Consider the following 71027-nt stretch of genomic DNA (forward strand, 5'->3'; position numbering starts at 1 on the left):
AAGGTAATTTTGGTGCCTGGATCTTGATAAATAATGTCTTGTGCCCTGGCCTACAGCCAATCTGTTTTTACAGGCAAAAGCAACTGGACAGGTAGCTGAACACAAAAGAGGGGGGAAAAGGAAATAAACAAAGAATAAACAGTAAACATGCTTCTCAGTCAAGGTCTCATCAAGAAAACGGAAACCCCTCTAGGTATTTCAAACAGAGGAAACATAATACAGGAAATTGCTTAAACAGGTACCAGGAAAGAAGCACATTTAAACAGGATGAAAGGCAATGCGGAGGTGAGCCACAGAGGACAGCTGTGGTCCCCAGGCCTGGGAGGTTAGGGAGAGGGCACCCAGGGCATCCCAGGTCCTGGCCACTTGGTGGAAACTTCAGAAGTGGTAGGCAGATCCAGCCAGGGCTGGAGCCATGGGAAAGCTTGGCTGTGGCTAGAGATACCACCAGAACAAGGGAGGAGCCAGAGCACCTGGCTTCTCCTGGCCTCCTGCCCACCAACCTATGCCTCCAGGACCTGGAGGGCAGGCGGCTGGGAGATGGAGCCCCTGTAAGGTACCGCAGAGCTGGAAAGTGCAGGGGATGGTTCTGAGTATAGCTGCCAAATTAAATACAGATGCCCAGTTCACTTACAATTTCAGATAAACAACAATTATCTTTTTAGGTATAGCTCTATTCAGTACATGGTTATACAAAAATGTATTCAGTGCTTATCTGAAATTTACCTAGGCATAGTGTGTGTCTATGTGCAAATCTGAGAGCAAACAGGGAAACAAAAGATGCTAACATGGGCTCCAGATCTCCCCTTGGCTCAGGGCGAAACACCAAACAAAGGGAAGGGAATTTTGCAAGAGACTAAAAGTTCATTGCAAGAAGAGAGAGAAAATTAGGGAAAAAGGTAGTTAAGGAGTTAACACATCAGAGTCTTCAACATATTTTATAGTTAGGATCAAGGGCAATGGATTCCTGCAGATGTTGAAAAAGGAAGCCTGAGACTCAAGGATTCCTGATAATGAGTCATGCCCTTGATTGAAGTCTGAAAGCAATTAGAGGGAAAAAGATGCTCAGTATCAAAATTCAATCCAAATGAAGATGGTAAGGCATCATTTTGAAGGATGAAGAGGTGCAAGCTTTGATGGGACCCCTCTCCACCTTACTGTGCGGTAATGAAATAGATAAAAAACAAACAAACAAACAAAAAAAACTGGAAAAAAACTGGAGAAAAAACCAGCCCTCTCTGCATCTCAGAAGAGCTTTAGGAGTTTTGAGCAATGACAAGAGCTACCTTCTGTTATTGGAGAGGAAATTCTATCTAGATAGTTGTTAACTTTAGGATATAAGATAACCAGCAGGTCTACCAGCCAGCTGGGCTATCAGACCCAACCTCTCCCACAGGGTTGACCTTCTTTAGTCACACACACACAGAGACGCAGACACACAGACACACACACACACAGAGACGTGCACACACACATGGCGAGGCAGGTAACTTGGAAAGGATCACACTCTTCACTCACCTGAGCACAGGACGAACCTCCCTGCTACGGAGCAGCTTAAACACCCAATTCCCAGGCTCCTCCCCAGCACCACATCCAAAGTCTTGAGGTAAGGAGGGCCTCAAACATACTGATAAGAACTGCTGAGGGTGGAGTCTTTGTGGCAGCAGCTAGGTCTGGTCCATGATGAGAAAACCATACCATGAGTGTTCAGGAGTAAGCAGACTGCCTCGTGAAAAGGGTCCTTCTAGACATTTCATCCAAGTGGTCCCCAACCACAAACACAGTTGGAAAAGCTCTTGGTGGAAGGTTCAGACACGGTTAACTCTTCAAGAAAGCCATCTGGCCTGGCAGAAAGCTTTCTTGCCCACCCCAGTTTGGGTATGCCCATGAAGATTTTGCAAGAGCTTTAAAGACTGGGAAGCAATGCCAAGTCTATGCAGCTTGCCCACAGTAGAATCTAGCCCCAGGTCTCTGCTCTCAGTGATTTTTACTCTAACTGAAGTGGGGCAGGTCTTCATAAAGGAAGTTATGGGTTAGAAGGAGTTATCCGTGGTAGAGGATGGATTCTTTGTGGCATCGCTTCCCGGTCTTTAAAGCTCTTGCAAAATCTTCATGGGCATACCCAAACTGGGGTGGGCAAGAAAGCTTTCTGCCAGGCCAGATGGCTTTCTTGAAGAGTTAACTGTGTCTGAACCTTCCACCAAGAGCTTTTCCAACTGTGTTTGTGGTTGGGGACCACTTGGATGAAATGTCTAGAAGGACCCTTTTCACGAGGCAGTCTGCTTACTCCTGAATACTCATGGTATGGTTTTCTCATCATGGACCAAACCTAGCTGCTGCCACCTGCAGCATATGGAGTTTCCGAGGCTAGGGGTCCAATCGGAGCTATGGCTGCTGGCCGACACCACAGCCACAGCAATGCAGGATACTCAACCCACTGAGCCAGGTCAAGGATTGAACCTGCATCCTCATGGATACTGGTCAGATTCGTTTCCCCTGAGCCACGACAAGAACTCCTATTTTTATTTATTTATTTGTGTATGTTTATTTTTTTGCTTTTTAGGGCTGCACCCACGGCATATGGATGTTCCCAGGCTAGGGGTCGAATCAGAGCTATAGCTGCTGGCCTACCTGACAGCCACAGCAACACAGGATCCGAGCTGTGTCTGTGACCTACACCACAGTTCATGGCAACACTGGATCTTTAACCCACTGCGCAAGGTCAGGGGTTGAATCTGCATCCTCATGGATGCTAGTCAGATTTATTAACCACTGAGCCATGGTGGGAACTCCTATTTTTAATTTTTTTAAATTTTATTGGAATGTAATTGATTTACAGTGTTGTGTTAGTTTTAGGTGTACAGCAAAGTGAATCAGTTATACATACACTTATATCCGTTCTTTTTCAGATTCTTTTCCCATATAGGTTATTACAAAATATTGATTAGAGCACCCTGTGCTATACTGCAGGTCCTTACTGGTTATCTATTTTATATACAGTAATGTATATTTTTTCCTTTTTTACCTTTTCACAGCCACAACTACAGCATATGGAAATTTCCCAGCCAGGGCTGAAATCTGAGCTGCAGCTGGAGCCTACACTACAGCCACAGCACCACTGGATCCAAGTTGCATCTGTGACCTATGCCCCACAGCTGATGGCAACGGCCAATCCTTAACCCACTGAGCGAGGCCAGGAATCAAACCTGCATCCTTACAGAGACAATGTCAGGTCCTCAACCTGCTGTGCCTGTTTTGTTTTTTTGTTTTTTTTTCCCTATGGCTACTAGAAAACATAAAATTCCATGTGTGGCTGACATTGTATTTCTACTGAATGCAATCCTCTAAGTGTCTGTATAGCCATAGAGCCTACATCACTATTCACGTAAATGTATACACCTGAGCCTTTGTTCCCCGGAATTAACTAGAACAGTCAGGTGCACAGAGGAGAAAGGAAGACACACTCCCTCTCCCTGGGAACATTAAGAGGAAGAATCGCATTTTCTTCCCAAGCACTGTTTTGTTTCTTTCACTGTTAAAATCTTCCGTACCAGGGAGTAAAGTAGAGATGTTGCGAGGATAATGCAAATTATCGTTAGCAAAGATGCCCTTGTTCACGTGACGATGCCAAGGAGCTAGAGCATGGGTTGACGTCCAGATGCTTTCCCTTGAAGATGCCCAGGGACCAGTCACCCCTCCTGAAAGGGCAGGATGCAGCCTGGAGGTGACAGGCGATTGGAAAACTCAGAAGGGAACGTGGGGATAAGAAGAGTAGAGGAGCACAGGCCAGAGCGACACCCAGACGATGGCCGGGCCTATGGACAGGCTGCATATGGAGGGAGTGGTGGGGGCATCATAGCTCAGTGCTGTGACTCACTGTCCCGACCCCGTGAGCTTGCCAGACTGCGTGTCTGTAAATTATTGTCGTTCTAGTAGTGAGTATATATAATCAGCTGAGAAATGTTCTTAAAAATCTATCTCTAGCCCCTAAAATAGGAATTTAATTGATGTCTCACCCCAGTCTTAGCCAGAAGACAGGCGCCCAACAATATTAAGTAATGTTGAAGAATAAACCCAGGGAGGAGTTCCCACTGGGGTGCAATGGGATCTGCGGTGTCTCTGGAGCACTGGGACTCAGGTTCAATCCCCAGACCGGGGCAGTGGATTAAGGACCCTGCGTTGTGCAGCTGGAGCATAAGTCACAACTGCGGCTTGGATCTGATCCCTGGCCTGGGAGCTCCAAATGCTGCACAAAAAAGAAAAGAAGAAATACAAAGAAAAATAAATCCAGATAGCTGGAGTCTCACAGTTATTTATGGAGGTGATCTTCTAACTACCTGATTTTCCTTTTTCAGAAGTAATGACAGCAGCTGGAATATGTAAGGTTCATGGACTACAGAGAGATCAAAAGACTGGTCAAAGGAAGGCCAGTCTCCGACTAAGCCATGCTAGGTCATCTTAGGAAGCAGCAAAATCATACCGAGAGAAACGGATTTTTACTCTATGAGTCAGGGTGCAGGAGGCTGGCTGCAGTGGCCTGGGATGACATGAGGGTGGTCAGCCAAGGCTTGCCTTGCCAAGTTTCCCCTACGGCCAGAAAAGAAAGGGCCCAGAACCTTAAGAGATGAAATAATTTATTTTCTAAGAACCTAGATAACTGGCAAGGAGATCATATTAGAACCCCAAAGAGTCGTTAACAGATTAGGGTCTTTGTTTATAGAACCTCGCCGTGTCACGTGACCGGAGAGGAATTTAGTCGGTGGGGCTGCATTCCTGAGGCGGCTTAGGCCTGGGTCTCATGGCTCCGCAGACACCTCTTAATTAACCGCACCGGCAGGGAGGTCAGAGGCATCTGTGTTGAGCTGGACTGGAACCAGGGAGAACCTGCGTGCCTTCTGGGCTGGGTGGGCTGTAGAGGGAGGGTCTGCTGGGGACTGGGCAGGCAGGAGGAGCAGACACCACCGGCGTGGCTGAAGGCGCACCCCGGCAGGCTCCAGGGGAGGTCACAGGAAGCCTGGTCCAGCCCCTGCCAGGAGGGCCCTGGTGACGGCTGTCAGCGCAGGCACGCAGGCATGCTTCTTGGTCTGCACCAATTTTAGTTCCATTCCTGGAAGATGTCAAATCGGTGGGCACTCGCAGCTCTGCCAGAGTCGCTGGCCTGGGGGGGCGCGGCTAGGTGACGGCGGGGCCTATAGGCGGGGCGGGGCCCAGTCCCCAGGTGAGGGCGCACTGCCAGGTGAGGTTCCCTTATCAACTTGATCCCAGGGGATGCTGCAGCCATAAGGAGGCGGCCCAAAGCCACCCCGTGGCCCCAGGAGAGCGACCCTACTGCATCACAGGTGAAAACCAGCTATTTTGACAGATAGGAAACCCTTACCTCTTAGTTGGTGTTCTTGAAACTATTTTTAAAGTACCAAATGCAGCATGTTTATTTTTTAAAAAGAAATAAAAACTAAAAATCATCTATAATCCCATCAAGCAGGGATAACTAGTAATATTTTTATAAAGCATGTTTTTATAGTGTGAATTCACTGGGTTTTGTCTATTTTTTATTATAGTTGATTTACAATATTGTGCCAATTTCTCCTGTACAGCAAAGTGCGTGTGTGTGTGTGTGTGTATACACATACTTGCGATGGTGAGAGGAAGAAATGGGAATTTCTGTAAAGGGAATTCTTGCAGTGACATCTGCTAAAATCAGGATATATGTATTTTGATGGGACTATATACCTATAATTTTTTGTTGTTGTTTAGTTTTTTTAGGGCCATGCCATCATCCCCCATCACACTGCTTTTTTAATAGGAAGCTTTTAGCATGACTTAAGCACAGATCTGCTCTGCCAAGAGACTCTGGCCTCCCCTTCATAGGTCCTCAGCATCCTGGTTTGAGGGAATTCACTGTTTTAATCCTGGTTTTTGTTTCAAAACATTATTCAATGCCATTGGGCATTTTTCAATATTGTCTATTTAACAAATGCATGATGCTCATTTTCTGATACATGTAAATTCATCTCTCCATGGTTGGGGGTTGAAGCAGACCTCACATTAAATTATAGGTATAGGAGTTCCCATCATGGCTCAGTGATTAACGAACCAGACTAGTGTCCATGAGGATGTGGGTTCAATCCCTGGTCTTGCTCAGTGGGTTAAGGATCCAGCATTGCTGTGAGCTGTGGTGTAGGTTGCAGACATGGCTCAGATCCTGCATCCCTGTGGCTGTGGTGTAGGCTGGCAGCTGTGGCTCCAGTACGACCCCTAGCCTGGGAACCTCCATATGCCAAGGGCGTGGCCCTAAAAAGACAAAAAAAAAAAATTGTAGGTATATAGTCCCATCAAAATACATATATCCTGATTTTAGCAGATGTCACTGCAAGAATTCCCTTTACAGAAATTCCCATTTCTTCCTCTCACCATCACAAGTGACCTTCAACACAGTTGTACCACCGGGTAATTCTTCAGCCCTGGCTTATGTCTACGGATATTCACATCGGTGGCCCATTAGTTCTGCCCTGGGCAGATGTGGGGCTGAGTCCTCCGACAACTACACTTTCTAGGAGGGATCACGGTGCCCAGATTGGACGGTCCGGGATCAAAGCTCATCAATCACACAACGATGCCACCGTGGGCCCTGCCCTTGGCGTGAGAGGCAGGCAGAATTCAGTGAGGGTATTTTGGACAACAGTTGAAACTGATGCCTTACTGACACACATACACACACACACACACACACACAATGCACCAAGACCGCAGAGAGGACAAGGTGTTACAAAGATATGCTTCTCTGGGATCTCTCTGCAAGGACACTAAACACATGCGTTTCCGAAGTTTCGCAAGTCTGGGTTGCCCGTGCGGAGTAGCTGCTCTCTCAGGAGTCCAGTCATTCCCCTGGCCCCACCTCGGATCCCCAGGCAACGCACTGGGCATGCGCAGCATACAGCTCTGGCGGCCAAAGGGGGCTGCTCATCCTCCAGGGTCGTGAAAGCAAAGGAGGTTGGGGTGGGTGGTACGGAAAAGCAAAAATGTGTAACTGTGTAGAGCTAGAATAATGCTGCACAAAATCAAACTGCACCCGATCCCTAGAATTTCTGGCCTAGGACAAAATCCTAAAATTCACACCTCGAAGGCTGCCCTGCGGGACTCAGTACATCCTCTGGGAAGATACTGTTTCTCCATCCAGGAAATCGTGAATGGCCGTTGTGTGGTTTCATGGGTGTTCTCAGGTCACTTTGTAGATGGGGCTTTTCTCTCCCGGCCAAGTTCAGGAGCAGGCTCCCCTTTTTTGAACGCGACCCTGGGACAATGCAGGAGTAGGTTGTCTGCATCAAGCCGGAAATACTGGAAAAGGAGACGAAGGAAAGAATGCCCGAGAGAGCCTCAAATTCCTTTTGTTTGTATTGTTGCATTTGTAAATCGAGTTAATAAAAAGATTATTTGTGATGAAGCCTTGACTGGACTAGAATCCTTTTGAGGCGAGCGCCACCTTGTGGTTCATCTCTTGAATAGGCCCAAGAACGTAACAGAAGCGCCTAGACCTGGGGACGCGACTCCCCACCCACACCTGGACAGCTTCCTCTCACCCTCCCACCTGAGGGCTCAGGCCCAGCCCAGACCCGCCCCAAGAGACTCCTCCCACTTTCTGGAGTTAAGACCATACATGGCTCTGGACCAGAGCACAAGTGTCCTGTCACCAGCACTGTGCCCCCAGGCCACTCTGCTTCCTTGAGTTGCCACCACACTTGAGGTCATTGTCCTACACAGCACTCGCCCTGCCCCACCTCATGGCCTATTGTGACTCAAAGCCAGCACCCCCCAGGAAATTCCATCTTCCTTCCACATTCAGACCCATCCTGCAGGCAGGGGCAGGCAAGGCGGCCTGGCAAAGGCGACCTCAATATGGGCCCAGGAGGTTGGCCCAGCTCCAGGCAGGACACCTGGCTCATCATGTATGAGACACCCCCCCCCCAACAGTGCTTTGGGGTAGCGATCCTTTCCCCATTTACAGATGAGGAAACAGGCTCCGGAGGTTTAAAATGTACTTACCTTGAATTTCCTGGACATTATCAACCTGTCAGATGAGTTCACTTTGTCATAAATGCTCAAATCCTATGGGCTTGCAGCCCCCTCAAACGGAAGCAGGACTGAGCATTCCCGCCAAGACTCTTGGGTGTATGTGGGCATCTCTGGGCATCTCTGGACCCTGGGCATCTCACATGGGCTCTCCTCATTGATGCCTCTGCTTTGGAGCCATGCGGGCAGCACCCCCGTCACCAGGGCAGAAGGTCAGTGGGGGGGGCCCTCTGGGAGAACAATCTAGACAGACTGGAGGGCCCAAGTGTCGGGGGGCCTGTCCCCCGCATTCCACACTGCAGCCAGGCTGTGCTCCTTCCAGAACTGGACAAGTAAAGTGTCCTGTCCTCCAAGACGCCATGTGTGCTGACCAGCATCCCAGCCAGAAATTGTTCCATCTCGCTCTGCCCAGAGCCCTCCTGCCACAGGGCTCGGACCCGGAGCCAAGGGCCACAGGTGCTTTTCTTCTTTATCCCTGTATTGGTTTTCTTACCGCAGGCTTAGTGGCTTAACCCCACAAATGTGTGATCTGTTGTTCTGCTGGTCAGAAGTTCAGTCCAGATCTTTGCAGACTAAAGGCTATATGCTGGCAGCTAAGTACGGGGGCCTGGGGTGGGTGGGGTCCATTTCCAGCTCATTTAGGTGTTGGCAGGATTCACTTCCTGGTGGCTGGAGGACTGATGTCCCTGTTTTCTCACTGGCTGTCCTCTGAGAGCTGGTCCCGGTTTCTGTGGAACCAGTGGCATCAACAGGTTGTCCTTGAGGGCACCCCGGGATTCAGGCTGGGTGCACGTGGGTTGTTGGTCTTCAGAGTCGCCACTCCAGTCCAACTCCCTCGGATGACGGAGCGCCTGCCCCTCTCTGCTCACTGTTTTACAGAAAGGAGAAGGTCTTTGTTTCTCGGCCGGTCCCTCTGTGTCTCGTCTGCCGCTGTCTCCAAAGCTCTACCATGCCCCTGTGCCTCTCTGATGGTTCCCACGCACCATGAGCTCTGCTCCCCAATGACTTGTGAACATCAGATCCCGGGGGATAGAGACGGCTAGACGGGGCACCCCCTCACCTGGAGCAGTCGGTTCTGCAGGCATCCCGGGACTGTGCACAGCCGAGAGCTAATGGCAGGACAGGGGACTGCAACTGATGACCTATGCCGGGGGAGGAGCTAGGAGGCTTGCCGAATGGACAGATGAGCTGCAGGTGTCCAGAGGTGGAGCACAGACCTGGGAGGGGCGATTAACTGGGGAGAAAAAGGTGAGAAGTAAGGAGGGAAAGGGAGGCCCCAGGTGACTCTGGGTGAGAGCCACTGTCGCAGCTGTCTTTAACTGTATGGAGTAGGGGAAAGGTCAGCAGCCTTTGCCATCTCCCCTCTAGGACTGGGTGAGCACCCCCAGGGTCCCGCCGCACTTTCTGTAACGACATCTGCCCACCTCTCAGACTCTCAGGTGACTCTGACCTTATGCAGGAGGCTGATGTTCCTGGGATGGGCTGTGCACTGGGCATCCAGGCTTGAGGCCACCTGCAGACAGGCAAAGGCAGACTGTGACAGTCAGGCAGACAAAAGAAGGTGTCCAGAAATGGTTAAGAGAAGAAAGCAGAATCAGGACTGTTCTACAAAACATCAGAGAAACAATAATGCAACAGAGGGTATTCATGGGAGTTATGGTGGAGGAACGACTGGGGCAAAACAGTGAAGTTAGCAGAGCCCTGATTATGGTCTTAAAAGGCTTTGCAGGAGGTAAGAGATAGGCCAGAAAAAGAGGTGTGGACACTGCCCAAGGGAATGACGAGTCTCTGTGAGCCGCAGGTGGAGACCCAGCCAGTGGTCAGGGCTGAGCTCCCCTGGTTCTGTCAGCCCCGGTTAAGACAGCTCATGTCCAGGAGGAGGGCTGCTGAGTGTGTACGTAGGGACCAATCCTGGATCGAGCAGTTTGAATTGCATCCAACAGAGATGCTTCCATCCTAGAGAGCCCGTATCCCCAAGTCTGTAGGCCTAACTCGCTCCTCTTCACGGAGGCACGGCTTGCGGGCTGTGACCAAGAGGTCAACACGCTGCTCAAATCCAGCCAGTTGGCTGGGGAGGAAGAAGGTGGAGCCTTTGCACATCACTCCTCAAGGGGCTAGCTGGGTTTTTTTTGTTTTGTTTTTCTTTTCCTTTTTTCAGCTACGCCCTCAGCATATGGACGTTCCCCGGCCAAAGACTGAATCTGAGCCACAGCTGCGGCAACCCTGGATCCTTAACCCATGAGGCCACAGCGGGAACTCCACCTCGTGGGCTAGTTTTGCAGGGATCCCCGGGAGTGCAAATGTGTTGGGATAAAGGACCAGAATGCCCTTAGGACCTCTCTGCCATGCCATGCAACGGCGGCAGGCCACACACGCTGAGGACACGTCTAGAAGGTGAGCAGGACCGCTAAGGAGATGGGCAAAGCTGTCGCCCCAGGGACCCGATTCACATGGATAAGCCCCACTGGTGCTGGGCTACACGTGGAAATAACAGCAGAGGGAGGCCCTGGTGGACTTTCCCAACATCCTCTGGGTGTTTCCATGGCGATGTCCTGATGGTGAGCTTCCAGACAGTTTTAAGCTCTGAACTTGAGCTGGATATACTGTAACCTCCCGTGCTGGGTGTCCACATGTGCGAGGCAGCTCCAGCCCATTTATCTTTCCCCATCCCTGCCTCCACGTGAGAGCAGCTGCTTGTGATCCTCTCCACTCAAAACAATACGATCACAGGCCTGGGGCTCCAGGCGCTGGACCACAAACGAGAGAGAGAGATGTGATAAATAACATTTAAAGCAGCACGAAGTTTGATTTTCCTGTCTAATAACTGCCTCTGGAGATCCTGCTAAATGTCTTTTATTCCTCTGTTCATAAATTCTTATGATAACAGCTTTATTTGGGAATTAATCCAGATTCCCATTTCTCGTTGAATTATACTTTCTGGGCGTGTACGCGCCCTCCTCGCTGTAAGTTACAAAGCTCGGGAAGCCGTATTAACTCTTTCTACGGTGATAGCAGGGTATTGCCAACGCTCAGAATTACATCTTAAAAGCCTTAATGTGGTTGTAAAGTGTTCTAAATTAAAACCAGGCGGAAAATGGGCTCTTGAGAGAATGTGATGTATACTATTGCGGGATGTTTATTTATCCTGCTGCCAGTGCCTCTGGGCCCCCATATAAGGAACTGGCTTCTCTCCTGAATCCCTCTGCAGCACACAAGCTCTGGAGTGGGACTTCCAGGGTTCGGATCTTGGTGTCGTCTCTCACTAGCTGTGTGACCTCAGTCATGTCACACAACCTCTCTGAGCCTTGGTGATCTCCTTCGTAAAAGGGAGAAAATAAGACCCATTTCATGAGGCTGCTATAAAGATGGAATGATAGGATACACGATAGGAGCTGGGATTGCTTCTTGGCAGAGTCATATTAGCTAACATTTACCGAGGATGTCCTGTGGGCCAGGCAAGCATGTCCTTCTAAGCACAGACGGACTCACCGAACCGCTCAACAACCCTGAGGCTGGGCTCAGAGACCACTGTCTTTTGTGCTGGTTCTGACGCCCGGCATCCACTTACGGCTACTGCTGGGGGATCCTTCCAGATTTCAGCTGGGAAACCACCGCCCAACCCCTAAGCCCACGCACTCTGGGCGGGGATGATCACGTGACCCAGGTCTAAGCCAATCAGAGCCTCCCAGCATCTCCGTGGTGACTGCCTCTGTGCCCTGGATGGATGGGATGCTCTCCTGCTGTCCTTGAACCCAAGAAGCAGAGGCTGGGGATGCTGCGCTCCCCAGGGGAACAGCTGCCTGGGAGTGTGCCAGCTTAGACGACACAGAGTCCCAAGGGGGCAGGAGAACCGGGGTTCACTTGGCACTGTGAGACGCCACTCAGAGAGCCACGAAACATCTGGGCCCCGGACTCTTCCGTTTTCCTCGTGCACATCAACTCCTTTGGGGTTGAGACAGTTTGGTTGGGACGTCCAGCACATGAAGTCCTCTCTGATGCGTGTACAAAGTGTGATTATAACATATACCTGAGAAGACCAATCCCTTTCCTGCTACCTTGACCCGTAGCAAGGTGGAAGGGAGCTCCTTGGGCAAGGACGGAGAGGGACACCGAGCCCAACGTCCCTCCCCCACTGTCCCCTCCCCCCAGGAGGAGGGACCCAGGACAGCCGGGAGTGGAGGTGAGTGTTCAAGGCAAGGTAATGCCTCCTGGCCCCTCTCTTTCTATGGAAAGTAGGTTAGAGGTTCCGGGGCTGCGGGAGACGGGGGCGGGGAGGTGTAGCTTAATGACTGCGGTTTTTGGGGGGGTGATTAAAACACTGTGCAAACAGGGGTTGTGATTATACAACATCGTGACTCTGCTTAGTACCACTGAACAGCACACTTTGAAACAGAAAATCGTATGTGACTTAAGTAAAATTTTATTTTATATATTTTATCATAGCAAAAGAAATATCTTTAGCATTTTATTAACACCGGCTCTACTGAGGACAAGCCCTTTGACTCTGGAGGAGTCTTCTAACCCAGCCGGGCCTCAACAGCCTCATCTTCAGACGGACAGTAGGACCTGCCTCCTACCGAGTTTAATACTGATGACACAGCACCCAGCCTGTAGTGACAGTCTGACCAGTAGGAACAACCAGGGCAGCCCCGTATCAGCCCGCAGTCAAGGCCTCCCAAGTGGGGCTCTCACACCTGCCGCCTGCCAGCTTCACCTCCGCAGGGCTGCCTCTGTTGAGCTCCCCTGGGCCCGGCTCCTGTGCCCACCTGCCCTGCTCACGAGCCAGCCCTCATGCTCCTTTGAGGTCCTATTTCCTTCCCACTTCTTTCGCCAATTCTCCCCATTGCCTTAGCTTTTCTACTGCAGCCTCAGCTGCACCCTGAGTTTGTTCTTTCCTCGGGGCCCCAGGACAGGAATCTGTGTCATCAACCTGTTTCCAGCCCAAGGGGCAGGAAATGGCTTTGCTGTCAATACTGAGAAGGCTGCTCATGGATATTTATTGACTCAATTTGAAAATAAAGTGACCAGACCTCCAAGTGCAGGCAGGGCAGCAGCCTGAACGGTAAAGCAGGCCTGGTATCGTCCAGAGGAGGAGGGTGGGACCTCTCTGGTTAATCAAGCGGAGCCTAGCAGTCCACCGGGCTTGGCATTAAACTGTGTCTTGGGTCTGGGCGCTGTGGCCCTGGGCAAACTCTTCCTTGCCCTGATGGGCCTTCTGGGCCCCGACCGTCCTTTTCACCAGCCCAGAACCTTGAGGTCACCTAAGGCCACTGCAATGGGAAGGGCTAGACTCCTCCAGCAGCTGCCCAGACCCCTGCCCGCAGGACAGGCCTCTCCCTCCAGTGCCTCCTCTGCCCTGTGTGATGTGGAGCCTGGGGAAGAATTGCCCGAGCTCTTTCCAGGCCACCCCGCCCATCTGTAGGCCACGCCCCTTCCACCTGCAGGCCCCACCTCCTCCTCACCCATGTGGTCACCCAGTCTTGGTATCACGCCTTCTCCAACCCCTCGTTCTCCATCACCACCCTGGAGGTGAGGGGTGCAGTCCTCCAGACCACAAAGTCAGCCAAGATTCAGCCCCCAGCTGCAAGTCTAGGAATCCCTCAGAGCCACTCTCACGCAGACGAGCTGGCTACAAATTCGGGTGTCTCTATAGATACCCACCGGATTGATAATTCACAGAGCTCAGGAAAACACTTTACTTACAAGACAGTTTGATTATAGCAAATGGAAGGAAATCAGAACCAGCCAAAGGAAGAGACCCATAGGGCAGCGCTGAGGTCAGGACACAAATGTGAAGCTTCCGTGGGCTCAGGGAGGTGGTACCCTCCTGTCATCGATGGGTGACAGTCCACACAGAGCACTCCCAGCCCAGGAAGCTCACCCGTATCTGGAGTTTATGGTTGGAGTTTCATTACAGAGCCTCGACTGGTCAAATCATCACCTGCAAGGCTGAGCTCCACATCCAGCCCTGTCTGCCCCAGTGGTTGGGCTGACAGCATGCAGATCAAAGCCCCAACTCTAATCACGTCACTGGTCTTCCTGGCATGGCCAGCCCACACCCCACATCATCTTATTAACATAAACCATCCAGGGCTCCCCCAGGAGTGACCTCCTGGGCATAGACTATTGGGTGTGGTTGACCCACCGTGCTTAATAAAGAGCCTCCCATCACCCAGGAAATTCCAAAGGCTTAGAACCAAAGATAAAGGCCAACCAGATTCTTTATCACACATCATCCCTTTGGGTGATTAGGATTCTCAGGCAGGAGGACTTACATTTCAATTCTCTAACTAGATGCATATTTAACCAAACAAAAAATGTAGCCCCACAGTCATGTGCATGACGCCTCTTTGGCCTGCCCATTTGTGTGAATAACTTTTTGTTTTTCTCCCATCCCGTATTTAGTGCCAGTATCATATTCCACTGAAGGTTGTCTGTTTTGCTAGAGCTATGTTATCCATCATCCCGAGATTCGGAAACTCCGCCCTGCTTTGTCCCATCGATGAGGGAGGTGGGAACGGGTGTAACAACTGGTGAAAGCTGGGGTGGGAGGCAGCACAGGATTTTCTACTGAATTTCAGGGAAGTGGTTTCCCACAAAGCTCTTCTAAGGATTTCAAGGCTCACCAGCTGGCACAGACCTGGTAGCTCTCAAGGGAAGTTATTATGTTTGTGAAAAATACACTTTCCTCTTCCTTCGGCAAACAGGGCAAAGATTCGCTCTCTTCCCCGGATTATGTCACCAATGGTTGAACACTTCCAAGAGGTTGAATCATGTGGAAAGTTTTTGTTGACTGAAAAAAAAATGCAGAACGCGAGAGATGTGAGTTAAGTTTTATTGGGGGCAAAACGAGGACTATAGCCCGGGAGGCAGCACTTTAGATGGCTCTGAGGACCCTCTCCGCAGAGGAAGGGGGGAGGTCAGCATAGATGTGATTTTGGTGAAGGGGAAGGTACATGCAGTTACACACACATTTTGCAGAAGGTTGCTGCTGGTCTCATGAAGGTTACAGCTTGTCAGAAGGAGCAGATGTTATCATGACGGATTTTAGTGCTGTTTTAGATACGAGGAGATGCAAGAATTTGTCTCATAAATTCGTCTCCTGAAAATATCTATCTGCAGACCTGTTTGTTCTTCCAGTTTTCCTAGAGCACAGAGCGCCTCCCTCCTCGTCTCCATGCTGAGCTCCTTTCAAGGCGTGTTGAGGGTTGGCAGCTGTGGTGGCTCATGATGCTATCCATGTAGAGGCAGTTGGCACGTGCCCACCTCCGGTTCACAGCCCCTGGCATTCCTGGGCGTATAGATCTGCCTTGTCACCACGTGGCTTTCTTCCAAGGTCTGTCTCTCTCTCTTTTCATAAGGACACCAGTCATTTGAGGTTTAAAGCCCACCCTGGTGAAGAATGACCTCCTCTCAGCTTGAGTCCGTCTACCAAGACCCTATTTCCAAATGAGGTCACAGTCACAGGTTCCACGTGGACAGAAATTTGGGACCAGCTCTTCAACCCAGGACAGTAAGTGCACACATATTTTGGCTGCCTTGTGTTGAATTCCCCTCCATGGTAGTGTCCCTTGTCACTCTCCCCCAGAGAACCAGTCCCTCCACAGACAGCAACATGGTGTGCTGTCAAGCTTTTGAAATTTTTCCAACCTCCCGCGTGGAAAACAGAATCTCAGTGCTCTAGTTTTTATTATGAATAAAGTTAAGCATGTTCCTTGTGTGTTGATTTGGATGGTTCATGTCTTTGCCCATTCTTCTAAAGAGATCTGGTGTTTTGCCCTCAATTTTTCACATAGAACAAGTCCAGGATTTTCCCTCCATTCTTTCCTGTTGTTCTTCTTTGTGTGACTGAAATTTCATGACTAGTTAGGAAGAATTATGGCTCACACTAGCTTCTCTGATCCATGGAGTGCTTTCTGCTGTTATTCATGTAAAGTGTTTCTAAAATATGGCAGCTTGGAGTTCCCTAGTGGCCTGGTGGTTGTGAACCTGGCATTGTCACTGCTGTGGCTCAGGTTGCTAGAGTGCTGCCAGTTCAATCCCTGGCTCTGGAACTTTTGCTTGCCAAGAGAAAGCTGCCCCCGAAAATGGCAGCTTGGTTTCTGAAAATCCCTGTTTCTTTTCCTCAGTTGTATGCAGACCTCCTCTGTCCTGTTTCTCAATTGTCCCTTTTCTGAAAAATATTTATTCCACTCACAGACGTTCCTCCTAGGCATGAGGTGTCCTGGAAGAAAGCAGTGGCAGGTCCATTTTGAGAGTCAGTTGGGGCTAGGCAGCCCCACCCCCTCCAGCTTCACCAGGGACCACAGCGGCCATTGGCTGCTGAGGTTGGCAGTGCCCCTCCCTCTGTGTTCAAATCATGCTTCTGTGCTTTATCATGAAAACCCGTGGGTATTTTGGGTTTTTCCCCTTCCTGGGCCCATCAGATGACCTGTTACTTCCTCTGCTTGTTCTTGCACAGGCACAAGAACATACAAGTCTTCGCTCTGGTAATGGTTTGCTTCCATCTGCTTGTATTTTGAAGTTCTGAAGACTATCTTGTGACCCAGTTTTATTGTAAACGTCATCTTCAGCTTTCTGCTTCTCTATCGAGTCATTCTCACTATTCTTATGGAGGAATGCAGAGACACTTAAAAACTAGCTTATTGCCAATGTGACCGTCTTCACCTGTCTTGGCTCAGTTGTTCAGAATTCTTTATATGTCCCTCACATTAGCCCTGTGTTTATGGTCTATAGTGCCGTTATTTTCTAGCAGATTGCATGAGTGTCTTTTTAAACAATGTGTACGTTACACTTTGGTAAAAGAGGTTCTTTTGTAGTTTTTATATGTTCGATTTTATTCATCATTTCTTTCATGACATCTGGATTGTGATTCATCACAAAAAGCTTTTCCCCACAGAGGAATTCACTCACATGGATTTCTGGAATATGTATGATTTCACTTTTCCCATTTACAGTTCTAATTCATTCAGAGTTTTTTGTTGTGCATGGGATGAGGAATGGTTATTTAATTTTCTCAGCATCATTTATTAAAAAGCCAATCACTTTTCCAGCAAGTGAAATGTCATCTTTTTCACAGACTAAATTTCCCTATGCAGTTGGGTTATTTCTAGACTTCTGTTCTGTTGATCTGTTTTTCCATTCATGCACCAACACCATGAGTTTTCTTCTTTTAAAAATATCTTCTCGGGAGTTCCCGTCGTGGCACAGCAGTTAAGGAATCCGACTAGGAACCATGAGGTTGTGGGTTCGATCCCTGCCCTCGCTCAGTGGATTAACGATCCAGCGTTGCTGTGAGCTGTGGTTTAGGTTGCAGACGTGGCTCGGATCCCACGTTGCTGTGGCTCTGGCGTAGGCTGGTGGCTACAGCTCCGATTCAACCCCTAGCCTGGGAACCTCCATATGCCGCAGGGGCGGCCCAAGAAATAATAATAATAATAAAAAAAAATTCTTCTCTTTACTGCCTTTTAACTGAAGTATTGAAGACCGATACCAAAAGGTTTAAATAGTGATGCAGTGATGACCCGTGCACACATTACCCAGCTTAAGAAAGCCAGCATCTCCACAACAGCTGCAGCCCCTGTGCGTGCATGCATGTGTGCACGTGTGCGTGTGTGTCCTTCCCTCATCACACGAACAGAAACACTGCCAGCTTGGACTGAAGGGACTGAGAGGAATGAAAGAACAGAGCAGTTAGATCAGCAGGAAATAGACTGAGGAAACCATTAAGCTGCAAACGATTTTTACCTTTCATAAATAGAGGAAGGATGGCAGAGTCAGGAGCCCAGAGAGAGGAAGAAATCTACTCCAGGCATGTCCACCACTTGCCTAGTGGAATTTCAGAACTGCTGTGGACCAGTGGCCCCGTTATGGCTCCATTTTCCCCTTTATTGAGCAGGAATGACTGCAGTGGTTGTCCTGTGCCCATCCCACCTGTACACATGGGGGACAGGGGATTTGTCTCTTTAGTTTTGTGGATCTACAGAGTGAGAGGTACTGTCCTTGAATGACACCCAGGGGCCTTGCTTGCACCCAGATTTGATTCAGAGGGTGAGATTCTAGAGGTTGAGCTGACGTAGTAAGGAATGGGACGCTTGGGTCTCAGGAGGAGGGTGAGTGTATTTTTCATGTGCAAGGGATGTGAATCTTTGAGGGCCAGAGGGAAAACAGTGGTGGGTAGCTATCAAGACAACCTCAGTGCTCCCCCACTTCTGGTAGTCACCCCCTTGTCTGATGCTCACAGCTTTTCCATGAAGTGTGGGCTGCACCTGGCGACTTGTCTCTACGGGATGCAAGATGGCCAAGTGATGGGATATCACTTCCATCTCCATTACAAAAGGACTCTGGCTTTCATCCTTGGCACCATCTCCCACTCTGGTGAGGGGCGGCATGGTGAGGGGATCCATGCAGCGGCCGATTTGGCAGGAAAGGAGGGAGGCCTCCGACCAACAGCCCTGAGGTGCTGGATCCCACCAAGAACCGCATGGGGAGCATGCAAGGGCTCCTTCCCCAGAGGCCTCAAGGGGATTCATCACCTTAGTTACAGCCTGTGAGAGACCCTGAAAGACAGCCCAGCCGGGCCACACCAGGATCCTGAACCACAAAAAGTGTGAGATGGTAAATGTCTATTGTACAGCCTGCTATGTTCTGGGACAAGGTGTTGTATGGATAATTAATACAAAGTAGAACAGTAAATTCCAGAAGGAGAACCAGAGAAATGCTTCACAGACACACAGTGGCTTGGGGACAGAGACTGGGTCTATTTGCTGCTGAATCCCAGCATCTGGAGCAGTGCCTGGCACACAGCAGGTGCTTGGTAAAAGAATGGCTCCAGGAGGAAGAGGAACAGAGGTGGGTGGAGTGAGTAGGTCTTGGCGGGGCAGTGGGTGGAGGCAGAATGGAATTGAAAGGATCAGGAAGGACGCAGATTCATAATGTGCCCTCAGAAGTTCACCTTAGGCATAGAGTTGTTTCCAGGTGGCCGCTAGCACCAATCCCAGGAGTCACATAGGAGTGTGAACATAGCTGGAGGGAGTACCCACTGGTATTGCAGGGTCCCCCCAGTCTCTGTGCAATGCCGCTGAGAATGGGAGCTTTGGAGTGAGACATCTCCAAGTTCAAACCTCTCACACTTATGAGCTGTGTGACCTTAGAACAGTCACCTAACCTCTCTAAGCTTCGGTTCTTCATTGGGTCATTGTGAATACTGCAGATGATGTAAATAAGGTAGCTTAATACTAGGTCCTTCGAATCCAGTTGAATCCACTTTAAAAATCATCCTCAGTCCTCCTGGACTCAGTCCCAGACCCCCAGGACATACCACAGTGTTGTTTTCACTGGCCCCTCCTTTAGCCCATCAACCTCCCCAGGACAGCCAGGAAACCCCCTTCCCACCACCAAGGACGCCAGAGGAACCTGCCCAACCTTTCCCTCTGCTTCCCAACCTTCATTCAGTTTGCACCCCGATACCCCAGGCGGATCAGGACTTTTAGCAAACTGGAGCCCTGCACACATGTCCGCCTGCTTGGACCATCAGCGCAGCAATTTAGAGACGGATATAAGGCGCGTGGAAGGGGGCTCCTCAAGAGCACAGAGCCCAGGTTTCCACTTGAAAAAGTCACTTGGAGGAGGAGGAATTAACTGTCCCGAGCTGAAAAATAGAGGGTGAGATTCGGTCCCACATGAATCTTCCCTCAACCCACGGCAGGTCTAATTCCAACGGCTGGAGGGAAATTAAAGATCCTCGCGGTGCGACAGCGCCCCCTGGTGGGTCATCCTGAGATGGCACCCGGAAGGTCTCCAGGCGACTCTGCCTTTGCTTGCTTGCTTTCTCCCCTTCTAGGAGAGAAAACTGGAAATGACTTTCCCCACGACTGGGTTCCTTCCAGAAAACTTGAGTATGATATTTGCTTTCCACACTCAAAGGTTAAAAAAGCTGTGTCTTAAAACCTGGTGTGGATAAGGGGATGGGACATCCCAACCTAGCATTCATGGGACCGCTTCCATGCAATCAACAAAAATCACATTGGACTAAGACTAATCCAATTCAACCCCCAAGGCAGCCTTGCAGGGCGGCCCGGTGTTACCTGGATCTTACAGGACCAAAGCTGGACTCGAAGAGGGGCTGGGGGCTCGCCCAAGGTCAGGGGTAAGACTCTGAGGCTGGGTTCGCCACCTCATTGCTGTCACTTGCATGGGAAATGCATGACGGTTTCAGCTTTGATTCCCACATACACGATGCGTTCTGTTGGGTTTCCAAAATTCCTGCATGCCTGTCCTTCCCCACCAAAGACAGACTTTCTATGAAACAACTCCAGATCCCAGTCCGTTTCTAGGAAAGTATGAATCACCCCCCTCAGAAAGTGTATTGATCACACACAACTGGCAAGAGAGCTGGACTGGGCACTGTGGGAAAGTGAGCCGCTGGAGTTTCGCATTCCCAGCCAGGGCTGGTGGTTCACACAGTCTAGGGGGCACAGGATCACCCGGGTGACTGGTGACTCCGAGGCTAAGCCACATCGAGATGCTCTCAGCTGACAAGTCAAATGAAACCCAGAGCCCATCACCTCACATGTGCTGTGGCTGTGAACCCCGAGTTAGGCTTGGGGGTCACAGTGACTCTCAGCCACACAAAGTCTGCTGGGACTTGGGGAACCCGGAGCAAGCAGGAGGCAGGAGAGGAGGAGGAACAGGCTTGATTCCACCTCTGGAAAGGCTCAAGGTTGGGACCCTGATCAAGCTTGTGAAGCCTGGCACCCCTGTGCTGGAGTGAAGTCTCTGCCAACTACTCACCTTGGTTGCTCCAAATGGCTCCCCAACTCCTATCCTCGGGTAGGAACTGGCTGAAGTTCCTTGTTGAGGGGGATTCTGAGCCCTTGTCCAGACTCCAGTGGGAAGAAGGCTGTGATTGATTAGTAATGGCCGCAGCGGTGGCAGGATCATAGCCATGAATCTGACTTTTCTGGTACCAAGACAACTGTCTGTTCTCAGGCTGGAAATGGGGGAGGCGACCTAAGGCGCAGGCAGGAAATTCAAGAGCTCCCCATGGGCCGGGCCCCAACCCAGTGGGGATGGATTGGATCCTGGGCGGCCCTCCAGCCCGCGAGAGTGATGAAGAGAGAAGTAACCAGCACAAAAAAACGAGGAGGGGTTGCAGGACAGAAGGCAGAGGTGCTGGGTGCTCCTGGGGAGGACAGAGGGAGGGACAACGGGACGTCCTGTCCTGGGCTCTTGGAAGACAAGAACGGTTCTGGCCGCTCCCCTGTACAAGTCGGGGCACACGCAGGGAGCCGGATTCCCGGGGGTGCAGAATGGAGAGCAGCACCCAGACACCCCTTCCTCTTGAGAAAGGTCCTCTTTGTCAACTGCTGCCAGACGGAAAGCACCAGAACATCATGCTGCGAGGAAGTGGAGACACAGAAGCAAAGGAAGCAAAGATTGATGGAGAGAGACAGGGTGAGCAAGGCAACGTCCTGTTCTTTGGGAATCAATAAAAGCACAGGGAACACGTGGTCAGCATTCACTCAACAAACGTTGACTGAGCCCCTGCCATGTCACGTGCTCACAACACAAGAACACAGCCCCACCCCGTGGAGTTTGTAGAATTAAAATAAAACTTACAACGAAGAACTGCACCTTATTTCTGCTCATGTTGTCAGCCGAGAGACAGGGCTCTACTGAGGAAGTAAATAATGAGTGTGAGAAGGGACTTTCAATGATAACATTTTTCTCTGAGACACCGTGTTTCCTGGCCCTCACTGCTCTTCCCTGCTTGATTTATAATGCCTTTGCTTCTTCCACTGCCATCATTTTTTTTTTCATCACTTTTCTTGATTCTTCCAAACTTTCCCTAACATTTACCTGTCCTTAGCTCCAGGGCCTTTCAGAAGTTTTGCAAAAATGTTCTCTTTCATTATTCACCTGTGAACACAAGCATTCGTCAAAAGGGGGAGAAAAAAGAGAGAAACCAAAAGAGAAAGAGATGTGTCCTAATTTTTAAGTTTGGATTGTAAGTGTTAAGATTTGAGGCAACAAAAATCATCGTTAAAATAATTTTATAATATTTTTTAAGATCTTAAAAGAAAATAACTTTCACTCATCATTTACCCCTCCCTAACCTTACAGGAGTTTTCAGTTCTCTATTCCCTCCAATCTTTATCCATAAATCTAGTCTGGAACACACTAACAGCCAAGAGGTATACACAATATTATTTGCCATGTTTTTCTGGACATTATCTCAGACAGACTTTTACAAAGACTTGGGAATTTAATAGCGGCAAAACATCCCCTTGAGTTGACCGACCACGGCATGTTTAACCATCCACAGCTTAGACACTTAGGTCATGCTCAGGGCTTCAGCTGTTGTATTGATGTTGCTGTGCCACTTTAGCTACATTTCCTTCCTCTTTAGCAGTGGGCACCCAGGAATAAATGCCCAGGGGCAGAACCCAACAGGGAATGAACTTACACTGGAGGGTACGGTTGTGTCGCTACCTTGCTTTCCAAAATGGTAGCATCCTCCCCCAAGGTCCCACATGGGGGATGACTTTGCCAAGAGCTCCATGTGAGATTTCACCAGAGACACAAATGTCCCTCTAAGTGCACAGGCTCACCGGCAGTACGTCAACACCCACCTTCCTGATTTGGTCACATCGGCATCCCCCAAATGCCAGTTCCTCCAGAGGACCGTCCGTCAGAATTTACATGCTCCTCAACTCTGCCCAGAGTTCGCGGTGGCTCAGGAATTAAAAACAACACATTGCTTTCCCTCCTTGCCTGTGCGTCTCATCTTGCCGACAGAGGCAGCTGCCCCTTCTCTGAGTTTGCTTTCCACCCCCAGCATGAAGCCCAGGTCCTGGCCCCAGAGGAGCGCCAGTTCAAGACCGGCCTGCTTCTGCCACTGCTTCCTCGCAACTCTGATGCAGATCCACGTCATCCATAAACTCCACCCGTGGCTCTGGTCCTTTGTGGCCCATTCTTCTGCCCCAGGTCCTGCCGCATGCTGCCGATCACTTTCTGTCTCTCTGGATTTGCCTATTCTGAGTATTTCATATAAATAGAATCATACCGTATTTGGTCATTTGCAGTTAGCTCATTCCACTCAACAGGATGTTTCCAAGGTTCATCAGGTTGTAGCACAGGTCAGTGTTGTTGACTGCCCAGTAATATTCCACTGCCTAGATATATCCTATTTACTTGCTGTTCTTCAGCTGATAGGTTGTTTCTACTTCTTGGCTATTGTAACAATGCTGCTATGAATGTCCACATGCATGTTTTTGTGTAGACACATTTTCACTTCTCTTGGATGTACCCCTCAGCATAGACTTACCGAGTCATATACTAGCCCCATGTTTAATTTCTTGAGCAAGTGCCAGGCTGTTTTCCAAAGAAATTGCACCATGTGACAGCCCCACCAGCAGCGCACAGTGTGTCAGCTTCTCCATATCCTCACCAACACTAATTTTCTGTCTTTTTATTATAAACCACCACAGTGGGTGGGAAGGAGTGGCTCATTTTCGGGTCTAATTTGCGTTTTACTCACAGGTGGAGATGTTGAGCATCTCCTCGTGTGCTTATTGGCCATGTGTACACCTTCTCTGAAGAAATGACGACGTCCTCTGCCCGTTTTTAAATTTTGTTACTTGTCATTCTATTGTTGAGTTATTCTAAATCCAAGTCTCTTATCCAGCATGCAGTTTGCAAGCTTTTCTCACATTCTGTGGTTGTCTTTTCATTTCCCTGATGTGTCCTTTGAAGTACGAACATTTTTTTTTTTTTTCCTTTCTCGGCCACCTCCATGGCGTATTGAAGTCTCCTGCCAAGTATTGAACCCGACCAGAGCTGCGAACTACACCACAGCAGCCACAACGCAAGCAACACCAGATCCTTAAGCCACCATGCCAGGCCAGGGATCAAACCAGCTTCCCCACAGAGAGAAGGCAGATCCACAGCAGGAACACCAAGAAACTTCCTAATTTTGATGACCTCTAATTCATCTATTTTTTCTTTTAATTCCTGGGCTTTTAGCGTCACAGCTAAGAAACCAGTATCTAACCCCAGGCTACGAGACCTGCACTATGTTTTCTTCTAACAGTTTTATAGTTCGAGCTCTTACACTGAGGTCCTCAATCCAGTTTGATTTTATGGTTGCGTCTAGTATGAGATTAGGGTCCAGGTTTACTCTTTTGCATGTGGATAGCTAGTTGTCCCAGCACCACTTATTGATAAGGCTATTCTTTCCCTCGAAGGATGGTCCTGGCAGCCTGGTCAAAAGTGTACTGGCTGCCAATGCAAGGGTTTATTTCTGGACCCTCAATCTGCCCCACTGATCTAGGTATTTTCTCTTGCTATCCATTGACCTACATATCTACACTGCGGTGATTGCTGTGGCTTTGTAGTGAAGTTTCCCCATTGAAAAGTGCACTTCTTGAGTTAAATTTACCCTTTAGTATCTTACCCTTTCGATGCTATTTTTAAATGAAGTTGTTTCCTTTTCTTCTTCTTCCTCTTCCTCTTCCTCTTATTCCTCTCCCTCTCCCTCCCCTTCTTTTTTTAATGGCCACACCTGTGGCATATGGATGTTCCCAGGCCAAGGGATTGAATCCAAGCAGCATCTGAGTCCTACACCACAGCTGCAGCAATAATGGATCCTTTAACACACTTCACTGGGCTGGGGATTGAGCCCAAGCCTACACAGTGACTTGAGCTGCTGCGGTCAGATTCTGTTTTTTTGTTTTGTTTTGTTTTGTTTTGTTTTTTGTCTTTTGCCATTTTCTTGGCCTGCTCTCACGGCATATGGAGGTTCCCGGGCTAGGGGTTGAATCAGAGCTGTAGCCGCCGGCCTATGCCAGAGCCACAGCAACGCTGGATCTGAGCTGCGTCTGCAACCTATGCCACAGCTCACGGCAACGCTGGATCGTTAACCCACTGAGCAAGGGCAGGGATCGAACCCGCAACCTCATGGTTCCTAGTCGGGTTTGTTAACCACTGCGCCATGACGGGAACTCCATGCGGTCAGATTCTTAACCCATTGTGCCACAGCAGGAACTCCTGAAATTGTTTTCTTAATTTCAGTTTGTTCATGATTGCTGTATAGAAATACAATTGATTTTGCATGTAGGTGTTCTATCCTGCAATCTTCCTGAACCCATTTGTTAATCCTAGTATTTTTCAGTGGATTCCTTAGGAGCTAGGTGAGATTCCGGGGTTCTGAATTAGCCATCCTCCCATTTCCAACCTCCTCAATGACTGTGCTTCTCTGAGAAGAGATGAGAAGGGGGGCAGCTCACTCTAGGGGGCTCAGCCGAGGGTGATGGGTTTGCGACCTACCTCCTCCAGCCTCCAGGGCCCATGCTTCCCTTTAGCGTGCTGGCCCACCCCCTCATCCCAAGTGCCGTGGGAAACACAACCTCCTGCCACCCCAGAGTCAGCCTCTCTGGGGACCAGAGCTTCCTCTGGGTGCTGCCTCTTCTGAGTGCTGCGTCCCCAAATCACGGCCTTCTTTCCCACACTGCCCTTTATCACACCCCTGCACTTCTCCTATGACTGAAAGTTTGGGGGGTAAAAAGATAAGGGAAGCATCATACAGCAACAACCGAAAACTGAGTATTGGCCGGCGCAGACCTGGAGATCCAGCAGCCCTTCACCGTCACTTGGAGGTCCCCATGTCTAAGCCAAGTCTCACCTTAGACCCTTTTACTCCATCCCTCCACTCCCAAGACTCTTCCTTCCCTCTGCAGCTCCCAGCCACCAGTTCCCAAGTCACTGTGCCTGTCTGTTAGTTTCTATTGATTATAATTTAAAAATAAAATTAAAAACAAACAAAAAGTAGAGTTTCGTCCTCAGAATAATACCCCAAGCTCTACCTCTCACCTGTGATTGTATTTCTAAAGCTTCACTAGGAGTTCCCATTGTGGCTCAGTGGTAACAAACCCAACTAATATCCATGAGGATGCGAGTTCTACCCTGGCCTCAGTCAGTGGGTCAAGGATCTGGTGTTGCCACAAGCTGAAGTATAGGTTGTAGACATGGCTTGGTATCCAGTGTTCTGGCTGTGGCCAGCTCTGTCCGATTCAACCCCTAGCCTGGGAACCTCCATATGCCACAGATGTGGCCCTATAAAGTAAAAAAAAAAAAAAAAAAAAAAAAAAAAAAAAAAAAAAAAAGAAATGAAATTTCAGAGTTCTGAAATAACTATCTTCCCAATGAAATCTTTCTTGGCCAGAAATAGGCTGGGAGCCATTATCACATGTTGAAAATTCAAAATCTTGTTCCTCAAACTTTGTCGAATGATCTCAGAATCATTTTACCCTTAGTCCCTTTTCTTTTCTTTTTTTGGACGAATGAAAGTGTGTTGCTTTCATTCCCCCAAAATATCTCGAGTTCTACCAGCTATTTGCACACCTTCCTATTTAAGGTTTTTGGCAATTCTTTGAGCAACTTTTGCAGTGCTTTTCTTATCTCTATGTTCTATCTGAAGCATAACTAAACACAACCATTTCCACATGGAAAGTGTTGATTCTACAAAAATAATCAGTGAAACCGTCACTGTCTTGGAATCCTAAATAATTTTATCTTCGAGTATGGGTTTGGCAAGTCCATAGGGAGGACAGACACTCAAAGAGATGATTGAGGTATGCGTTTTCTGCCCTCCACAGTGTTTAAAATACCCCATGAATGCAGAATTCCCAGTCGACCCCAAATGATAGGAATTCAGCAAGACCCAGCTTAAGTACAAACAAAGTGTTACGTCTACCAATTGTGTGATTTCTGTGATTCCACATGAGTTAAATGCACTTATATTCGCCTTTAAAATTGGCTTCGTATAATATAAAGACAGATGGTAAGATGCATGCTAATAATTGAAATTTTTGCTTTTTCCCTTTCTTAGAATATTAAATAGCAAACTTTAGAATGCTATGAAAAGTTGAAACACTGCGGAATAAGGGAAAAGCTTTAGATTCTATAGCCTTTACGGGTAATTTCCCTTCTGCTTTTTGAACTAGTGATGTGCGTTTTCAATTTGCTTTGGGCTCACAAATCCTGCGGCTGACCCTGCAGCAGGGCGGCCTAGGCAAGGGCAGCAAACCAAAGTATAAATAAATAACGCACCATACAACGTTCGTTAGGACTGCGCAGAAAACTGAGGAGGCCAGGATGGCTGGAGCAAGTCGGAGGGATCTGGGGATTTGATCTGTGAGCGATGCCAAAGACTCTGGATTGTTAGGGATTTGAGCAGAAGAATAACAAGACGACTTAGGTTTCAAAAAGCATCATTTTGGCTGCGGTGGCTGTCCGGGAGTAGCCTGGAGGGAGGCGGAGTGAGGTCCGGAGAGGACCGAGCTCAGGCCCTGTCGGGTGGTCCACGCTGGCGCAGCCGCTCTCGGATGGGGGGCCTGCAGGAGGGGAGCCCCCAGGAAGGACCGCACCGCCTGCACCGAAGCGGGAGGGCTGCTGAAGGAGGAGGCGGGGGGAGGAACCGAAAGCTGGGTTTTGAACTTTAAAATTTCCGTGGCCTCAGAGTAAAGGCAGCGAAGAGTCCGCAGACCGGCCCCAGTCCCCGCCCTCCCTGGCTCCGAAAGCCGCGTCCCCAGACGCCAGGCGAGTCCTCCAGGACATAGAGTGCACGGGCCAGAGCGGCAGCGACCCCGCCAGGCCGCAGCGACGTCTAATGACGCGCCGGAACCGATGATGCGCCTGCGCACGGGAGCTCGGCGGCGACGGCGGCTTTTACGTCATCGCGGGCGCGACGCCCGGAGGGACAAGTCTGGGGTCCAGCTAGAAGGGGAGGTACGGCGGCGGGACCGGCCGGGAAGATGCCAGTGGCGGTGATGGCGGAAAGTGCCTTTAATTTCAAAAAGTTGCTGGATCAGTGCGAGAACCAGGAGCTGGAGGTAGCCATTCGCCTTTCGGGGTCGCGCGTGGCCTTGTGCGGCGCCGGTCTCCAGGGTAACGGGGCCCGAGGCCCAGGGCCCGCCGGGCTGGGGCGGGCGCGGGGCCGGGCGTGTGGAGCCCGGGACGCCGGGCCTGCTCCTGGCTGAGCATCCAGGCCTCGCCTCCCCGAACTTGCTGGGGGCTTTTTGTTGTTTTGTCTTCAGCCAGTGAGCCCGAAAATGCTGTGCGTCTTTGCTCCTAACACTCTCCAATATGCTTCTCGGGTTAAAGATGTTTCCTCCCCGTCGTGGGGAGAGGTGAGGGAGTCTGTGTGCGCGTTGTAGCCTGTTCCTAACTCGGAAAGTCCTTAGTCTCATGTCGCGGAAGCTTGCCGTCTTAGCTTCATTAGGACTGGTGAAATTATTTCACGAAGGTCTTAACAGTAAGGGTTTTTTTTTTTTTTTTAATTTTCTTAGAAAGGCACTTACAAGCATGTACAGTATCAGTATAAAAAGTTAATTAACCCAAAGAGACTACTGCCAGAAGCAGCAGCTCACTAATAGACACTTAACAGATGATTTTCTGAATAAAGTTGAACAAGGAGAGAAACGTCTTCGTCATTCAGCTGTGACATTTCTCTCTTCGTTACTCACTTACCTAGATTTTCAACATACCTGGTGTAACGGGCAGAATCATCATACTTGAGGAATCTGTGGGAAATACTCTTGTAACAGTAAGGCCATTTAAATAAGAATTTGAGAACTGGGAAAGGGATCCCACTGAAATGTTCCCGTGCATATATAAACTCAGTGGCCCAGAGGGAGATAATTCATAGCTGGTGACAGATCTAAACTTATCACTCTGGCTTTTAGTGTGTGACACTCTCTTTTTCTCCATCTGTAAGGGTAAGTACTATGAAATATGCTTACTTTTTAGATGCTTTGAAAAATACAAAAGTATACAAATAAATGAGCTTTTTCTCTTTTGTTTTTGGCTTTAAAGGCTCCAGGAGGAATTGCTACACCTCCAGTGTATGGTCAGCTTCTAGCTTTATATCTGCTCCATAATGACATGTAAGTACTTTCTACCTAAAGCTAAGAGAAACAGCTTCCTGAAGAAATTATTCTTGCGTTGAAGTAGCATCACTAAAACATAGACAGAAGGAGCTTTACATTTTATTGTAATAGTATATTTATTTCATATACTGAATCATGGCTTAAATCGTGATTAGGCTGAGTTAAAATGCACTTCTTTTCTTATATCTTTCTTAAAATTTTTCAATCTGTTACGATGAACTACAGTGTCAGTAAATTCCTTTAAATCTGTTAGTCTCTTCTCTTTTGTTTTGTTATGAAATGTCTGTCTTTTATGACCTGTTTACTTAATGTCACATGTGATCGATAGACTAAGAGAAACCGAAAGGGAAAATTGAGAGAGCTAAGAGGAATTTGTTACTGTCATGTATGCGATTTCTTGAAAGGTTTTGTTTTTAATTATTCCTCATTCACGTTCATTGAAGACAAGTCAGTATAACTGCGCAAAAAAGAGTCCTTATGTTCTGAAAGCCATGATTACTGTTCAGTTTTGTTTTAAAATTCTTGTAAACCTTCTTATTTGGCATCTTTTAAACTAAACTGAGATTTTTATTACTCATCTATTGTATAAATTATGTTTCTTGTTTTATAATCATGTCATTATATGTTTGTTATCGTTCAAGATTCCAAACTCTTAAAAAAAAAAAAAAAAAAAAAGAAACCAAAAAATCCTGCCTTGAAGGTGTGGTGGCTCTGTAGCCACTGGTAGGAGGAAGGGTCATGAGATGGAGAAAAGCACTGTGTACCTGTATACTGTCAGGGAACAGCAGTGCCTTGAAAGTGTATGAATCTGTTTATTTTTATATATGACTAAATTATTTAGGTAGTCCTCTTTAAGTCTTTGTACTGTAACCTTAATTTAAGATCTGGATTATTAATTTAAAAATTCACTAAAAATGGCAAAATGTTACTTTGGTAAAATATTTCATGTCTTTTTATCTGGGAAACCGCTCTCATTTCACCTGGACAAAGTCATGTACAACTAAATTTCACCCTGTTTAACGTAGAGTATTTCAGAGTATACTTGTGTGTGTTTGCAGTGGGATCTAGAATTTTAGACATTTACTAGGATGATTTTTCTAAATTGCTTCTTCTTTCTTGGGGGATATAAATTAGGAATAATGCAAGATACCTTTGGAAAAGAATACCACCCGCTATAAAGTCGGTAAGTACTCTTGTGATGAATCTTACTACTTTACTGTAGTAATGACATTCACTTAAAAAGCAGTTTCAGCGAGTTCCCCTTGTGGCTCAGCGGTCGCGTATCCGACCAGCATCCATGAGGGCACGGGTTTGATCCCTGGCCTTGCTCGGTGGGTTAAGGATCCAGCGCTGCCATGAGCTGTGACATGGGTCAAAGACGGGCTCGGATCCTGTGTGGCTGTAGCTGTGGTGTAGGCCGGCAGCTGCAGCTCTGATTCGTCCCCTAGCCTGGAACCTCCATAGGCCTCAGGTGTGCCCCCCAACCCCCCAAAAGCAGTGTCTTACGAATTCTCTTGTGACTCAGCATGGGAATCTGCGTCGTCACTGCGGCCACTCGGGTTGCTGCTGTGCGCAGCTTTGACCCCTGGCCCGGGAACTCGCCCATGTCGCATGTCGCGAGTGCAACCAGAAACCCCCAAAACAAAAAGCAGTCTCGTAAAAGTTTGTTTTCTTTTCCTTGTGGCTCACAGAAGTAGTTATTAAACTGGTAATAAAGTTTATGAACAGATCTATAAATTCCTCTGATGAGAAATTGTAATTTCTGTTGGATGTTATAGAAATCTGTATATCTGTAAATATAAATAAAAATCTTTTTAAAAAGTGTTTAAGGTAACCAATTCCTGGACTACTTCTGGACTATTTTTGGAATGCCTTCTTGTGCCTTCATTTTCTATTATAACAAAAATCCGTAGAAAATGTGCAAATAAATTTTACAGTACCATTCACAGCGTTTAAAGCCCTTTGACAGTGATTGGGGTGAAAAAGTAATTACACTTTTTAAATGCCGAGTTATCTTTTAAGATACAGCTGTTGTTATGTCTGCAGAGTGCATATTCTCAGAGGCAGTGATGTTTCTTGCAGGCAAATTCTGAACTTGGGGGGATTTGGTCAGTGGGACAGAGAATCTGGCAGAGGGATTTCCCTGGCGTCTACAGCACCATCAACGCCCACCAGTGGTCCGAGACGGTCCAGCCCATCATGGAAGCACTTAGAGGTAGTGTTTCTTTGTGGTCTAGAATTAAGTTAGGCTAGACCTCTCTCTCAAGTCCTGCCGCGTTGAAGTAAGTCAATGGTGTGTTTTTAAAAAAAAGTATGTTCTGCCAAGTGGATGAGGAAGTTTTCAGAATTCTTTTTTAGATTTGCTGTAATTGTACTTTGATTTCATGTTGCTTGAGTTTATATTATCAGCTGAGGACCTCACTGTCTCAATTTAATTCTAGATTGAAATTGCTCTTTTCAGTCAAAGGCTCTTTTTGGTTCTGAGAATGGAATTTTGTAATAGTCTAGTGAGTTGGGTAAGGTTTTTAAACCCCACACGTTGAAAGTACACACTGCTCTGGACTCTGTGGGCCTCAGGCTCTCGTAGGGATTGCCTCCAGTTTCTGGATTTATGACTCATCAACTCAGTACATAGATCCTCAGATTTTTTTTAAATCACTTTGATTAAAAAAATGACGAGTCTGGTGCAGCAGAGCTCCAACCCTACAGTAGAACTCGACCCTGCTCTCTCTGTCTCCCACCCTCAGCATTTGCTTCTGGTCTTGGTTTGCTCTTTCATGTGTGGTTATACCCTTCTCACCTGTCCCCTTGCCTCTGTGGGTAATAGCTGCCTTCACTGTCCGTCTGCCTGCTCTGGGGGAGTCAGTGAGCAGGGAGGGTATCAGCTTTTCAGGGGGACAGAAGGTGAAGACTGCTTCGGAAGTGTACCTCGCTCTTGGCACGGTAGGACGGTGTCAGCATAAAACAGACACTGCGGGTGGCAAAGCAGGGGTCAGCTTGCTTTGAATTTGGGGGAAATGAGCCGGAGTGCAGGGCCAGCAGCTGAGCCGGGGAGGCTGTGGAGGAAGGTTGCCTGATGGCAGGAGAGTCACGCAGGAAATACCTTTACCTCTTCCCATGAGCCCGGGGAGTTTGGGCGTCGTGGGCTGTCCTGGGGCCCAGCTCAGGACACAGGCCCTGTGCCTTTTCCCGGGTTCACTGGCAGGACTGGGGCCAGGTCTCCTGACTCAGTCAGCAGGTGTTCCTGTACCTTGGGCGGGCTTGCTGCTTCTCCCTCCCCTTCCCTCCACCTGCAGGCTCTCCAGTAGGATAAGAACTCCTGTGAAAGCAGTCAGTGGGGTGGGCCCCGGACGGCGTGCACCTGACGGGTGGGAGCTGGCACTCGAGTTAGACTTCTCGAGGTCAGGTCTGTCCCTGCTAGGAGTGACCCATCTACGCCTCATTTTCCACTTTATGAAATGGGATCGTAAGCAGTGCTCTCCTCCGCTGGTTGTAAGTAAATTAACATGGATAAGCACTTCCTTGTTCTAAGCAGACTCCTCTCTTCACCTGCAGCTTGGAGGTCCTGAGAGTTTTACAGGCCCCAGCTTCATCAATGGTGCCATGGTCCCTCCATCAGTGCAGCCTGGGGAGGGTCCTCTCCTAACAGATTGGATTACTGCTGAATGTAACGTCTTCTTTTTTAACGTGTCATTGCCGCAGCAGCTGGCAGCCCCTTCCTGCTAGGCCGGGCTCTCCGGGGCTTGACCTTAGGGTTTGACCCTGAATGACGTTGCAAGTTCAGAGCAGACCCGAAAGTCAGGAAGAGAGCTCCAGGTGTACGGCTTGTCCTGCAGCTCCCTTTGTGGTCCTGCAGCAGAGACGACGCTGAGGAAGGGCAGCTAGTTACAGGAGTAGTCGTTTCTGCTCCGTTCATGCCAGTGTTTAGAAGTGGGATAAAAGGGAAATTTAAAAATATACAGCCTAAGTGTACCCCCATTTAAATGAGATTTTCTCAGGGTTGGAGTCTTGTGTATATTAACTTTTTTCCGTCTTTGTGGTATGTATTGTCAGGTAGAGAGCTTTTGATCTAAGAGGAAGTATGAGAAAGGCATTCGTTTATTCAGCCCTGTTTGAGCCCTTTTGCATGGTAGGCACATAGATCTGTATCTGAGCACAGAAACTTTTAGGTTGATCTAGTCTTGCTTTTCAAATTTGACCAAGGACGATGAGGTAATTCAGTTGTGTGTTTCAAAAATGCCAGCTCTTTTGGTTCACTGTTTGCCAAACCTCCGCTCCCGCTGCAGATGCTACCCGGAGGCGCGCCTTCGCCCTGGTTTCTCAAGCCTACACCTCCATCGTCGCCGACGACTTCGCAGCCTTCGTCGGCCTGCCTGTGGAGGAAGCTGTGAAAGGTATTCTCGGCTTGCTTTGTGCTCTCCAAGGGAAATGGGAACGGGAGGGCAAAGCACAGGTCCGCAGTCCTTCTCTGAAACCACTGGAACAGGATACGCTTGCTTTGACCTTGGGTGGTGTTTGTTCCTGAGAAAGGTGACAGAAACGCGCGTGTGCACAGCCCCCCCACCCCCACCTCCGGCTGGGTCGCCAAGCCCTGCCGTGTGCGGACTGCCACCCGGCGGGCGTGGGGAGAGATGACACAGACCAGGTCACCTCACGTTTCACCACCACATGAGTTAGAATGTTCTGGTTTGTAGAGGCTTTTGAACTGAGGGAGGGTAAATTTCAGCTTTGCATTTACCTTTAAAGCACTTTTTACCAAGGATAGGCACCAGTGAAAGCTCTCCTAGAGCAGGAGCTTCGGAAAGGAATCCTTGGCCATTTTTATGACGTTGAAACTTGACTGTGTCTTTGAGACGTGCTCTTGTTGTCTGTGATTATCCAGCGCTTCCCTCTGGAACCTCTGGAACGCCCTGTAGTTATTCCTTTCACGGTTCCCACGTTCCCACCCCTGGAGCGCCTCCGCTTTTACCTCCAAGGCCTTTATCAGCACCTGAGTCCTGGGCAGTGTGGTGAGCCCTCCCAGCTGATGCCCAGGAAGGAGGCGGATAGTGGGGGGGCGGGGGGGTGGTTTACGCCGAGCTGCTGGAAGCAGAAGGGCGAATGGGGCTGCAGCATCAGGTCCCAGGTACCTCGTAGTTTTTACAAGTCGTAGCAAGTGTGAGATGCAAGAAAACAAAGGACGTGGACGTGCATCTGCTCTTGGCTGTGCCAGCCGGGCGGGCGGGGCACATCGTAATTTTCAGCCGGAACCCGGAACGTCTTCAGGTTATTCTTTTCCTTTGCAAATTAACACACTGATACATGTTTTAGGGTTTTTTGGTCTCGTTTTTTTAAGGAACTGGGTCTTAATTGATCTCGGAGCTCACATTTAGAAATCTGAGTTTCAGCCTTCCTTGGTCAAGGCGTGTCATCGCTGTCACGGCTGATGTAGCGACTCCAGGGAGTACCGTACAGGTCTTCCTTCGGTCTGGTTTTAATAACCTTGATCTGGTTCGTGCCATCTGCCATGTACATGTGTGTGTGTGTGTGTGTGTGTGTGTGTGTACGTACATATACACGTACCTACGTGAGTAATAGGGGACTAGTCATCTCTTGGTGACTGCATCAGTCTGGTAGCTCTTTCTGAAGTATTCCAAAGCCAGGGTCCCATGAGGCTAGTGTCTCTAGTGAGCCTTTCTAGAAAATTACATTACAGGATAAGTGACACGTCAGTTCTCCCATTCGGGTCCTGTCATGGACCGATCCTAGGTCTTGTAGGTGAAAGGTTCGGGGTTTTGCGTGTTTCTAACCCTTGTTTCTGTGTGGAATCACCCATTTAGGGGTGCTGGAGCAGGGGTGGCAGGCTGACTCCTCCACGAGGATGGTGATGCCCAAGAAGCCAGGTAGGTGCGGCTCTCCGACCGTCGGAGCTCTGAGCTCTTCGACTAACTCGGCAGAAAATTCTGCTGTGCTATCAGAATGGACATAACTCACGTTAAATACAGACGTGGGACGCCGGTCACTGAGAGTGGAAAGGACCTTCAGGTCACGTAGTTTTATCTTAATTTCTTAAAGTTTGTTTCTTGTATTAAAAAACCACTCTATAAAATAAAAACCAGTCGCTTCTCGGCCTTTTGGCTAAGATCAAGTGTAAAATAAAAACCATAATCCTTTTTACAACTTACATTTTTTACTAAGTATTAATCTCCTATCCTTTTATTTGTGGGGCTATTTTTAACTGTTTTTCCTTGATATCTAAACTATTGCCTTTTAAGAAGATACTCGAAATACTCAGACAATCCCCTTTCTCCTGGTGCCATAGACATGTAGACTCATCTTCTCAGCGGGACTTTCAGTTTTACCTTGCACAAAATCAAGTTCTCTGGCCTTTTAAGCCCTTAAATGATTTGGCCAGTCCTGTCTTGATCTGAATTTGTGGTCCCTCAGACCCCTCTCTGAAATGAGCCATGGTTCCCCTCCTGCTTACCCGCCCTGTCTTTAGAGCAGGGCTCCGTGCCCGCATCATAAACCCTCTGATCGGCTCCTTCCCAGAGTGCCTCTGCCCGCTCGGAATTCTCTTGTTTAGGCATTGCTGCCCCGCAGTAAAGCAGTACATGGATCTCAGCGCGCTCAGCCCTGCGAGGGTGCAGAAGGGGTGAAACGCGGCCCCGGCCAGTCTAGATGGGGCGAGAAGGCTGCTGTGATAGAGAGACCTGTGTAATAAAATAGAGCAGAATCGTTGCTTCTGCTTGAGAATTCAATGCTCTAAATGCCTTTGCGTGAAAAATGACATGTTCTATGTGACACTTCTTTGCAATGACATCTATAAATTGGGCTCTAAATTGTATTTAGTTGCAGGTGCCCTGGATGTTTCCTTTAACAGATTTATTCCGTTGTCAGGTATGTATTTTCAAATGCTCCGTTGTTTTTCTCCATTGTAGTGGCTACTTTTTACATCTCTAAACTCTCCAACAGAGATAAAATTCTGTACTCGATGTTTAGAGCAGTACATCTGGTTACAAGAGGGAGTGAAGCAAGTTTTACCCTGAGGCAGCCCCACAGGCCTGGCCCAGAGCCTTCCAGGATCCCCTTGGGGACCCCAGATAGCGCTCACCAGCCCTGAGTCAGACCTGGTCGCTCAGATGTTGGAACCAAACTCCGAGAGGGTGGGTGGGTCCTTTGCTTGTGGGGTTTTGTTCAGTGACAGTTTCGCATTCTCGAGGAGTGCCTGGCAGGAGGTGTAAGCCCTAGCGGATTGGCAACAAGTCAGGTGGGGAGCAGTCTTTCCAGGAAGGGCCGTGTTCTCCCTGGGGAGGTGCCCCTGTTAAAAGCGGTGTTGACCTTGAGGCAGAAACTTCAGTGACAGCAAAGCCAGACATGCCTTTACTCCCATCCCAGTTTGGGAAAACTCAAGTTGAGGCTTCTTGGCTTGTTTTTTTGTTTGTGTTTGTTGTTGTTGTTTGTTTGTTTTTAAATGTCCAAAATCAGGGCACATCTAAGGAAGTTTGCTTTTTGCTAAATTAAAGACCTGGGTGGGTGCGGGTGCCAGGACAGCGCCTGGTGACCCTGGCGTCTGACCACGTGTCTCTCTCCTGTGCAGAGGCTGCCCCCGTCCCGCCCATCCCCAACGAGCAGCAGTTAGCCCGACTCACCGACTACGTGGCTTTCCTCGAAAACTGACTGACTCCGAGCTCCAGATCCACCACCAGAATCCTGTATACTGACAAATAGAGAAATGTAAGGTTTTTATTTGCAATTTTATTGGCTGGATTGAGCACCTCAGCGTTCCTTACTGAGTATGTGATAAAACACGTAGAGAAGAATATATATTTTGTCCTTCAACGTTATGCTGAATGGTCGTGGAAACAATTCTTATTTTGTGCTAGTTGACGATTTGGACGGAGCCCGTCAGTGTTAGCAGGGAGTTAGTGTTTCCTAGTGACTCATGAATGAGCTCCCTGCTGCCTGCGGCGCAGCGGCCGTCAGCTGCTTCCTCCCCGGCTCGAGGCACCCTGCGCCTGCACCGCGGGCTGGTGGCTGCACTGATGCACGGCTGTCCCCAGGGGCCTATCTGACTGTCTGGGGACCCTGACTCCCCCTCCTCGGGGCTGTGCTCTTCCCCCTCCCTGCTGAGAATCAGCCATCAAAATGCTGAGCTAGAGCTAAGAACAAAAGACCCGTTTCCGTAGTAAACCGCTTTGTTAGCTTTAGGTTGTTTGCCGTTTTTGAGAGTGTGAGTACATCCATTGCTGGCAGTGGAGGGCTTGCCGTGGAGATGGACTTATTAAGACCTTCACGAGAAGCATGAAGTTGCCGTGTTTCCTTTCGGAAGGAGACTGTGGAGTGCGTTACTTGAGACAGAAGCTGTTGAGTGATCCACTTTGTCCAGCTACCCTGCAGCCCGTTGGTTGCTTGTATTTATCCCTTGGGTCAAGTTCTGCCTTTTGAGAAATACTGTACAAGACTTTCATTTTTTGTGTGACAGCCTCTGATGTTTGAAGCTGTTCCTTGTATCTTCAGGGTGAAGCTACCCCCTAGTTCATTTATTCTGCATTTGTTCAATAAATAATTAACTGAATTCCTCAACTGTTTTACTGAAGGTAGTTTCTGGAAATTTCACGATTCTGGTCTTCCTATGGATACGTTGTCACTCTTAAAATACAAATTTCTTTTGTTTTAAGGGCCGCTCCTGCATCACAGGGCGGTTCCTGGGCTGGGGGTCGAATCGGAACTCTGGCTGCCAGCCTCCACCACAGCAGCGCAGGATCTGCGTCCTCATGGATTCTAATCAGATTTGTTTCCGCTGAGCCACGAGAGGAATTCCGGGATTGTTTTCCTTTCTCAACAGTACATATTTCTAGCTTTTTCTCTTTGAAAAGCCTGAAATGATTAGAAGCAGTAACAGTGAGAACCACCGATGCCCAGCTTGTGTCTCTAAATTGCATTTTCAGCTAAACGGAACAAGAACTTCCTTACCGAGTGCTTGAGACCAGGTCTGGGGCCGTAGTGGTGCAGGTTGTACAGTCGTGCGCATTCGCGGTAGACGACGTCCCAGGTTCCTCTCAAAGGCAAATAAGGTTTTTCAAGAGGTTCTAGAAGCCAGTATGAAGGAGCTCCCACTGGCCAAACGTGGGAGAGATTGAGCATGAAAAATTTGTTTCTTTGTTATAATTTTTTCGTCTTTTTAGGGCCACACCCGCAGCATATGGAGGTTCCCAGGCTAGGGGTCTAATCAGAGCTACAGCTGCCGGACAACACCACAGCCCCAGTAGCTCAGGACCGGAGCCGCGTCTGTGACCTACACCACAGCTCACAGCAACACCGCATCCTTAACCCACTGAGCGAGGCCAGGGATCAAACCCGCAACCTCATGGTTATGAGCTGGGTTCGTTAAGTACTGAGCCACAACAGGAACTCCAGATTTGCTTATTTTTAATATAAGTTCATAATTAGAATAACGTCATATACAAGAAAGTGCGTACCTTATTTATCAGTTTTCATAGTAACGAGTCGATTGCCCTGGTGACCTTCAACGTAACAAAATTGAACCTGCAAGGTAGTCAACTAGCCAGGGGTGGAAAACTGTCTACGGAGGAATTCCACCTCCAAAGGCAGACCGAAGGTCTGTGCTTGGCAGCCCCCGATGAAATAGTGGATCTAGGGAGTGCCTGTCAGTGGCTGCTGAGACTACAGGGTGATAGGGTGTGACAGCCCCCTCTGTGCCCTGGCCGCTGCCAGGACCAGCAGCTGCACGCAGGTGTCGCCTGACAGCACCTTGCTTTAGATTCGTTGCGTGTCACCTTTCTGCTCTGGGTCACCCTGACCCACCACAAGAGCTGCCTCCACAGACCCAGGTGGGGGGAGAGCTCCTGAGCAGTTGTGGTCGTGATGCGGTGACTGAACACGCCCTTGTCCTGGGAAGCCGTCAGGGTGCACACCACAGTCTATACCCGGTTCCTGGAAAGACCCCAGGAAGACCGAGCTTTGGTGGCCCACTGTCACCAGTCTGCAGCATGGCCTGGGATCGATTTCTTTCCCAGTTCCCTGTCTCTGTTTCCAGGGATCGAGAGCAGAGATCTGTCTCCACTCACAGGCTTTGCGATAGCACCTGGATGCACCTGTTCTTAGCATCACTAGCCATGGGACAAGTGGGCCTGGAGTGGAGGCGTCGTAAACATATAGCACTGACCTAAAGGTTTCCTGTCAGAACACCCCTCACCCAAAAAAAAGGACGTGAATCTCATCCAGGTTTTAGGTTTAATTGCCCTTTTACATGAAATGTGGGAATTAGACAAACAGGGTAAAACACCCCACTAAGACAGTCTGCCAAATCTAGAATGTGGGGACTTTAGCGGAACCAGTGAGTGAGTTTCCTTAGAAAAAAATCACTGACATAAAAAGAGTGGTGCAGATGGTGACGGGGAGGCGAGGACCTCTACGACTGGACTTTCAGGCAGACACAGTTGTGCCGAGAACTACAAAAAGAATGTGTACAAAAATAAATCTCTTTAAAGGCATCAGAAAAGGTCTCCGATGGCTCGGAGGGTTAAGGATCCAGTGTTGGTCACCGCTGTGACCTGTGTGGCTACTATAGCTCGGGGTTAGATCCCTGGCCCAGAAACTTCACATGCCCCAGGTGCAGCCCCCTAATAAAGATGCTTAAGAAATAGGGAGAAAAGGCATCAGCTTCTGAAGAAGGAGGAATTGAAGAGCCAAGACTCGAGAGAATCATAAGGTTATCGGCAGCAGCAGCAGCCTGACAGCCTGGGGTTAGCCAGGTGCCCATAAGCATAAACTGGAGGATGCTGGAGAGCATTTAAACTGAAGTGCAGAAAGAAAATGCAGCTTGCTGGAAAGAGCACTAGAGACGGTAGCACCCAGCAAAGAGACAGACCGTGTGTGCAGTCAGAACCCAAGAAGAGCGAGAAAATAAAGCCGGAAAACTGCTTGAGGAAGTACTGGCCAGGGAGTTTCCAAAACTGATGGAAGAAGTCGAGACACATTCAAACAGCTGAGAAAACCCCACACAGGATAAATACAAAGACTTCCACACCCTGACACATCACAGTAAAACTGCTAAAAGCCAAAATCAGAAAATACTAAAAGTATGGGCGTGGGGGAAGGGAGGGGTTCTCTTCAAAGCAGCAGCAGTAAAGCCAGAAGACCGTAACGTGGCATTTTAACGTGTTAAAGAAATCTGAACTGCTGCCATACGGGGGGGCACACTGTTAACTTTCAGTCTTCCTTGTTAAGTTTAAGTGTTGGGAAACACTCCATGCAGATACTGGTGTAGCTCTGGTAGCTTCGAAAAAGTAGACGTCGAGGCGCAAAGCAATATTAGAGAAGGACGTTCTGTGGGAAGGGGCCTTGGCTTCCTGTTGCTGCGGTAGCAGGTTACCACACACGTGACGGTTTGAAACAGCAGGGTGTGCATCTGTCAGCTTACAGCTGTGTCGTTCGGAAACCTGAGCTGGGTCTTGCAGGCTCACGTCAGCTGACAGCAGGGCTGCGTTCCTGCTGGGGGTGGCAGGGACGATCTGTCCCCTGCCCTTTCCAGCTTCGGGAGGCCACCTACCTTCCTTGGCTCCTGGCTCTCTTCCTCCATCTTCAAAGCCAGCAACGCTGGGCCAAGCTCTTCATTCTGCCCCCCAGCCTGGTGGTCACATTGGTCCCTGTTTTAAAATAGACTGATGAGCAACCTTCACTGTATCTGCTGTCTTAATTTCTCTGTTTTGTGTAACCCAGCATGTGCACAGGTTCCAGGGCTTACGATATGGACGGGTTTAGGGGCATCCTTCCTGTTACAGGGATTGGTCCTGCAGCCAGGCATGTGTAATTCTAAATGTGTAATCTCAATCTCAGATTCTGTCTGATCAAGCAAAATTGACAGCTGCAAGGAGAGTCCTCTGCAGTCATGGTGGGGCTGGGGAGCAGGTGCCGAGACAGAGCAGAGCCCCTGTAATTAAAACAGCAGGGCACTGGCGTGTGAGGAGCAGCTGGCCTGGTAGGCTAGACTAGAGGTGAGAGACCCGAATAAACGTCAGGTTGTTCTAGAGTGTAGAGGTGGCAGCTGAGGTCACTGGGCTAAAAGTGGACTTCACTAGATGGCTCTGGGAGAGCTGGTGAGCCCTTGGGAAAAGACAGAGCCCAGTTACAATAAAGTTCAAATAGAGCAAGGATCTTGATGTAAAAAAGTAGAACCACGCCGGTGCCAGAAGAAAAACGAGCGAGTGCTCCTTTGACCTAGGTGAAAGGAAAGGCTTCTGTGGCTCGAAATTCTGTTTAAAAGAATAATGATCAATTTGGGTACATAAAAATAAAACACTTGCAAGCCAATAAAAGAAAACCCAAACAGATGTCTGACAAAGGAGGAAATACTACAACGTAAAGGGCTGGTAATATTCCTAATATATAAATTGTGGGAATTGGAAAAACAAACAAAATGATTGGAGAAAATGACAAAAGACGTAAACACAACAATTCACAAAAATTTCACGAAAGTGGCTTTTTATATATGTTCAACTTTATTTATAATAAGAGCAATGCAAATTAGAGACTCTGAATTAACCCATCCAGTTGGCAAAAACCAAGGAGCATAACTGTGCGTTTTGTTGCCAAGCTCTGGGAAGACAGGTTCTCATGCTTTGCTGGTGGGAGTTGACATTAGAACCGTTCTTATGAGGGGGCTGGGGGGGGGATTGGTGACATCTAAGGACTGTGTAAGCATTTGCTTTTTATCCTAGCAATCTAATTTCTTAGGGATTTACCCTGAAGATTCAACTCCCACAATATATTAAAAAAAAAAATACGCTATTGCAGCCTTGTTTCTAATTGTAAAATATTTTCAAACAGTTCGTGTATATAACTTGATTGTAAAATAATTGCTTATACATGAGCCCACGATGGTATACCCATGTAAGGGAGTCCTGTGTATCTATCATAAAGAATGACGGCAGTCTCTGATATGGAGCGATATTCAGGATATATTGTTTAAGGGGGAAAAAAGAAGCAAAGTGCATAAAAATGCCTAGAGTGTGCTGTTTTTGTGTAAGGAAAGAAGAGACAGATATACATGTACTTGCTCAGTGGGGAAATTACACACAGAAAGGAAACAGAATAATGGAATTATTTGTTTTCACAGTGTGCAGAGTGAGGTGGAGAGGACAGAAAAAAAAATGGGGGATTAGGGTCACTTCTGTATAATTCTGGCTCTTGGAATTTTGTTGAAGTTTCACATGCTTCAAGAAGAAATAAATGGGGTGGGGGGTGTGGAGACAGTCTTTTTTTCAAAAGAACATGAGTGACCTGAAGATGAGGAATATAAGTCAGTTTTGAGGGTACTACTTAGATTATATGTCCAGAGGTTAAAGACAAAAAGAACTTTAAACATACATCAAACTTCAGTTAGTGGGTTTCTTTTTTGTAAAAAGAAACGCCAGCAATTCTAACACTGCTTTGTGTGTGTTCTAGGATCAAACAAATACATAAGCGAATTGTAGACGAGATCCAGGGGCTCCAGTTTTTTCACTGTCAGAGGACGTAACACTCACAGAAGGAGGAGATGTTAGAATGAATCCTGCAATGTTGGGCTAAACTAGGGATGTTGCTATAGACTGGTTTTTAGGATGGGTAGATGGGTGGGTGAATGGATGGATGGAAGAATGTGTGTGTGGATGAATAGGTGGGTGGATGGATGGACAGAAGGATGGACGGACACTCGGATGGGTGGGTGGGTGGAGGGATGGGTAAATGTTGGTGGATGGATAGGGAGGGACATAGACATAACTCCTAGTTCTGTCCACTGAGCAGGTAGAGCAATGACGTCCACCCTCAGGTCACTGCTTCTAGAAGCATTCTCCACAAAGAGGAGCTAGTGACTTCCACTTTCATGTGTCTTCTGATAGAAAACAAAGAAAGCTTGAAAAACTGTTCCAGATCAAAGGAAACTGTAAGAGGCACAACAACGAAGCGCAGTGCTATAGTAGATAAAAGTGCCTTGCAAAGCCTGTGGTTGGGAAGTTGACGAAAGCTGAGGAGGTTATAGATTACATTAGGGATTGGCAAACTATAGCCTGTGGCCAAAACCAAGCTGCCACCTGTTGTCCATAGAGGCTTATTGGCACACACCCGCCGTTTGTGTGGCTGCTCTTACACTGCAATGGCAAGCAGAAGTTGTGACAGGCACTGTGTGTCCTGCAAAGGCTGAAATATTTACTGTCTGATCCTGTATAGACACTGTCCCAATTCTTAGGTAATTTCGTGTTAACATTAATTTTCCTGATTTTGTTGATTTTACTGCAGTAACAGAAAAGAGCATCTTTATTTTCAGAAAATAAACTTATTTAGAGAAGGAAACATAAACATAGTATGTGTGTGTGTGTTTATACACATATATGCCCTTGTCAGTAGTAAACATTAGAGCTAGTGTTACTCACAGGTTTTCCCAGTTTCCTTTGTCTTTCATGAAGTGGCGAGTGAAGGGTGCGGAGCAGGCGTTGTGCGCAGTGCCCTTCCTTTGGGGTTTGCCTGATGCTCCTCGGTTACTGGATTCAGGACGTCCGTCTCTGATATGAACCCTGTAGGAGCGACGTTGTGTGCCTTTCAGCGGCTTGTTTCGGAAGACACACAAGGAGTTCCCGTGGTGGCTCAGCAGGTCAAGGACCTAACGTTGTCTCTGCAAGCATATGAGTTTGATCCCTGGCCTCACTCAGTGGGTTAAGGATTCAGCAGATCCCAGATACGGCTTGGATCCATTGTGGCTGTGGCTGCAGTGTAGGCCTGCAGCTGCAGCTCCAATTTGACCCCTAGCCCAGGGAAATTCCATATGCAACAGGTGTGGTTGTTAAAAAAAGGTCGGGGGGCGGGGGGAAGCACATGAATCTGGACATCCACACTTCCTTTTAGAGGAGATGCTTCTAGAAGCAATGCTGAGGGCTCATGTGCTTTTTGCTGCTGGGGTGCCATTGCCATACTCTCTCTCGGTGGACAGAGCTCAGGCTCTGGAAGTGGACAGAACTAGCAGATACATCCATGCGTGTCATTAACTATCGATGCATTTGAAATATCGAAAAGGTCTCCTGAAAATTTTGATACTCCCTGCTTCTACTTGAGAAGTATTAAGTTAGAGCCCTCTAAAAATAAAACGCCTCCAAACTTAGACATTGCTGTCATCTGGTGTGTTATTCCTCAAATCACTGAAGTATTCAAGGAGGAGAGAGACAGATTTATTTCATTTTATCTTATTATATTTTTTTGTCTTTTTAAGGCTGCACCTGCAGCATATGGATGTTCCCAGGCTACAGGTCCAATTGGAGCTGCAGCTGCCAGCCTTCAAGCCACAGCAACGTGGGATCCAAGCCACATCTGCAACCTACACAACAGCTCATGGCAACACCAGACCCTTAACCCACTGAGCGAAGCCAAGAATCCATCCTGCATCCTCATGGATACTAGTCGGGTTCGTTACTGCTGAGCCACGATGAGAACTCCCAGGTTAATTTTAAACGTTTAGGTTAGAGGTGCATGTTCAAGGCTGGAGTTAACATCAGCTTTTCCAGTGTCCTTAATTAAACGTCTGGAGAAAACATCTCAGTCTAGAACAACTAAACTGTGGTGTAGAGTATTAAAACTATTTTTTAAGATATACATTGATGAGCTGGCAGACCAGGGAGGTCCTCAAAAGCCAGAAACAACTGGGACCAGCCCTGGGAACATCTGCCTATGTTGATGGGCTAGAGCCTGAGTTATTTGGGGCCACTGATGGGAAGGACGGAGGAGATAAAACCTGACAATTGATCAGGTAAGAGCAGTAAAGTCACATAAAACAGATGCCTTAAAGGTAACGCCCTCAAAGGACCACAAGCAAAAATCCACCCCCCCACCAGAAGGAGCTGCTGCAGGGGAAGGAGTGAGAAGTAACAGAAAGGGATCCAAGTCTGCCCCCAGAGATTCGAGAGCTCCTCCCAGAAGCTTGGCAGAGGCACAAGCAAACATCTCCAGGAATCCTTTCAGCTCAGAGCCGGAGGGAATTGCTACAGTGGAGGGTTCCAAGACAGATGAGTCCACAGTCCAAAACTAAAAAGCATGCAGTAAACAAACCACTGTGAGCAAGAGTCAGCATAGACTCAAAACTAGAGGGTTAATCCCACAGACATTTTAATAGGTATCAACATTATACAAATATTGCAAGTGTGTCTAGTATGCTAAAGTGTTAAACGATTTAAATTTATTTATAAATTTATATTTAACGTACGCAAAGAAATCAAGGTATAGACTACATAAAGAACAAGAGACAAAAAGACAGCATATATGAAGAAGAAGGAACTAGAATCTCTCAAAAAGAAAAATATAATAATTAAACTTAAAATCTCAAAGTTCTCCGGTGGCTCAGCATTTTAAGGATCCATTGTTGTCACTGCTGTGTCTCAGGTTCAATTCCTGGCCCAGGAACTTCATCCTGTGGGTGCGCGGGGGGTGGGAGTGGGGGGGGGATTAGAATCTTCACTAGATGGGCTATAGATTAAAATGTCTGTGTCACAGGATGGAAAGCCCAGAAATAGCCCTGTGCACCCACAGTTAAATCCTCCACAAAAAAAGGCCAGAATGTGCCATGGAGAAGTCTCTTCTGTAAGTGGTGCTGGGAAAGCTGGAGCGCTCCATGTATAAGAACGAAGTTAGAACACCCTCTAACGCCACGAACAAAGATGAACTCAGAGTGGGTTAACGACCTAAACTACAAGACCAGATACTCTAAAACTCTTAGAGGAAAACATAGGCAGAACACCCTCTGACATAAACCACAGCAGTATTTTCAGATCCACCTCCAAGAGTAAGGAAAACAAAAATAAGCAAATGGGACCGTTACATACAAGAGGAGCTGTGACAGTGGGTGTGAGGCCATGAATGCATTGATTTTAAGTCAGTGCATTGATTCTAAATCCTCACCTATAAGGACCCAGCCTAATAGCATGGTGGCTCGTCCTGTTCAAGGCTCAGCTACTGTGTCGTGACTTGATAACTGGGATGCTTCTGTCCGAGTCTCGGAGTGTTGACTGAACCGAACCACAACTGATGTGATGCTGCGTCCCCAGCAGCTAGAAGACGGGGCATGAGAACAGCATGAGTGGAGACCCTTCCCATAACCCCTAGAGATCTATTCGCAGAATTTCTGCTTTTCACCTAAGGTTGTAAGAACATCATCCACTCTCCAGTTCCTACAGGTTAAACTCAAAGTGACCATCCGCAACTCTCAAGGGCTCGGATGTTTCACAGCGCTGACCAGCAAAGCAACATTCCCTGGAGCACCCAGGGAAGGGCACCCAGGCTTATTGAAGAAATTGCGCAGCGAGTCAGCAGCCATGGTTTATTAGTCTCCAAGTTCTGGATAAATGATCTTTAACACATGTTGCAGGAGGAATGTTTTTGAGGAGGGCTGTTCAGCATGAGAAGAAAAGAGGGCGTGGAGATGGTGATCCTTTTCAAATTTCGGACTTTCACTGGAAAAATTTTGTTTATTCCTTCCAAAAGCAAAGTCAAGGGACATTTAGAAAAGGCCAGTTTTGACTCAACCCGAAAGGGAACTTTTAAATCGTCTAGACCAGCATTATCTAGTAGAACAGAGGTGAGTCACAGACGTACTATTACATTTTCTAGTAGCCGCAGGAGAAATGGAAAACAGATGGCATTAATTTGTACATATTTTATTCAGCCCAATCCAATATGTTATCAGTTCAAGATGTCATCGATATTGAAAATAGGAATGAGCTTATTTTACCATTCTTTTCTTGATACGAAGTCTTTGAACGCCCATGTGGATTTTATACTCAGAGCACACTCAGTCTGGACTCTCCACTGCTCACCAGCCATGTGTGACCTGCACACATTAGGGCAGTGGTCGGACTGTCTCGAGATGCTGAGAGTCCCATCAATCAGGTGTGGTGGAACCGAGTGAAATAACCACTCATTAAGGACGTTTGGAAGAATGTCCATGCACTGTGTTGGGGACAGTTTCCTGGTCTCTCCTTCCCTTAGCTTATCCCCTGTAACAACAGGAAGAACCTCACCTCACCTGGCAGCATCCAGCCCCTCTGCCTTCATCCACCTGAATGATGGCTTCTGGAAAAGATTAACACTTGTCTGGGAGTCTCCTAGCTCCCAATCAGTTGGAGGGACTTTTTTTTTTTCTTTTTTAAGGGCACATCCATGGCATACGGAGGTTCCCAGGGTACTGGTCTAATCAGAGCTACAGCTGCCAGCCTACACTACAGCCACAGCAATGCAGGATCTGAGCTGTGTCTACAACCTACACCACAGCTTATGGCAATGCCGGATCCTTAACCCACTAAGCGAGACCAGGGATCGAACCCACAACCTCATGGTTCCCAGTTGGATTTGTTTCCGCTGTGCCACGTCAGGAACTCTGGATTTTTCAGACAGCATGCATTGAAACGCAGGAAAACAAAGCATCTACTGACTCTGCAATTCCTGACATGGAGTAAGTGCAGTTGCCTTTTGAACCACACGGCTTTGAACTGCATAGTTCTACTTATACATGGATTTTTTTCAATAAATACATTGGAGCATTCTTTTGGAGATTTGTGACTATTTGAAAAACCTTGTAGATGAGTCGCATAGCCTAGAAATATTGAAAAAAATAAGAAAAGGTCATGAATGCATAAAATAACACATATATACTGGTTTGTCCTTACATACACATAGGTAAGTGATTTTTCTTAGCACCACTCTAACCAACGGAGCTAACCAGCCAAGTAGTAAGTGATACTTAATATGAGATTAATGATATGTTGGTTTTCTTACTGTTTCATGACTTTCCTTCCGAAGAAATACATCCCTGTACCATATGCCCCCTCTGTCTCCTAATTAGAGAAACTGCGGATCCATCTGTCATCACAGTAAGTACTTTCTTTAAAAAATGTAACAATGTTTCCAATACCGCATTATGAATATGACTGTAATGCTTATGCCATACAAATTTTGTGGTGCTTCGTTCATGAAGGCATAGGTTAGGCTACTGTGAAGGGCTCAGATTTATGCCAGGTGACCGTAAGGCCATCACATTGCTGCTTATTCCGATCAGCGCGTGAGCTCTTATGCCTGTACATAAGCAGGAGTTTCTTTTTCACTGTATCCTTTCGTTTTTGATGTCTCGTGTTAGTCACGTGCAAAACATCGACTGGGTTTCGTGTCATGTTAGACAATATTGGCGCAGATACTGACAGACATATAATTCATCTTGCAAACATGATGTAAACTTAGGGTGTTGATAAATACAATACTGTAAATGTATTTTCTCTAACTAGGGATTTTCTTAATAACACGCTCTTTTCTCTAGATTATGGTAAATACCTATACGAGGGGAGGGATAAATTGGGACCGTGGGGTTGGCACAGCACACTAACACGGACCTGTTATACATATCTAGGGTTGATAACTAACGGGGACCTACTGTGCAGCACAAGGAGGCCTAATCAATATTCTGTAATAATGCGTGGGAAAAAGAATAGCTCCATGTGTATGTATAACTGATTCACTTTTCGGTAAACCCAAAGCTAATCCCATATTGTGAATCAACTATAGCCCAATAATTTTTAAAAATTAAAAAACGCATATATAATAGATATAACATACAAAATACAAATTAACCAATTGTTCATGTTATCAGTAGGGCTTCCAGTTAGTACTTAACTTGGGAAAATCAAAAGTCATACATGGATTTTCAACTGCACTGGGCGGCCGGCACCCCCAACCTCCAAGTTGTTCAAGGGTCAGCTATGCCTCCTTTTTAGCCAATGCGATGCCTGGTATCCCCTCCCCTGAGAACCACTGCCATGGGAGGAAGACGGAGGCTTGCCTTTTGGATGGAGTTAAAAACTGGGTAATCTGATCATATTTTTTAAGCTTAAGCAAACTAATAACACTCTGATTTTGTTGCCTCTGTGGGAAAAGGAAGATTTCAGAAAGCAGTGGGAGAGGCAATGTAATTTTATCTAAATACGTAAAGACAAAAGCTAAAACCAGGGTGAACACTTTCTTGATTTAAGCGATCGATGATGTTCTCCTGGGTCCATTGCGATGGGGTGGGCAGAGGGGACCAATTCTTTCAACAGCTTTTCAAGAAATGAGTGAACTTCATTGATCATGGGTATGCAACCATCTGACCAAAGCGTGTGCATCAGGGTAGGCATCACGAGTTTTCTCCTGGGTGGAGCTGTAGGAAAAGGTTTCTTCCAAGAGGAACCAGGCCATTTTCCACTTGTGAGTCACATGATGGGAGGAATCGCCAGTTCTGACTTAATGATATTCTGCCTGCACGTAGATTCTAAGAAGAACCACTCAAGACTGCCAGCAAACATCCACCCATACCAATCCATCTGGTACCCCGTGTCAGTTAAATAACATGATTTAAAAACTGGAGCAGGCTGTGTGTGAGGCTGGGTGGTGAGTGATTTCGAAGGAAATGATCTAAGAAACCACAAACCCCTCTGGCAGCTTTAATCCTACTGGATGCCTTCCCTTAAAATCTAGGTTTCTAACAAACTGCTGCACAGGACTCTGCGCCCACACCCCCCAAAGAAACACAAAGAACGTGGATTAAAAATATGGAAGTGTGTCCTCAGCTGCTTTAGTCTTACCCGAGACACTTTAATATGGACTGATTTCCAAAGATTAGAAAGCTTTTGTTCTCAATACTGTCTTAATATGATCAACGTTGTCTTAGCTCAATATTTGTTTGGATGCTGCACCTGACATCTTTGCTATGCCCAGAGCTGTTGTTGTTGATTCGGAACCCGGGACAAGGAAGTGTTTCTTCCCTTCCACCCACACCCTCCTCAGGGCAGTCAGGGCCTCCGACCAGGAAAAGCAAACCCTCGGGTGACTCTGAATCGTCTGGAGCAAATGGTTGATCCAGAGCCAGACACTCTGTTTGATTCTTTCCCCTCACTGTCACTTGGTTTTCTAACTGTTTGAAAAATGTTATTGCAATTCACTTGGTGGTCAGAGCCATCCCTGTGGCTCCAGGCTTTGGATATCAGGTCACTTTCACTCCTGGCAAACAAACAAACAAAAAAAGTCTCAGCATAGAAATCTTTTCTAAAGGCTGGAGGAAATGTTGTTAGATACCCAACGTTCCAAAGGATGCTTCTCCACTTAGTGACTGGGGGTCGTGGCAGCAGGATTGTTCCCAGTGTGGAGGGAGCCCCCAGCCCTGCAGGGTCATGGCTGCTTCTGCGAAGAGCTGGCTTTTGGCCATGGGGACATCAGGTCTCTCCACTTTCCAGCACAACCACATCGGCCCTGAAAACCAATGTTCTGCTTCACTGTTTATAAAGTGGTGCAGAAAGATCACAGTATCTCCCAGTCCTTGAAACATGCTTCTAACAGCCATGGCTAGTGTTCACTCTGACTTCCAAAGTTTTAGGAACAAAAGTCTTCAATGTTTTAGAAAATCAGCCTCTAAATCTGATAAGCCCTCAGCGTACCTTCCTATTCATCACCCCCCAGAATTCTGATTGCCCACCAAGTTTCAGATGTCTGAAAAGAGACATGCATATTTGGTTATACACTTCTCTCAGTGAATTCATTCTTTGGTGTTTCAAATCTAGCTTAAAGTGGTAGGAGACATGTTTAGAAAAAGAAACCCATTGTTTCAACATTTTAAAAAGAAGGATCATTTTTTTGCTTAAGGTGCTACCCCACTGATCTAGTTAACCTGTCTTAAAGCCAGCCAGCCATGACTGTGGGGTCTCACAGCAATGCCCAGAGCACCTCTGCTGCCAGGGCCTTTCCAGCCAAGAAATCATGCCCTCTTGGGCAGCTGTCCTCCACAGTGATGCTGTTGCTGCTGTGGCCCCAGCCTTAGTGGGGACCCTGCTCTACTCCATCTCCATCTTCCCTAATCCTTATAGCATGGCAGAGACCCATCTACACATTGTAATGCAACTTGCTAAGAGCTCAAGGATATGGTAGGAAAATGTACTGAAGTCAGTGACTTTTCCTGGTGTCAAACAACTGTGGAGGCTGCAAAGAACAGAGAGCTTGATATGGGGGCGGGTCTTAAAAATTATAATCCAGGAGATACGGAATTGGATAAATCCCAAAGCATGTTCTAGGGTGAGAAAGGATCAGCGGTTTCCAAAGACAAAACGCACGAGGTTGTTAAAGTTGCCTGGAGAGAACTGTGATTGACAATGACACAAGCTAGAAATACTTGTCCTTCGGGAATCACAAGCTATTTATTTTAGGGCAGGGTCTAATAAGTAGATAGACTATCACAAGTTACTTTAGGGTAAGGGTGAGACGAGGGAGTATCTCAGGCAGGGAAGTGAGTGGCCAAAAGGTCACACTGGTGAAAATGGAGGCTGAGAGGAGACATGACTTCAGAGAGTCACCAAGTGGTTCAAGGCCAGGTACGCCCTCCCCGCGCCGCCTGGGCTGTCGGCCCACCCCCAGGGGCCTCAGCCTGTGTACCCTTGTCTGAGCCGGAAACAACTCCCCTCCTCAAAGCACACAAGAGAAAGGGGTGCCTGCCTGGAGTGAGAATTTTTTTCCATCTAAGTCAGAGTGTTATGATGCCAGGTGTGTGTGTGTGTGTGTGTGTGTGTGTGTGTTGGGGACATTTGAAAAACAGAGCTGATGTGCTGAGTGAATTTTTGAGGGAGTCACATGGCCCTTTCCCTGTCCCCAGGGGTCCACTTTTTATGGAGTTTGGCTAAAACCAGCCTTAATATTGCCTGCGAAGGTCCACACAGCCTGGCTGTGGTACAGCACCCTTCCTCTCTTTCTCTCTGTGACCCACTAATCCTCCATTTATAAGACAAACCAGCCCCAGTGATGGAACCAAAGCTGTTCATGGACACCAGCGCTGGTCATGACAAAGTCCTCGGCTTCCTTCTGCCTCTTTTCTGCCAGAAGCTTAGAGAGATTAATAATCTACTTAACTTCAAAATACATTCAGAAACTCTGGCACTTCCAAACCCATCTTGTAATTAAAAACATAAAGAAATGAAGGTTTTTCCATTGTTAAAAAGCATCGGTTTAGACTAATTGAATTATTTTGTCATTTTCTGTGTCTAGTTTGGTCTAGACAAAAATTAGGAAGGGCACTAAATGCTTAGTCTGTTTTCTAACATCATAATAGGATTGTAAATGTTAACAGACTAAATATCCTTCATGTCAATCCCGGAAAAGGAATCTGCAGCTCTTCAAAAACTGAAAATTAAAAAGGCCCAAGTCTAGAAATGCATCTCCTCAGCATTTCAAGAAAAAGACAGAACCAGCGATTTTGTCAAATTGACTAAACTTTTCTACCAGGCAAAGGATTTTGTTTCTTCCGAGTTTGAAGTGTAAGCCTCAAGCCCCTCCGGCATCGTCCAAATTTAAAATGCTTTATTCTCCTATGCACTGTCAGGTACATATGGATGTGTCTACACACACAAAAGCACAAGATCACCCAGGAAAAGTAAAAGCCTAGCAGAAATAATCCACCCCAACTCCGCTCACTTGTTTCTTTTCCCCTGCAGTTTCTCTTCCCTTCCCGTGCATCCTTGCTGACTGTCCTACCAAAGCCCGGCCCTCACGGGCGTCCTTTCTGGACAGAAGTCCCCTTTGGAGGGGGGATGCAGGTGTGGGTCAGCAGGGGAGGTGGGGGAAGGGGAGGGGGTGCCGCTGGAGCCGGGCCTTTAAGTCCCATCCAGCCCAGCCCTCCTGGCTTCCCCCGGGGACCAGCGGAGACCACCACCCTCCACCAGCTTCACTTTAAGGGTTGATAAAGGGTTCCCATACTGACCAGTCCACACCCGGGCTGCGGGTCCCTGAAGGTCACGAAGTGCATGCAACCATGGGGGCAGGCACATGACTTCCCTTCCTGTGTCTCAGGAGGACACAGGATTGAAACACCTGGCTGCAGGCCAGCCCTGGCCAGGAAGATCAACCCTCAGCCTGGATCCCACCCAGTCCTACTGGGGAGACCCAAGGCTGGTCCAGGACCCCCTGGGTTCCACACATCCCACTCACCCTCGAGTCTGAATTTGGACTTTGGATCCTTTCTGTATGAAGTCTGAGCCCAGGGTCCCAGGAAGGCCCCACCTTGAGGCTCCCTGGCCACCCTCCCCGGAGCCACCCCAAGGACCACACCATCTCTCTCTGCCTCCATCCTCCACACCCACACCCCTGCTTATACCCCTTTCCTTCCCTTGAAACTGTTTTCAGCCTCGTCCCCTCATCCGTCTCCTCTTTCTCTTTTTGTGGCACATAGAGGTTTCCAGGCTAGGGGTCTCATCAGAGCTGCAGATGCCAGCCTACACCACAGCCACAGCAACACTGGATCCAAGACACATCTGCGACCTACACCACAGCTCAGGGCAACACCAGATCCTTAACCCAATGAGCAGGGCCAGAGATCGAACCTGCATCCTCATGGATGGTCGTCGGGTTTGTTACCTCGGAGGCAGGACGGGAACGCCTCCTCTTTTCCCCTCTCCATTTCCTTTTGAACTGAAACTGAGATCTGTAAAGTTCAGTCTAAGAGGAGCTTTCCCTGAAACCCTTGTCTCCACCCACTGACAAAGGGAAGCAGAGGCTTCTCCAGCCTCCCCAGGTCTGTGTCTCCTTGGACAGTAAGCTGTTCCAGGTCAGGGCATGGGTCACTGCTGGACAAGCTGGGTCCTGTGCCAGGGAGCAAAGCCTCCAGCCTGAGCCCACCAGCCTCAGACTTTGAGCCCAGCCATGTTCTGGACACCTCGGGGTTTTATTTTCTGTAGCCTCTGAGGGAGACTCGGGGCTGTGGAGCTGGTTACCGTGCTTCTCATGAGAGAAGCCCTCGACACCAGGCTGCCTCCCCTCGAACCCGTGTCCCTGGCAAGAAGCCTTCCTGCAGGGCTGCCAGCGCTAATTAGCATTAACAGGGCTGCCTGCCAAACTCCCTCACTGCCTCAAAGCGTGGGACAGCTTCTCTGCTTAGAAGGAGGTTTTGGTCATGGCTGCGTTGGGGCCTCCATAAATCACTGGATCTAAACTCCTTGGAGAAGCAGTTAAGACAAGTTTCCTAATTTCGTCCTTTTCTGGCAGCTACAGCATTGCACTTTCCCCCTTTCCTTAAAAAAATATCAACCAATGCCTAAAGAACAGAGAGGGCTTTATTGTTACTCGGCCACTGCTCCTGATCCTTATCAACAGCTCTCCGAGAAAGGCCCTCCAAAATCTCACCGCAGCATCTTCATTTACTGAAATACCCTTTCCTGGGATTTTTGTGTCACGTCAGCTCAAATGGAAACATTGCTGAAGCTGCTTTGATTCTGAGCTTGTTCCGCTGGGTCAGTGATGAGGTTGGTGAGAGGGGCACTTATTTCCGGGGGGTGGGGGGCGCAGACACCCCTCTCGGTCAGATTCTCCCATCATCTGGCGGAAGGAGGCAGGCGCTTCCTCCTCGCTGAGGGGCGGAGGGCCCACGCTGGCCTCTGCTCCCCTGGTGCGTGGAGGCCTCTCCTCCGCTCACTTCTCCTTTCTCCATCGCTGGTCCAGGATGACCCGCTTTTCTCTCCCACCCTCTTCCCCGGCTCGTCCCCCGCCGCCCAAGAAAGCACCTGGAAGAAACCCAGCTTCTCCATGTGGCTAAATAAACAGGAGGACCTGTGACTCAGCACGGCTGGGGCGGCTGGAGGAGGAGCGAAGCGAGTGCCAGACCCACGCTGTGAGCCTCTTCCTTCTGGAAAACCTGAGTCACAGCGGGAAGCGGGAGCTGGGCACTGGCGCAGAGCTGAGTGGGAGTGCGCGGGCACGCACATGCGTACGTGTGCGTGGTCAGGCCCCTCAGGACAGCCCTTCCGGCTGGTCTCTTTCTCTCTGTACAGCCCCTGCTCCCACTCACGGGCCCCTGGCTGCCCCCAGCCCCAGTTGGTGACTGCTCTCATCCTTGGACCAGAGGCTCCACCTGCTGATTCGTTCAAGGGAAACAACCTGCCCTCCTGACGCTTGTTAACCTGAGGGGCTGGGGACCTGCAGCCGCTGGTCTCCCTGGTAACTGAGGAGCCCATGTGACGTCATTTCCCCCGAAAATATCAGTTCCCCACCCGTAACACCCAGGAGTGAAGGTTGCTGCCAAGTCCTGGCTGCTGTGTGCTGTCCCATGGTGGGATGTTGCTGCAGGACCGTTGTTTCAGACGTGTGAAGCCCCCTGTCCAATAAGCCATCAATGTCCCTGTCGCTGTCTCCGGGCTTTTTCTTCAGGCCTGAGGCTGGACGACTCCAAGGCTCGCAGGCCTGCGGGGTGAAGCCCAACAGTGTGAGGGAGAGTCTGTGTGTGGGTCAGTGAGTGTGTGTGTGTTGGGGGGGGGAGTCTGTGTGTGAACTGGACCAAACGTGGAAGTGTGATTGTGCATAGGAATGAGACACTGAGTGAGTGTGAGACTGTGTTCGTTTGTGTGCCTGTGTCACGCACACACATGCTGCCTTCCGCCCACAGGGCTTTCAAAGGAAAAGGCCTTGAAACAACGGGCACCCGACTTCAACCAGTTCTACAGACCTGGGGCTAGATGACAACCAGCCCCTCACCGCCTCCCTCCCGCTGCTCCTCGGCCAACCCATGCCAGGGGCCGGAAAGGCTTCAGAGAGCGTCCTTTTCCAGCAGCGTGCACCTGTTTGTTTACTTGGGGGTCATTCTGGGTTAACTCAGGAAAAGTTTACAAAGTTCTCAAGTTCTGTGCCAGGTGTGTGGGGCTGTCGGTCCTGCCCAGCTCATGAGGACAAGCAAGACGATGCCGCCACTGGGCAAGCTCACCACTGCCCCAGACCCCTGCCCACTGGCATTGCTCACCCACTAGGGGTGATAAGGGCAGGTGGGGGGCATCTTAAAAGGAGAAGGTAACTGGAAACCCAAAGTGGCCTCAACCAGGAAAGAAGAGCCAGATGAGTCTTGACTGAATGCTTTCCAAGGGTGAGGTCATTCATTCCTGCAGAGAAGCCCAGGAGCCTGGTACTGTTTTACAGAGGAAATGCCCCCTAGCCTTGGAGAAGCTTGTCCCTACACGGCGGGAATGGTATAACCTGGATTCTAAACTCCTTCTGATTCTAGACCATTCTCTTTCCTCAACACCAAGCGCTCTCAGATATTTTTTAAAGTGTTAGAAAACATAGACTTTCTCTTTTCCATATATTTTATAGGAAAAACCATCTTTGGAGCTGGGAAAGGGCCGGAGGTTGTCTGGGAAAATAAGCTTGGACACTGAAAGCCGTGTGAACTTTGACCTGGGATCCTAACCTCTGCTGCGTGAGCCGCTCTGCAGGGGGCCAATCAGAAAGCAGATCCCATGAAATTGCATGACTGTCAGAACCAAAACCTGGGATGTCCTCCTTACTGAGGATGTTATAACCTAAATCAGTGGGTCTCAACCAAGAGCCACTCTGGCCCCCAGGGTGCATTTGGCAATGTCTGGAGATGATTTTGGTAGTTGCCATTGGTGGTGGAGGTCACAGGCCCAGCAAGGCTGCTGAACTCTTCACAGTGCACAGGACAGCCCCACCACAAAGAATGAGCTGGCTCAAAATGTCACTAGAGCAATTCCTTTTTTTGCCTGCTGGTCAATGGCCTGAAGCGCCCCAAATGATGGTGGCCGCAATTCCATCACAGCGCCCAGGAGGAAGCAGGACCTGTAAGCCAGTGGAGCCTAAAGGTGCAGCTTCCACAGGCAGCACCAGTTACCTGGGGGTGAGGGACTACTGCTCCAGACACAGCCCTGGATTTCAGCTGGCGTCATAGCCTGTGTGTGGCAGCCTGGGAGACTGAGCCCTGCCGTGTTTCTTGTCCCTTTATAAAACTCTTACAGTCTCCAGCTTGACTGCCATCTATTTCTTTCTTGGACTCTGACTGTCATTACACCCATCTTCTTGCAGAGTAGACCCCAAGGCACAGAGTTCCAACATGCTCTTGGGGAACAGGAGGAGGAACCCAGATCTGGAATTCCAAATTCCTCATCTGTTCACCTTATGGGATTTTCCAAAGTGGTGGTACCAGTTTATATTCCCATGAGCAGTGTATGAAAGTCAGTTATTCCATATCCTCATCAACAGTTAGTAGTGTGTGTGTGTGTGTGTGTGTGTGTGTGTGTGTGTGTGTGTGTGTGTGTGAGAGAGAGAGATTTAAAGTCATTATTTTAGTCATTCTGATGGGTACGTAATACAGCTGTCACAGTGGTTTTAATTTGCCCTGCTCCAATGACCATGAAGTTGGGCATCTTTTCATATGTTTATTGGTCATTGGATATCACTGTTGACCAAGTCCTTTGCTCATTTTACTGTTGAGTTGCTTTTCTTATTTTACTTTTGACTTTAGGAGCTCTATGTATTCTAGAGATTAGCCTTTTATTAGATTTATGTAATGCATCCATATCTTCTTCCAGTCCATGGGTTGCCTTTTCACTCTCTTCATATCATTTATCTTAGTGTTAGTACCTGAAGTTTCTTTCATTATGTTTCTGATTTATTTCCATTGATTCTTGAATTTAATTTTTTTCTCTTAGAGAAATCCCTCTTTTATTTTGCTGAATTTTATTCAAAAGCACATTTCTGGACATAGAGATGATACTATTCTGATTTCTTGAGTGTTAACAGGTCTTTATTTTGCCTTCATCCTTAATTGCCAGTTTAGCTGGGTATATAATACTTGAGAATGCTTTTTCTCCAATTGCACCAGTGAAATGGTCATGAATTTAAAAATATCTCCTCATTTCATTTAGAATACACATTTCAAATTTCTTAACCTTGGTTTCTTTTTGTTTAAGTTTTCTTTTTTCCTAAAATACCTCCATTTCATAGAAATTCAACTTTCCTGAATGGGCTCCATCTTTTCATCTGCAGAAACTGGTGAGTTTTCTCTCCGTGTGTGTGTGTGTGTGTGTGTGTGTGTGTGGTGTGTTTTACCCTTACAGAGAGAAGTCTATTCCAGAAAACAGAATGGAAAATTTTAGACTTCTTGGCTTCTCTTTTTGGTGGATTTAATATGATTCGATGTGTGATGCAGGACCTGACATTAATGGAAGGCAACACAAGCCTGGGAAGTCTTCTGGGGGAACAGTATCCACTTCCAGTGAGCCATCTGCTGAGGCAACCTTCAGCCAGCGCGGGGGCACTGACTTGTCATGCACATTGCCAGCTGACCATCCTCAGCAGGGGCTGACACAACAGAACTTCCTGCCATGCAGAGAGCTGTCCTCCCCAACTCACTCTCCAGGCACATATTGTAGGCTGAGGTTGCCCCCTTAGTCCTGGGGCTAAGCAGGACTGAAATTCATTCCCTATTCCCTGCACCATAAACTGCAGCCCCCTGTGGAAGATGTAAATGATGGGATGGTTTCCCTTTCCCTTATCTCATTTTTGTTTTCCTGGCACCATCTTTTATTTTAAATCATCGAGAATTTTAGGATTTGGATGGTGATTTTTTTCCTAGGTTGCAAAGGATTTTCCCTATTACTCTGTCAGGTCATCTTAGTGAGAATTTGGTAGGTAAAGGGTGTAAAACTACAAAAGGTTAGGATGTCATCCTGAATGAGAAGATTTAATGGAAGCTTTGTGGTGGGAATCATCTGTCATTTTAAATGCATGTCAGATAATAAATTCAGAGACTTGGGGATTAAATGTGATTAGAATACAGACTTTTGATTATTGCTTCAGTTTCTGGTAAAAACCACAGCCAACTGGAGGTTTTCCCTTACTAGCTCATTCTGAAGTTATCAGCATCTTACATCTTACCCAAGCCATCCAACAGCTCTGGCTTAATCATCCATGACCCTGAAGCTGGCCTTCAGCTAAGAGCTAATTGACCTGTTTCCTAATTCAGCTGTAGGAAATCCAAGATATGCTTCTGAAAATGCCTTGATGACATACTTGTAGTAGATTCTCAATTAATTTTTGCTAAGTGTGCCTATAAATGCTAGTTTGAGTTCTTCTTGGGTCAAGATGGCATGTCAAGGACTTTTATAATTAGTTCTCCAACTTGACCTCTCAGTAGTCAACATGTTGCTTTCTGGAAGCCTATTAGCTCAACTGTTCAACACTAAAATGCAAACCCTTTCCTAGGTAATTTTACTTCCAAGATTTTAAAATAAACTTTAAGTTGTTGGTTTGTTAAAGAGAGATCAAGTCATGTGACCAAATGAAATTGTAATTGTTAAAAATCTCAATTTTCTCCAAAGTGATTAATAAAACAAAATCCCCAATGAAAAGCTAGAAACTCTATAGAAATTATGCCATCACTTTTTTTGTTTTTCAGTTTTAAATAATTTCAGAGTTACAATAAAATTGCAAAAATAGTTCAGAAATTTTACTGTACTGAGATCTGAAATATATATTATATATATATATATTTTATAAATATATATCTGAATCACTTTGCTATACACCTGAAACTAACACAACATTGTAAATCAACTATACCTCAATTTTTTAAAAAATGAATTTTACTGTAATTTTCTTCAGGCTTCTCTGAATGTTAATGTCTAACATAACAACAGTACAGTTAATACCAGGACCTTATTCACATGTCACCAGTTGTCTCATCCAAGTCCTCTTCTCGTCGAGTTTATGATTCTGAATCCCACACTGCATCCTGTATAGGTCTCCACCTATATGGGGCCGTTCGTCTTTGATGACGTCATTGTGAATGAAGAACATCAGCTGTTATTTTGCAGACTGTCTCTCAACTTGTATTTGCCTGATATTTTCTCATGATGAAACAAAGAGTATGTGTTTTTGCCAAGGGTGCTCCAGAAGCCATGCTGTACGCTTCCCCCTTCATCATAGCTGAAGATGCCTGCCACCCGTGCTCTCTGATGGTCACTTTGGTTTGGCTAAAGTGGTCTCTGCCTGGTTCCTTCACTGTTAAGTTAATATAGTTCCCTTTGTAGCTAATAAATATCTAGTGGGAAGAGACTTCATGTAAACATCCCATTTCTCCTCATACTTTCACTTACCAATTTCACCCTCCATTGAATGACTTTTGCCTACGGGAATCCTTAGTGTTACCCAGATAATGACTTTCTATTTTCATCATTCTTTCTACATGTGTTAGCTGGAATTTTATTGTAAGAACTGTTCTTTCTCTTAGTCAATTATTTATTTGTATTAGCACAAACTCTTGGATATTTTATTTATTCCAGGAGTTATAATCCATGACTATCATTCCACATTTTGTTGTGCCGCTTGTCCCAGATTTAGTCACTGGGAGGTCCTTCACGTTGGCTCCTGTCCTGGCATGACCCCATCATTGGGGGATCACTGTCTTACTTTCTGGACACAGGGTGTTCCTGGCTAATCTTGTGCATTTCCTGGGCCAGCTCTGTTGTCATCTGTTTGTCCAAGGAGGCCTGATCCTTTAATTGGGCAACATTGCTTAGAAACCAAGATCTGGGGACCAGATGTGTTCATTGCTACCGAGGTGTCACTGCTTCTCAGCCCTCTCACTTGTCACTTAGGTTTGTGTGTCCCTGTATTCCATTTTTTTTTTTTCATTTTCTTTATCTTTATTTATTTATTTATTTTTTATTTTCCCACTGTACAGCAAGGGGGTCAGGTTATCCTTACATGTATACATTACAATTACATTTTTCCCCCACCCTTTCTTCTGCTGCAACATGAGTATCTAGACAAAGTTCTCAATGCTACTCAGCAGGATCTCCTTGTACATCTATTCTAGGTTGTGTCTGATAAGCCCAAGCTCCCGATCCCTCCCACTCCCTCCCCCTCCCATCAGGCAGCCGCAAGTCTCTTCTCCAAGTCCGTGATTTTCTTTTCTGAGGAGATGTCCATTTTTGATTCCCCCACCCCTGCCACATTCTAATGACAGAACAAGTGAGATGGTCCCAGTTTCCTTTACTGAAACGGCTTCACCTCCTCCTACTGGAGGCCAGAGCTCAACACTTCTAAGCACCTGCTGTCTCTTTCTCCATTTCCCTCTTGCTTTACATGTTAGGTGTATAGAATGTTTGACACACCTGACATGGCTCCTAAGGAAGCTGGGTGGGAGCTTCTGTCCCAGAGCCCGGCTGGCAGATGGGCAGGCAGGAGTCCCCGGCTGACCCCAGATCCAAGGTCTGAGAGCCCTGTCGTCCATCTGACATGGCGCTTGCTGTTCAGCTCTGTCTCTCAAGCACAGCTTTTAGGGGGGGAAGGGATGAGTCATGTGGAGGGAACGCTGTTTTCATCAGTAAAATTTAGGATCGTTCAAACACCAGCTCAACCAAGGCTTTTTTCTTTTCCCAGATTGCTTCGTTCACCTGATGGAAATCCTATAAGCCTCCGGCTCGGGGGGCAGGTTTCCTGCGGAACCACGTGGATGGATGTAATGATCCACAAGGTGCATCTTGTTGTGTGTGGAGCTGCTTTTAAAACAGCAAAAGGTGTTGGTTTTTCCTCCCTGCTACCATCACCCAGAGCCAGAGGGTGTGGGGAAATAAGCATTTTAATGCACTGTTGGAGAGAAAATAAATCATTTCACACTTTTCTGAAATGAATTTTGCAACACATTTTGAGGTTGAGAAATGTTTGTATTCATTTACTTGTTCATCTCTTCTCTGGAAACACATTCTGAGGACCAAATGAATTTTTTTAAAAGTCAGAGATTCATTTCAGCATTTTTACAGTAATAAACTTGAGGGAAAAGAGAACAGAAATATCCAGTCATAGGAAAGATAAAATATTACAAAAGCACTTGGTAGAATATTAGAGAGCTATTATGCAGATTTCTCAATGAATTGGCAACAGGGAAAGGATTTATGACATAGTAAGTTAAAAAGGAAGATAGCAGGTTGGGGCTATATCTGTAGAGAACACGCACATTCTTTATGCATCTTTAAAAGACCAAGAGAAAATGTGTGGAGTATCAACAGTGATGATGGCACTTTTTTTCTTTCTGTCTCTTCGTACCTTGGAAGCCTTCCTGAATGAGCACAAATTACTTTGATAACAGGGAGGAGAAAAATAAGGTTTTCTGTCTCTAGTAGGAATAAGTGGTTGGGCTCAGCTAGTAGAATTGCAGTGGTATTGAAGATTAGTTCTAATGTTAAAAATAATATTTAAAAAATCATTCTCAACCAAAAAGGATGTTACTAGCAGAGTCACCTGGAACGTCTTTGAAAAATACACATCCCCAAATCCAGCTCCTACCCCTACCCAACCCACATGCATGTACACATGCAGGCACTAGGCCCAAGAGCCCCAAAGATGCCTCATCCAAGGGTGGGGAATCTGCTCTGAGAAGGGGGGCATCTCTGAGACATGGGGACAAATTGGGGCTCACGCAGTCCTCTACTATTAACTCTTTAAATTTAAGAAGTATAAAGGGGTGTTCCTGCTGTGGTGCAGTGGGTTAAGAATCCCACTGCAGTGGCTTGGGTCATTGCGGAGGCTCAGGTTTGATCCCTGGCCCAGAGCAGTGGGTTAAAGGATCCAGCACTGACACAGCTGTGGTGTAGGTCGCAGCTGTGGCTCAGATTCAGTCTCTTCCCCTGGAAATTCTGTATACCGTAGGTGAAGAAAGAAAGAGAGAGAGAAAGGAAGGAAGGAAGGAGAGAAAGAGGGGGGAAAGAAGGAAAGAAGGAAGGAGGAAGGAAGGGAAGGAAGGAAGGAAGAGAGAGAAAGAAAGAGAATGAGAAAAAGAAAAGAAAGACAGAAAAAGGGAATATTTGGAAACCAAAGAAAAGAAAGAAGGGACAGTTTGCATTTTTGTTCATTTTATCCAAGTGTGTTTGGAGCAGCACATCACAGGCCTTAACAAGCCAGCCTTCCCTAGCCCATCATTGCTTGTGAAGGCTGAGTGTGGTGCTTTGGGCTCCACAGAGCGATACTCCCTGGGTGTGTGACCTTGGGCAAGGTCCTTAACTTTTTCAGGTTATTGTCTCTTTATATGAATAAAATTGGAGGGTAGTAATTGTTCCTGCCTCATATGTTGTAGTAAGAATGAAAAGAGGGAGATGCCTGGTGATCTAGTGGTTTGGATTCAGAAGTTTCAAACCTGTAGCCCGGGCTCAGTCTCTGGTCTGGGAACTGGGATCCTGTGTCAAGCCGCTACACACTGTGGCCAAAAAAAGAATGAAAAGAGATATCCGCATAAGGCACTTAGAGTCATGCCTGGCACGTGGTGAGTACTTGGTACCTACTATTATTTATTAAAGAAATATCTTTATTTGTAGCAGAGGTCACACACAGTGATCCGTGGGACAAGTCTGATCAGCAGACATGTTCTGGTTGAATCTCACAGCGTTTTATACCATGAATGAACTGACATCTGAAAAATGGGAGATTTCATGTGAACATTCATATTTCTCACTTCTCTTGAGGAAAATCTGGGCATTTGGTAATCCTGGGCCAGCCTTCCCACATGGCAGAATTTGGCTGGGGCCACAGGGCTGCTGCGCCTTCAGCTCAGAGCCCACTTCACTCATTCCTGGGGACAGCCAGTCCCTGGCGGCCCTGGGGCTCACGGCCTCTCATTCCACCTGCCTGCCATCCTGCCTCTCCCATGGTACCATTCACTTTGTAAAACCAGGAGACATCCAAGTTGGGAGATGAGGCAGAGGCACCTTGCAAATCCATGCTGAGTGTCCACAGCCAAGGACACCATTAACCAGTGGAGACAGTGGTTTCAGCCAGTGGGTTGCAGACTGGGAGATGCGTGAAAGGGACTGGGAGATGTCACAGGCCTCCCGCCAAGGCCAGAGCAAGACAAAGGATTGCCAGGCCAATTCCAAGTAGACCTGGAAGAAGCATGGTCTGCAGTGGGTGGTGCCCAACAAAGGTCCTGGCAGAGGGATCCGCCTCCAGAGTCTCTTGCCTTGCCTCTGGGATTCACGTGTTGAGAGCAGGACCAGGGAGCATGGCACTCAGCCGCCAGGCCTGCAAACCAGCCACTTGTCCAGAAGGGCCAGAGCCAGACCTGTGGTGAGCCTTACTGCATGTCGTCCAGAGAGACACTGAGGCCAGACCCATGATGGCCCTGTGGGCTAGCCCTGGGCTGCTGGGGGCTCCCTGTGTAGTTGAGGAGACTGGGGTGGGGGAGAATTGCAGATGTTTAGAACAGTCCGTCATGACCATCTGGTCAGGATGCAGCCTCAGGTCCGTGGGTCATAGATAGGGTAGAGTGAACCAGCCGATGCAGGACTTGAACCTGAGATTCTGGCCTCTTTTGCAGTAGGACTTTGTGAGCAGACCGTGGCTCCCCACAGTGTCATTCTGGTTCCCTAGAGACCTCGCTGTTCCATAAATGTCGTAACATCTATGGGTTCCCTGACACATAGGTTCCAGTGGGTTTGGGTGGGTGGAAGGATGGGCTGAATGGTTCTAACGGGAACCTCCGGGCCACAGCCCCCTCCCAAGGCCAAGGTCACTGACTCATGTTCCCACATGCCATCTTCTTGGTTTGAGGGAACTGCTGTTGGCCAGTAGCCCTGAGCTGTGGGTGGGAAACTTGCAGCTTCAGAACGGAGCATATACTTGGGACTCTTCAGCTATACAGCTTTCTTAACTGCGATACAAAGGTGATAATTGTCTAGAGACTTGGAAGTTCCAACCATGGGCACCTATCGAGACTTTGGCCTCTAGGTCCTCGTTCTCCTGAGAGAAGAGCTAAGGGGCAGAAGGTATGAGGTCAGAAAGACCTAGGAGAGCCCCTCCCAGCCTCGCTGCACCTCCATGGCGGGGCTGCCCCAAATCCTGCTCCCCGTCCTAGATTAAGTCACTCTGCAGAGAATTTTTTTTTTTTTTTTTAGGGCCACACCCAAGGCATATGGAAGTTCCCAGGCTAGGAGTTGAATCAGAGCTGCAACTGCTGACCTACACCACAGCCACAGCAACGTTGGATCAAAGATGCATCTGTAACCTACGCCTCCACAGCTTGTGGCAATGCTGGATCCTTAACCCACTGAGCAAGGTCAGGGATGGAACCCACATCCTCATGGACACTATGTTGGGTTCTTAACCCATTGAGCCCCACGGGAACTCCTGCATAGATGTTTTAACCATTAAAAATCTTCAGTATCTGGTTTAAGATGGCACGCCCCTCAATCAAACTTTTCTCCCTCCAAAATTCCCACGGAAAAGAATGGAACAAGAATAGTGCTGAGAAGTGAGTCGACACTGGGAAACAAGGAAGGTGGCGATTCACAGGCAAGAAACTCAGCAGGTAATGCCTTTAACATGCTTAGGAGATGAATGGGTGGAAGACAGGCTGTTCTGATTGGTGTAGCTGCACCGTATGGGAAAAACCTCCCCTGGGAGAAAGCGAGGGCCTCCCTACAGAAGCCCAAAGAGCCACCAGCTCCATGGCCCAGGGCCTCGAGGGCACGAGGCTGCAGGACAATTCGCTAAGGGTGGCTGGGTCAGCGCTTGGTGGGTAGAGGCCATGGGGTGTAGTGGCCACCCGGCTTACACTGCCCAAAATGAACATCGCCCAGGGGGAACATTGTGTTTCTTACTGTACCACAGCCTCCCGCAGAGCCTGGCCTCTTCTTCCCATTGTCTACTGAGTCTTTAATCAGGCAAAAACACCCCAAAGTCAGTTACCATCTCTAGAGGACCAGCAGTGGGGCCATTACGGGACAGTGAGGTGGGAGAACTGGCCAGAGCAACATGGCCTAAACACAAACTGGTCTCCCCTAGGTGGTGGGAGGGCTGTTCTTGTTCTGTGACCTGAGATGGGCCCAGTGGGGGTAAGGAGACTGGGGCAAGAGGAAAGTGCATCTTTGGAGGCTCTGACTATCACCCCAGAGACAGAGACACACAGGTTCCTGTCCCAGCCTCTCAGTCACCAGCTGTGTGAACACTGGCCTCAGTTTCCTCATCTGTAAAACAGTTCCACTCTCAGGGGGACTTTGTGAGTACTCTCTGTGGTGATAACTGTAAAGCACAGTGATTTTAGGCTACTCTAAGCTCTTCCCTTAGACTCCGTGCTGGGCATCGACAACTCTGACAGAGGGAGATGGTCAGGTGGCATCTGTTGAATTTGCTGTGTTGTTCATTGTAGTGATCTGATACTGCAACACAGACACCCCAAAACTCAGCGTCTCAGGATAACAACAAATTCGGTACTTTCATGTGGATCAGGAATTCAGGAGCAGCTCGACTCGTGCTGTCTCACGAGGCTGCAGATGTCAGCTAGGATTTCAGTCATCTGAAGGCCGGACTGGGGCTGGAGGACACATTTCCAAGGTGGCTCATTTGTGTAGTTAGCAAATTGGTGCTGCCTGTTGACAGAGACCTCATCCCTCTGTGTCTCTCTGCATGACTTGGGCTTCCTCACATAATGGCGTTGGGATTTCCAAGGTCAACATTGTATCTTCTTTGTCATGGTGAGGGGGTGGGGAAAGCAGGAGGAGAAGAAGGAGAAGAAGAAGGAGGAGGGGGAGGAGGGGGTGGGGGGAGGTGATGGGCGAAGAGAGGAGGAGAGTGGAGGGAAGGGGGAAGGAGGAGAAGAGGAGATGAGGGAGAGGAAGGAGAGAAAGAAGAAAGAAAGAAAGGAGAAAGGAAGAAGGAGGAGTAGGAGGAGAGGAAAAAGAGCAGGAGGGTGGGGAGACCAGTAGGAAGCTGCATCTGTTTCTTTTCTATGACTTAGCAAAGGAAATTAGATGCCATCCAGCTTCTGTCTAACTCTGTTGGTCAGGAAGGTCACCAGCCCTGCCCGAACCTGAGTGGAGAAACGAGACGCCACCACTCAATGAGAGAAGTGTGAGAAGACCATGTGGAATGGAAGAAACATGTGAATGTGAGTATGTGTCTCTGGCACATACAGACAGACACATTATTGCTCTTATTCCTAGAAACAGGGAGGGGAGTTCACACCCTCTTTTGTCAAAAACCCCTGGCAGTCAGAAACCAGTCTTGTCTGTCCCATGTGTGAACAGGGGTGGACCTTTCTTGCCAAACTCCTAGTTTGATAAAGACTGTCTGGAAATATTTATACAAATAAAAAATTGGCTGGGTTAGTGAGGCAGCATAAAAAACAGATCACCAAGGAACAATTCAAGAATTTATCAAATTTATATTATTTTGCAAAGTTCCTTGCATGTAATAAAAACCTTGGTTCTGAGGATCAATGCCACAGTTCCCCATGGTACATGGCTTTGAGGGGAAGGGAGATGGAAACCCCAATGCCAGGCATGTATGCAGGGAATCTCCCCTCTCAGATTTATAGTCCTCCCTCTACTCAAGCCCCTGACCCCAGGTAACCCTTAACTCTCAACACATAACCTTGCTTCTTCTCCTGAAGAAAGCAGAGGCCATCACATGGGGCTCTTCACCTTGGTCCCATCGTTGGTAGTGTGTCTTCTTTGACACCCTCCTCCTCCTCTCCTGGTACAGTGGAGAGGGGACCCCTGCCCTGACCGCTCCTTCTGGTGCCCATCCAACGTCTCCACTCTTAGGACCATTTCATGTTGATTTCCATTCTTTCCTGTATCTTTGATGGGTTGCTTTCCTCATCTCCTTTTCATCATTTCATGCCACTCTCATCTTTAAAAGGACATCCAAGATCACCAGCATCACCACCAAAGAAAACCACCCACTAGTCCAAACAATCCTTTACACACACTTGTTTTATTCTGGGTTCCCCCCAAAACAGAGCCAAGAGGATATATTGATATGTAGACGTATGGATAGGAGAAAAAGAGGAACATGGGGACACGTAGGGAGAGTTTATCTGTGAAGGGAGCAGAAAGACGGTCGCTGCAGAGGGATGAGAAGGGGAGCTATAATGTGACAGTTAATTGTTCGTGTCCACTCGAGCCCCGGATGCCCAGATAACTGGTTAAGTATTATTTCTGGGTGTGTCTAGGAGGAATTTTATGGATGAGATTAACATGCAAACAAGGAATTGGCTCATGTGGTTGTGGTTATGGCAGCTGAGAAGTCCCCAGATCTGCAGTTGGCAAGTTGGAGACCCAGGACAGCTGAGTTTGAGTCCAAGGGCAGGGCAAGACGGGAGTCCCAGCTTGAAGACAGGTGGTGGGAGCTGAGCAAGCTCTCTTACTCCACAGTTTTGTTCTATTCAGGCTTTCCATGGATTGGATGAGGGCCTCCCACGCTGGGGAGGGCAATCTCCTTTCCAGGGTCTGCTGATTCTGACGCTAATCTCAGTCACTGGACTTGGAAGCCAGGGATACTGGGGTGGGAAGGGCCCTTCCCTTGGTTCCAGACTCGCACTTCAGGCACTGCCCGGGCATCAAACCTTCCTAACCAGACAACTGTCACCACTGAAGCTGGTGGCCTTGGGCCCCCAAACCTCTATGGATTGCAACCGCGATATCGTCCGTGCGTGAGCGTCTAGATGGAGCATTTACTCCAAAGGTGTTTTGTGCATTTGGGTGTCTGAATGTTGCCAGAATATGGAACTATTAAGTAAAAATTCCAGTCTTTGCTATAAGGAGAAAGAACTCTCTGGCTTCTCTAAAGCCCTAGGGGCTTGGAGCATCACGGGCCAGGTACTAATGGTCAGGAAAGCCCCTTCGCTTTTCTTCCTGTCTCATATACGTGTTTGTCTTATATATGTCTGTCTTAAACATTTGCCTGCCAGACTGTTTGATGGCACTTTCACTGACGCCTTGGCCTGATAGATTTCTTAGGTGGACCCGTGCCCTTGACCTCTGCTTCCAGCTCCAAACCCAGAACTGAAGGTGCAAGTCAGAAAAGGACTGAAATCTAGTCTTTCTGTTGTAAAAGATGTTCATTCCGCCCTCAAAAGCCTGTTGGTTTACTTTGTATAACCCTGTCTTGCCAATCCTCCGGTTGATCATGTATAATTCTCACTACATTTTCCCACCAACTTTGAAGTTGATTAGAACTTAATGTTTATATTCACAAACACTGAAAGGTAATCGATGGGAAAAAAATCAGAGTTCAATGGGATTTCACTCAACTGAGCCCCTAACTCCCAGTCTATTTTCTCTAAAATATTTCGGTACCACGCACAGGGCCAGGGGAAGCTGAACACCAATCGGGCTTACCGTCATTTCAAACTGATAAGGAGCTGTTAGTTTTCTGATCTTGAGTTCCTTTAAAGAACATCTGAGGAGTTCCCGCCATGACTCAGCAGAAATGAATCCCACTGGCATCCATAAGGACGCAAGTTCCTTCCCTGGCCCTGCTCGGTGGGTTAAGGATCTGGTGTTGCCGTGAGCTGTGGTGTAGGTCGCAGATGTAGCTCAGATCCTGCATTGCTGTGGCTGTGGTGTAGGCCAGCAGCTGCAGCTCTGATTTGACCCCTAGCCTGGGAACCTCCATATGCCATGGGTGCAGCCCTAAGAAGACAAAATAAAATAAATAAAATAAAATAAAAAGAACACTTGAATTTTACTTTGCAAACAGATTCCCCCAGCCTGGTCTTTCTCCTGGGAAAAGCCTCTCACTCCCTGCTCACATTTTCCCTCTTGTGGGAAAGCTCTGAAGACGGAGACATGTGCTTCTAATTTCGGGGCAGACTATACTTATTGTTTCCCCACTCAATTTCCTTTTCTCCGCCAGATTCCTGCCATGGGGATGAGGAGCCTGGAGTGGCCTGGTGTGCAATCTGTTGAGTCACCGGGTTTCTAGGGAAGAAAACACTCAGACATGCTGTTTTAATTGTTTTCCTTCATAAACTTTTATTTTACAAAAGAGTGCTAAAAGCCTCTTGAAAATTCGATAACTTGTTACAAGGCCATTTTGCAAGACCTAAGGAGAAACGCAGGTTCTGTGTTTATATATATATATATACACACAAACATATATAGACTGTAGGGTTCTATATTATATATAGAGAAATATTTTATATATACTGTAAACACAGACTTCAAAGTGAAGGAAAGGAGCTTGGCAATTCCCAACTGCTTTTCGCCAAACTCTGAACAGTTGGATTTTTATAGTTTTAGATGTTCTAGAAATGGATGATGAATTGTGTCAAACTTTCCCCTGTATTTATTGTGCTGATCTCACGTGTTTATTCCTGCTACATTGTAATAACGTGGCGAAGTCCACTGCCCCGCATTTGAGTATTACATCAACCCTGCCCTCCTGAAATAGACCCCCTCTGGGTCATGATACTTCTTCTTTTGTAAGTATTGCTATGTTTGGTTTAATAACATTTTATTATGAATGGTTGCTTCTTTATTCCTAAGGGATAGTCTGTAGTTTTCTTTTCTTACGTCTTTGTGTGGGATTTTTATCAGTGATCCTGGCCTCACAAAATGAGTTGAGACATGTTCCTTCCTCTTATTTTCTGAATTTATGGAAAGTATTGTTATTTTTGCCTTAAGTGTCTTATGTGCATAGCCTAGCATTCAGTCTAAGCCTCAAGGGGACTGGATAGAGGTTGCCAACACTCCTTCTGCACACAGCACCCCCTCGCCAGCACTCTCAACAGCAAATTCTGGCCACTTCCTCCAGCCCCAGTTCTGACCTCTGTCTTCCCAACCCAGCAAGACCACTACAGTTAAGGCCCCCGTCCCAGCGCCGTGGTCTGGCATGTGTTCAGAAACAGGGAGAAAGCTAGGGCGATCGTAGGGTTCCCTTGTTGATACTTTATCCGAGATTAGAATCCTATCCTGCCTGTCAGGTGCTGTTTAAAAACAGTCACGCATGTTTTGCCCCGGTCCTCAGCCGTTTGCTGTGGGAAGGTAAGCTTGATACCGGTTAATTTACAGAGTCAGCGTTGAGTTGAGTTGACCGACTGTCCAGGCCACACCTAGAGAATTACTCTCCAGCCCATTAGTGACAAGGTTCGCAAGCCCCTGGAGAGATGATGCAGAAGCTTTACCAGAGCGTTGCTTCAGTTCAGGCTAAGACAGCTGTTTGCTTTCGGCCTTAACTTTGGTCTTTTCTGAGGACTGGCTGTCCGTCCCTCTGTTGATTGTTGTCTCTGTTGAAAGATGAGGCATTTCAGCTCCTGGAGTTTATACAAACGTTCAAAGCCCACCAGACAGAGGCCACAAGCCCAAGTTCCCTCAGGAAGGGAGGCAGAGTGTTTCTCGGTCCCCTGCTCCTTCCTCATCAATGACCGAGTTT

The 71027-nt window shown here is 47.7% G+C and overlaps 1 protein-coding gene and 1 long non-coding RNA gene across 3 annotated transcripts; both read left to right on the forward strand.

Annotated features, from left to right (window-relative positions):
• The first annotated feature begins 27825 nt into the window (after window positions 1-27825).
• On the forward strand, window positions 27826-37580 carry COPS8 (COP9 signalosome subunit 8). Its single transcript, XM_003133761.5, has 8 exons — window positions 27826-27959; window positions 28942-29012; window positions 30150-30198; window positions 31098-31230; window positions 33302-33409; window positions 34835-34897; window positions 35847-35894; window positions 36595-37580. The coding sequence occupies exons 1-8, from the start codon at window positions 27882-27884 to the stop codon at window positions 36672-36674; spliced, it is 630 nt and encodes a 209-aa protein (XP_003133809.1). The 5' UTR covers window positions 27826-27881; the 3' UTR covers window positions 36675-37580.
• A 16612-nt stretch (window positions 37581-54192) lies between these two features.
• LOC106506426 (uncharacterized) lies at window positions 54193-61503 on the forward strand. 2 transcript variants are annotated; one of them, XR_014829166.1, is made up of 3 exons: window positions 54193-54337; window positions 55474-56680; window positions 61263-61503. It is a non-coding gene; the product is annotated as an uncharacterized LOC106506426 (long non-coding RNA). The 2 variants fall into 2 exon arrangements; XR_014829165.1 differs by lacking the exon at window positions 61263-61503 and having other exon boundaries at window positions 55474-59240.
• Window positions 61504-71027: the final 9524 nt, after the last annotated feature.

This window comes from Sus scrofa, chromosome 15 (assembly GCF_054392235.1).
Source record: "Sus scrofa isolate SSC_HxYL_T2T_F1_AM1 chromosome 15, Sscrofa_HxYL_maternal_Yorkshire_Landrace_v2.0, whole genome shotgun sequence".
In the NCBI taxonomy this organism is placed as follows: Eukaryota; Metazoa; Chordata; class Mammalia; order Artiodactyla; family Suidae; genus Sus; species Sus scrofa.

Excerpts from the sequence above, each read along its gene's own strand:
- COPS8 (XM_003133761.5), top strand. The coding sequence starts at position 27,882 with ATGCCAGTGGCGGTGATGGCGGAAAGTGCCTTTAATTTCAAAAAGTTG. Across the intron at positions 30,199-31,097 it reads TACCACCCGCTATAAAGTCG|GCAAATTCTGAACTTGGGGG; the intron begins GTAAGTACTCTT and ends TGTTTCTTGCAG. Across the intron at positions 33,410-34,834 it reads TGTGGAGGAAGCTGTGAAAG|GGGTGCTGGAGCAGGGGTGG; the intron begins GTATTCTCGGCT and ends TCACCCATTTAG.